The 72089-nt window shown below is 41.3% G+C and overlaps 2 protein-coding genes across 4 annotated transcripts in view; both read right to left on the bottom strand.

The window, feature by feature from the left end:
• Nucleotides 1-16535, bottom strand: part of LRRC39 (leucine rich repeat containing 39) — a 23848-nt gene extending 7313 nt beyond the window's left edge. The window contains exons 1-5 of one of the 2 annotated variants that reach the window (XM_021090152.1): nucleotides 16131-16535; nucleotides 11721-11913; nucleotides 4240-4345; nucleotides 2275-2431; nucleotides 1565-1701 (exon numbers count right to left, since the gene is read on the bottom strand). In XM_021090152.1, coding sequence (XP_020945811.1) covers nucleotides 1565-1701; nucleotides 2275-2431; nucleotides 4240-4345; nucleotides 11721-11833 — 513 coding nt within the window. In that variant the 5' untranslated portion in view covers nucleotides 11834-11913; nucleotides 16131-16535. The remainder of the gene's footprint in view (nucleotides 1-1564; nucleotides 1702-2274; nucleotides 2432-4239; nucleotides 4346-11720; nucleotides 11914-16130) is intronic. The other variant, XM_021090153.1, reaches the window with a different exon arrangement.
• On the bottom strand, nucleotides 32133-71482 carry DBT (dihydrolipoamide branched chain transacylase E2). 2 transcript variants are annotated; one of them, XM_003481505.4, is made up of 11 exons: nucleotides 71329-71482; nucleotides 60921-61044; nucleotides 58430-58505; nucleotides 54191-54372; nucleotides 47140-47261; nucleotides 44382-44598; nucleotides 43471-43637; nucleotides 39697-39774; nucleotides 38745-38936; nucleotides 38400-38471; nucleotides 32133-34823 (listed from the first exon to the last, which is right to left on the bottom strand). In XM_003481505.4, exons 1-11 carry the CDS (start codon nucleotides 71377-71379, stop codon nucleotides 34656-34658), a joined length of 1449 nt encoding a protein of 482 aa, XP_003481553.2. In that variant the 5' UTR covers nucleotides 71380-71482; the 3' UTR covers nucleotides 32133-34655. The 2 variants fall into 2 exon arrangements, with proteins under 2 accessions (XP_003481553.2, XP_013852803.2); XM_013997349.2 differs by having other exon boundaries at nucleotides 71118-71386.

Here is a 72089-nt window from a genome sequence, read left to right as displayed (position 1 = left end):
AAAGCCACACTTGGAAATAATCCCAGGCTCAAGATCTCAGTTCAGAACAAACAAACAAAAAAAGATTTCGGTTCAGTATTTGTTCCCATGAAACCTATTTCTTCAAGTAAAGACATTAAAGACAGGTTAATAGATGTGCCCAAATTCATAAAGCTTTTTAATGATTAGAAAAAAAAATTACAAGAATTAGAAATTAGAAATAAGGGAGTTTCTGCTTTAGCACAATGGGTTAAGGATCCAGCATGGCTGCTGCTGTGGCATAAGTCACAGCTGTGGCTTGGATTCCACCCCTAGCCTGGAACTTCCATATGCCATGGGTGTGTGACCAAAAAAAAAAGAAAAAAAAAGAAATTAGAAATAAGATATTTATTGGCTCTCTTTCAGATATAAAGAAATTATCCCTATCATGATTTTCATCATAAGCAAGTGTATACATTTCACTAAATTGAACTATTATCAGAAGAGATGGGTATAAATATCGAAACTATGTTTTACTTGTAAGAGTAAAATTTTTGGTACATGTTTACTAGTTTGGGGGTGGGGTGACTGTCATGCTTACCAAGATACAGGGGAAGAAGGAAATAATCTTTTATTTTGAGCCTATTATTTTTCTTAACCTTTATCTTGCAAAATCATTACTTTCTAGGCAAAGCACCATGGAAATTTCCTTTGCTGAATCTAAGAGCCTTAAATATGTTTGAAAAGTAATACAAATGTCTATCTCTATGATCAGTTTGGTTTTATCAATAACATGTTATACCAGGTCAAAGTCCGAAGACATTCCAAGCCCCACTGCCTTCCTTTTACTTGGTGAAGCCTAGGAAGCTAGCAAAGGAAGCCTTTGCCTAAACGGAAGAAATCATGTCTTTTCACTTTATCTCAAAAACTGATCACCTCTAAAAACCAGCTAATAAACAAAGGAGTTTTTCTATCACCACATTGTCTGTGTTTCATGATAATCATTTATTCACTCAATAAACACTAAGTAATGACTACCACCTAGGCGGTGCCTTCTGGTCTAGGAATAGAAATAAGATGCACTCTGGTCTTCAAGATCACAGTCTAGTCAACAAATGACGTCAGTGATGTGTCAGTAATAGAAATACCTTTTTACACTAAATAGATCTTTCTCTAATTAAAAACATGCTATGTAAAAAAACCAGGAAATGGTTTTCACTGAATATTTTGATATAAAATGTATAGCACCTTTTCATTAGTGTTCTTTTTAATCTACCACTAGTAGATGGAATATAAGATCGTAGGCATTTGGAGTTCCCGTCGTGGCGCAGTGGTTAACGAATCCGACTAGGAACCATGAGGTTGCGGGTTCGGTCCCTGCCCTTGCTCAGTGGGTTAACGATCCGGCGTTGCCGTGAGCTGTGGTGTAGGTTGCAGACGCGGCTCGGATCCTGCATTGCTGTGGCTCTGGCGTAGGCCAGTGGCTGCGGCTCCGATTCAACCCCTAGCCTGGGAACCTCCATATGCCGTGGGAGGGGCCCAAAGAAACAGCAAAAAGACAGGAAAAAAAAAAAAAAAAGATAGTAGGCATTTATAGCATTCTGACCTCATGTGGAAGATCACATATATCTCTGTTAACAGCAAGCTCTAGTTTCTCCAAGCTGGCACAGTGACTTAGTTCACTGGGGACAGTCTTGATTTTGTTGTAACTAAGATTCAGTTCCTGAAGTCTAGTGAGCAGTCCTACAGAAAAACAATACACAATAGAGAGCAGATGGATATAAAAAATATTTCCAGGTATTAAGTATTACAGCATAACTTACTTGCCAGTTTCATATTGGCAAATTCATACATGGGCTCTTCCTTTTTCCCAGTATGTGTCCTGCCCATTCTTCAGATAAGGAGCAAATGAGTTATCAGTGCTATAGGCAAAAAAAAAAAATTTTTTTTTTCATTCTTTTTACCTGAACCTTATCCTGACTAATTGCCCATTTGGGGATTTTTGTTTCTCATTTAAGGAACTTTTTTTTTCTTTCTTGTCTTCAACCAGTTCCCTTCTAGGAAGAACAACTGAACCAGCAATATTTTTCTAGAATCTACACAGTATCATTTACAAAGAAACTTCTTCTGTATTGAAATCTCATCTTGAATCACCTCAGTAAATCCAGAAACTTGGGTCCCTTGGAAGCATCAATTTAGATTAGATGTTTAAAATTTTCTCAAGACTCAAGCATGTTATAAGGATGAGACCTTTATTTCATGTATTTAAAAAAAACGCTCAATAAAAGTCATGGGAATAAAAGCAATCTTTCTTACCAATTCCTCGAGGTATCTCTGAAATTGTGTTTCGAGATAAATCTAGCACAATAAGGTTCTGGAATCTTCCAATGAATTCAGGAATTTTCAGCAAACCAGTTCTATGAAGTTGCCATTCCTGTAGCTGACTCAGTTTCAGTAGGGAAGAAGGAAGGGTCTAAACTCAAGTAAAAGAAATGATGGAATTACTATATTACTTAAATTATTATAGCACCATGCCACGCTGAAATATGATTGTGGAGATAGTATTTGATTTGAAAAAAAAAACCTTAGGAATATTTTTTCTTTAATGGGTTCTATTTCCAAGTGCTTTGTGTTACTTCTAAGACCTTTACTTTTTTGGGGGGAAGGTGCTAAAACCTCAGTCATTATAGAAAAAAAAAAAAAGCACATTTTGGTCAATAGTCCAGACATATAGAGCTGCATTCTAAAGATTCTACTGTGGGAGTTCCCTAGTAGCACAGTGGTTTAAGAATCTGGTGCTGTCAGAATTCCCATCATGGCTCAGTGGTTAACGAACCTGACTAGTTATCTATGAGGATTTGGGTTCAATCCCTGGCCTCGCTCAGTGGGTTAAGGATCTGGCATTGCCATGAGCTGTGATGATGTAGTCACAGACACGTCTTGGATCTCGAGTTGCTGTGGCTGTGGTGTAGGCTGGTGGCTACAGTTCCAATTGGACCCCTAGCCTGGAAACCTCCATATTCCTCAGATGCGGCTCTAAAAATACAAAAAAAAAAAAAAAAGAATCTGGTGTTGTCATTGCCATGGCTCAGGTTGCAGCTATGGCACAGGTTGGATCCCTGGCCCTGGAACTTCTGCCTGCCATGGGTATGGCCAAAAAATAAATAAATAAAAATAAAGACTGTCGTATTAGGTTTTCCTAGAGTACATATGTTACTGAAAATGAGAATTAGTGGTTAATTGAAATCGTAGAGAAACAAAAAAATCATTTGACTCAACAACTCAAACTTCCTTTTCTGTTTTGAAGTAGTTTATAAAAGTTTTTTAAGAGGTTTTTTTTTTAATTTAAGAATTTTTAAAGTTTCAGCTATTCTGATCTCTATGCCTTTTCCCTTTCAGCCTAGAATAGCCAAAGATAAAATAAAGGAGCTAACCCCTTAATTAAATGTACCTGTATGAAAACCAACACTAACTCAAGGCATAGAGGCGGCCCTTGTCAAAATTAGAGTAAGCCTAATGTAATCAAGCAACTAAGTGGATGTACATGAAAGAGAAAGATAATATGAATCAGGTTATGAATCTAAGAAAAAAATTAACATACATTTCCATTTGTGCAGTTTGAGCATTTGCTTTGGAAAAACTATGATTTTTGTTAAGCAGCTGGTCACCTTTTTATGGAAAATGAGAAATTGCTTATTAGCAGGACAAGTAGGAGAAATGTTACAAATGACTTAAATTTAGGCAGAGTTAAAGCACATTGGTTGAATTTCTTCAAAAAAAAAAAAGTGAAGTTATGTTAATTTTCAGTTGTTCATGTGGCCCAAATTCATTTGGCATATTATTAAAATTAGAATCCCTTCTTATTCCAGCCTTAAGGACATAGGCTAAGACTCATTCCCTCAACTTTCCCCCAAAATGCAAAATACAGAAAATCAAATATTACTTCTAGGAGTTCCCTTCATGGCTCAACAGTTCATGAACCCAACTAGGATCCGTGAAGATGCGGGTTTGATGCCTGGCCTTGCTCATTGGGTTAAGGATCCATGAGCTGTAGTGTAGGTCATGGATGCTGTTCAGATCCTGAGTTGCTGTGGCTATGGTGGCAGCTGGCAGCTGTGGCTATGGCTAGGCTGGCAGCTGTAGCCCCAATTCGACCCCTAGCCTGGGAACTTCCATATGCTGCAGGTGTGGCCCTAAAAAGCAAAAAAAAAAAAAAAAAAAAAAAAAAAAAGAAAAAAAAAAGAAAAGAAAAGATAAGAGAATTACTTCTATAAAGCTTACCTGCCATTCCTCTTTTTCTATCTTCAAAATAGCTCTTCCATCTTCCATGGTGACCTTTTCCCTTAGCTTGGTTAAACATACTCGCTCTTCCCAAATCCGCACTAGCCTAGGAAACCAGGAAAATCATTTTAGTTCACAGGTAATGACATAGGTAGCATTCACTTTTATGTGAAAGAGTGACCCATCAAAAACAAACATTTGGGAGTTCCCCAGTGGCTCAGCAGGTTTAGGATCTGGCATTGTCACTGCTGTGGTTCTGGTTACATTTTTGGCTTGGGAACTTCTACATGCCTCAGGTGCAGCCAAAACAAACAAAACAATTTGATTGATAGTATTTGGAAATAAGAATACTTTATCTTGCAAGAATTATAAATATGATCAGTGGAGTTCCCATCATGGCTCAGTGGAAATGAATCTGACGAGTATCCATGAGGACACGGGTTCAATCCCTGGCCTCGCTCCATGTGTTAAGGATCTGGCGTTGCTGTGAGGTCACAGACGCGGCTCAGATCTGGCACGGCTGCAGCTGTGGTGTAGGCCAGCAGCTGTAGCTCTGATTTGACCCCTAGCCTGGGAATCTTCATATGCTCTGGGTAGGGCCCATATAAAAAAAATCATACATACATATATATATGATTAGTATAATAAATGCCCTATTTTAAAGTTTCTAAAAAGCATCATAGATATTTTTAAAATTTTTACGGCTGAACTCATGACATGTGGAAGTTCCCTGGCCAGGGACTGAGTCTGAGCTGCAGGTGCTACCTATGCCACAGCTGTGGCAATGCCAGATCTTTTAATCTACTGTGCCAGGCCAAAGATAAACCCACACCTCCATAGCAAGCACAGCGACTGTAGTCAGATTCCTAACCCATTGCACCATGGCAGGAACTCCATATCATAGATTTTTTTATAACAGCTGTATTGAGATTCAATTCATATATCATAAAAATCCTTCTGAAGTATACAATTCAGCGTTTTTTGGTATATTCAGAGAGCTGTGCTATCATCACCACTATTTGATCCAAAATATTTTTATCACTCAAAAAAGAGACCCCACACCCTTAGTAGTCACTCTCCATTCCTCCCTCCCCATCCCCTGGCAACACCTGGTCTACTTTCTAAATCTATGGATGTGCCCATTCTGGACATTTCATATAAAGGGGACTATATAGCAGGTGGCCTTTTTGTGTCTGGCTTCTCATGTAACATAGTTTTATCCAAAGTTTATGCATGCTGTAAAATATATCAGTACTTTATTCCTTTTTATAGAAGATTAGTATTCTACTGCATGGATATACCAGATTTTGTTTCTCCAGTTGATAGACATTTGAGTTAATTCCGTTTTTTTAGCTGAGTGTTGCTGCTATGAACACTCATGTACAAATTTTCATGTAGACATAGTTTCATTTCTCTTGAGTGTGTATATTCCTAGGAATATACATTGTCGCATCATTGGGTAACTCTATGTTTAACTTTTTTAAGAACTGCCAAACTATGTCCAAATTGCTTGCATCATTTTACCTTCTCCCCAGCAGTATGTGAGGATTCTGGTTACCATTTTCACCAACATTTGTTATCGTCCATCTTTTTTTCTTTTTTCTTTCTTTTTTGGTCCTTTTGTCCTTTTAAGGCCCCACTCACAGCATATGGAGGTTTCCAGGCTAGGGGGTGAATGGGAGCAGCAGCCACCGGCCTACACCACAGCTCACAGCAACACCAGATCCTTAATCCACTGAGTGAGTCCAGGGATCGAACCTACATCTTCATGGATACCAATAAGATTCATTTCCACTGAGCCATGACGGGGAAATCCTTGTTAATGTCCATATTTTTATCATAGCTATCCTAGTAGGTGTGAAGTAGTACCTCACTGATGTTTTGACTTCCATTTATTAAATACCTAATCCACAGATACGTAATTTAAAAGTTTTGTTGTTGTTGTTGTTTTCTTGGAGTTCCCAGGCCAGGGATCAGATCCAAGCTGTAGGTGTGACCTATGCTGCAGCTGCAGCAACACCAGATCCTTTAACCCACTGTGTTAGGCCAGGGGTCAAACCTGCATCCTGGTGCTGCAGAGATGCCTCTTGATCTTGTTAGGCCACAGAGCAAACTCCTGAAAGTTTTTTAATGACCTGCAAATGATATAGTTCGACTTCAGAGTTAAACTGTACATTACTATATTCAATTTTATCCAGGTTTTTTTTTCAGATATAAAACGGTACAAAATTCTAGAGCACATCCTACTGATTTTTTGGTTCTTTCCAAACATATATAACAGCTAGCCATAAAAATGGCTAGGAAAAGGCTGCAGAAGTTTTCTATTTTTTTTCTACCTTTTTTTTTTTTTTATCCTTTTTAGGGCCACTCCTGTGGCATATGGAAGTTCCCAGGCTAGAGGTCAAATCGGAGCTGTAGCTGCCAGCCTACACCATAGCCACAGCAACGTGAGATCCAAGCTGCATCTGTGACCTACACCACAGCTCACAGCAATGCCAGATCCTTAACCCACTAAGCAGGCCAGGGACCAAATCCGAATCCTCATGGTTACTAGACAGGTTCATTTCCACTGCTCCACAACAGGAATTCAAGCTTTTCTTTCTATTTCTATACTAGAATATTTCATGTATGAAAATTAAATTAAGATTTGAAATCTTTGCACTTTTAACCTATTAAAATGATAAATAATAGAGATATAAGCAATCATCAAATAGGTTTAATTAATTTGACTATTTATTTGCCAAGATTCTCTGACATCCAAGAGTTAATATATATTCTCAGCAATTTTGTGTATTAACTGATCTTCAGTGAGGATTTTAATGAACAGAAAACCAATATCTCTGAAAGTGTAATATTTGCGGTCTACATATGTTTGTGTTTGCAAAATATTCCTGTAGAATTCCCATTGTGGCTCAGCGGTTAATGAACCCTACCAGCATTCATGAGGAAATGGGTTCGATCCCTGGCCAAGTTCAATGGGTTAAGGATTTGGTGTTGCCGTGAGCTGTGGTGTACGTCACAGACATGCCTCAGCTCTGATCCCCGGTGGCTGTGGCATAGGCCAGCGACTACAGCTCTGATTAGACCCTAGCCTGAGAACCTCCATCTGTCGCAGGTGTGGCCCTAAACACACACACACACACACACACACACACAAATTCCTATAGAGTATGTATTTTCATCCACTACTTGTCTGAAAGTTAACTAATCTGCTAACAAGTGTACTATAGTAATGGCCTTGTGGTGACTTTTTAGACTGAATAGCTAAGCTTCCTACAGGTGTGGTTAAGGGAGATAAATGTTTAATGCCATCTATTCAATTACACCACTTTTCATAAAAATAGAACTATTCAAACAGTAGATATAGCAGTTCCCGCTGTGACGCAGCAGAAACGAAGCTGACTAATATCCATGAGGATTCGGGTTGGATCCCTGGCCTCACTCAGTAGGTCGGGGATCCAGCGTTGCCATGAGCTGTGGTATAGGCTGGCAGCTGTAGCTCCGACTCAACCCCTAGGCTGGGAACTTCCATGTGCACAAGTGCAGCCCTAAAAAGCAAAAACAAAGCAAAACAAAGAAACAAACAAACAAACAAAAAAACAGTAAGCATAGGAGTTCCTGTTGTGGTGCAGCAGAAACAAAGCCAACTAGGAACCATGAGATTTCGGGTTCCATCCCTAGCCTTGCTCAGTGGGTTAAGGATCCAGTGTTGCTGTCAGCTGTGGTGTAGGTTGCAGACATAGCTTGGATCTGGCGTTGCTGTGGCTGTGGCGTAGGCCTGTGGCTACAGCTCCGATTGGACCCCTAGCCTGGGAACCTCCACATGCCATGGGGTACAGCCCTAGAAAAGACAAAAAAAACCTGCAAAAACCCAATAGGCATAATGATTATTAATTACTTATTACTCACTGAGATATACATATTTCATTCTCTTTAAATTTATTTTTTTTTGTTTATTTATTTTTAGGGGTGCACTCAAAGCATATGGAGGTTCCCAGGCTAGGGGTCGAATAGGAGCTACAGCTACTGGCCTACACCACAGACAAAGCAACACAGGATCCAAGCCGTATCTGCAACCTACCTACACCAGAGCTCACGGCAATGCTGGATCCTTAACCCACTGAGCAAGATCAGGGATCAAACCTGCATCTTCATGGATGCTAGTCAGATTTGTTAACCAGTGAGCCAGGATGGTAACTCCTCAAGATAAATATTTCAGAGCAAGATTTAATGCCAAGAGCAATGAGGTATCTAATTCCCCAAACTTTAACTTCAATTAAAGAATTCATCAAGCATCCCCACTAAATGCCAAATACTATGCTAACCTCACACAGGTCAGATTGGTCATCATTAAAAAGTCTACAAATAACAAATGCTGGCGAGAGTGTGGAGTAAAGGGAACCCTCCTACATGGTTGGTAGGAATGTAAGTTGGTGCAACCACCATGGGAAACAGTATGGAAGATGCTCAGAAAACTAAAAATAGAATTACCATATGATCTAGCAACCCCACTCCCAGGCATGTATCTAGACAAAACAATAATTTGAAAAGATACATGCACCCCTATGTTTATAGCAGCACTATTCAGAATAGCCAAGACATCAGAACAACCTAAATATCCATGGACAGATGAAAGGATATAGAAGATGTGGTATATATATATATATATAGTACATATATAATGGAAAACTATTCAGCCATAAAAAAGAATGAAATAATGTCATTTGCAGCAACATGGATGCAACTAGAAATTCTCCTACTGAATGAAGTTAGAAAAAGACAAATACCATAAGACATCACTCTTATGTGGAATCTAAAATTTGGCACAAATGAACATATATATAGAACAGAATCAGACTCACAGACATAGAGAACAGATTTGTGGTTGCCAAGGGGGAGGGAGGAGAGAGTGGGATAGATGGGGAGTTTGGGGTTAACAGATGCAAACTATTACATTTAGAATGGTTAAGCAATGAGGTCCTACTCTATAGCACAGGGACTATATTCCATCTCCCGGGATAAGCCACAATAGAAAAGAATAAAGAATGTATATAGGTATATAACTGAGTCCCTTTACTGTACAGCAGACATTAATTAGCACAACATTGTAAATCAACTCTATACTTTAAAAAAACACCGTGCTAGACTTCGTGCATCTGAAAAGCTCTGTCCTTAATGAGTTTACAGTGACGCTAGTTAGACAAGTTTATTTCCATCTCCATGGTGACTCATTAATTCTTTCTGGCTTCTGAATTACTATGATCCAAGTCTGGAATGCATCAATTAATTTGATGACCATGGCCAAGATATCTCACATCTATGGGCCTTACTATGAAACAGGAGGTTTGGATTAAATAATGCCTCAGGTCTCTTCTAGCTCTAGCATTCTATAATTCCCACATTGCTTATTTTAATCTTGAGATTCTTTCAAGTTTTGAACAGACTTTTTCTACCTCTTCTAAAAACCCTTTGATTACAGTCTAAAGCCTTTCTCAAATGTTGTTACACGAGCTCTTACCCAAGTACTTGATTTCTTCCGGGCAACTTGACATCAAAAGACAATGAGAATGATTTCTGCCTAAACTTAAGGCTTTTTGTTTAGCCCCTTTTGGCTGAAAAAAAGAAGCATTAAATTACATTCTTATCCTTTTAGGGCCTTGCCTGTTTTGTACAGAGAAAACTTGAAGCTGCTGAAATGAAATAATTCCCTTTTTTAAACATTATTTATCTTTGGCCACACCTGAGGCATTCAGTAATTCCCAGGCCAAGGATCAAACCTGAGCCACAGAAGTGACAATGCCAGATCTTTAACCCAGTGAGTCACCAGGGAAATTAAAATGATCTTTTTTTTTTTGATTTTTAGGGATGCCCTCATGGCTTATGAAAGTTCCCAGGCTAGGGACTGATAGGAGATGCAGCATCATAGCCAAAGCAACACCAGATCCAAGCCAAGTCTGCAACCTACACCACAGGTCACCGCAACGCTGGATCCTTAACATACTGCACTGGTCCAGGGATTGAACCCGCCCCTTCATGGACACCAGTTGGGTTAGTTTCTGCTGAGCCATGGGAACTCAGTGGGAAGGCCATTTTTAGCTTTTTCTTTCACTTGCTAAAAGACACAAGATCATTTTTTACACTTGATCTTAGCCAAAAGGCTGAGAAGCAATACAAGACCATTTTTTAAATGGAGATATAGGGAGTTACTGTGGTGGTGCAGTGGCAACAAATCCGACTAGGAACCATGAAATTGTGGGTTCAACCCTGGGCCTCGCTCAGTGGGTTAAGGATCCCGGGTTGCCATGAGCTGTGGTTTAGGTCACAGACTCGGCTCGGATCTGGTGTTGCTTGGTATAGGCTGGCAGCTGTAGCTCCAATTGGACCCCTAGCCTGGGAACCTCCGTATGCCACAGGTGCTAAAAAGCAAAGAATAAAATAAAATAAAATAAAATGGAGATATAATTGACATATAACAATGTTTAGAAAGAGACCTAATGAATGATAATTATAGGAAGCTATACGGAATCTGTGAGGAAAGGGGCTATTCTTGCAAGAATTGTGGGATAGTTTGGAGATACCCTATTAGGCGAGTAGGTAGAGATTGACAGGGCAGCAGAAGTGAACATTAAACTAAGGAGAACCCAAAATGATCAGGTGAATGAAGCCGTCCACAGGGGCCCTGGGTGGAACTCACAGCTATGCAAATAGGTGAGATTCTACTGTACCGTCCTCGCCAGATGTTGTTTTAGATCCTAAGGAATACAGTGTTGACCAGTCTCTGAAAAGTAGGCTAAATGATACTTTCATGAACATTAAACAAATGCCTATGAGGGCTCAGGATAACAGTTGTATTTATATATAAACACTTCTATTTTTTGTTTGTTTTTTTCCACACCCATGGTACATGGAAGTTCCTAGGCCAGGAATCAAACAGGAACTGGAGCTGTGACCTATGTCACAGCTGCAGCAATGCTGGATCTTTAACATACCGAGCCACAGTGGGAACTCCGACACCTGTATTTTTTTTTTTTTTTTTGTGGCCTTCATAACATAGCCACACTTAATTGAGTCAAGTGCTTCCTTTAGTTATATTTTGGGTTTTCAATAAATAAAAACCTCTATCAAATTCAATAATAAGGCATTTAATAAATGTTCTTTTCAGATTTCCCATTGTGGCTCAGTGGTAGACTACTATCCATGAGGATTCGGGTTCCACCCCTGGCCTCGCTCAGTGGGTTAAGGATCCGGTGTTGCCATGAGCTCTGATGTAGATCTCAGATACGGCTCAGATCCTGCTGGTGCTGTGGCTGTGGCATAGACTGGCGGCTACGCCTCCGATTCAACCCCTAGCCTGGGAACTTCCATAAACTGCACAGGGGGCCCTACAAAGCAAAAACAAAACAAAATAAAAATGCTCTTTTCAATAATAAGAATGTTATGAATTTTTACTAATTCAAAACACTAAACAGGTTATTACATACTTTTGTTGAAATTCCTTCTCTCGCTTCAGGTCTTCATTGTGTTTCTTTATTCTCTCTTCCCAAACTTCTTTTACAGCAGTGACAGCCCCAGTACAAACCACATTTTCTGACATGATTTCTCCACATTGTCACAGAGTCATCAACTTCATTAATTTTTGAAGAGCTGAATCACAGATGCCATCTCAGAAAGGACCTGGTGGTACCAGAGGGAAAAAACGTGTTTCAGAATATTGATTGAGGAGTTCCCGTGGTGGCACAGTGGAAACAAATCCGACTAAGAACCATGAGGTTTGGGGGTTGACCCCTGGCTTTGCTCAGTGGGTTAAGGATCTGGCATCGCTGGGAGATGTGGTGTAGGTCGCAGACACGGCTCGGATCTGGCAATGCTGTGGCTCTGGCGTAGGCCAGCGGCAACAGCTCCAATTAGACCCCTAGTCTGGGAACTTCCATATCCTGCAGGTGTGGCCCTAAAAGGACAAAAGACAAAAAAAGAAAAAAGAATGTTGATTGAGTACCATAAATATCATAACAGCTTATGCTTCTTGAACATGTTCCATGTCCCCAAAATTATTTGATGCACTTTACATACCATATTTTACTTGGTAATTCTCATAAAAACATCATGACATGGTTACTTTTATTGTGTCTAATATATAGATGAGAAAACCAAGCCCTAAAAAAAGTGGGCCATTGGTTAATGTCTCGTCTCTAATAAGTGGCAGAGATGGGAAGTGATGCCAACTCTACTTCTTTTGGGACTATTAATTCCCAACAATGAAAAACCACAACTAGTTTACATGTCCAATGACAGAGAAATGTTTAATAATGGATTTATATGATAAGCAGGCATGTTGAGATATCTACTGAATTTAGATGCTATATGCACAGGCTGGAATTCCATTAAGTGGTAAAATATTGGGGTGGTTTGCTCTTGTATAAAATAAAGTGCAAATGGAGTCATCCCACATTGAGGATTGTGACTTGTGTCTCAGAAATGGGAGGAGGAGGGGAATGGTTATGTAAATGACGGTAGACCTGTTTAGTGGAATGTTCTTCGCCTTACATATAATGGTATTGACTTTTTACCAGATTATGCTAGCAATGATGCCAGAATCGGATTCACAATAATTTAATAATTTTCTTCAAAATTCAAGAAGTCAAAGATGTCTACATTTACCACCTCCATTGAACCTTATACTGGAAGGCAATAATGCAAAGAAAGTAAATAGGAAGGCATAAAGTTTGCAAAGGAAGAAGTGAAATTTGCAACAGCATAGGAAAACAGGTAGTCTCATACACTAAAAGTGCTAGTATATACAGTCATCCTCTATGGAGTGAATTTTGGTAATATCTACCAAACTTACAAATCCACAGTCACACTTGTAGGAATTTATACGGCAAATATTTTAAAATGTAAATTGACATATTATGAAGTTATTCCGTACAGTGTTTTTCTCAACAGCAAAGATTGGAAAAAACTTTCCATCAGTAAATTATAGTACATCTGTATCATGGGAAATTACATAGCTCCATGAAAAAGGAAAGCACTTTATATACTGATATGCCATGATCTCCAAAACATGTGCCTGTGACACTATTTATTTGTCCATTCTAACGAATGTGGATATTTGGGTCCCAGATTTTTGCTATAATGAGCAATACTATTTCTAAAATTCCTGTTCTTATATTCTTAGTACTCAAGTGACATTATTTCCGTTGAGTATATATTCAGGATTAGAGTTGCTAGATCATAGTGATGTGGGTGTGCCCATTTGTGAGACGGAGCCAAACTGTTCTGCCAAAGTGGTTATGCCCGTTTATATACTAACCAGGACTGTGTGGGTCCCCACAGGTATATGTCCTCACCCACACACCGTGCATAAGAAGATATCTCATAATGCTCATAATTTACACTTTCCTCACTACTAAGTGAGCCAAGTTAATATAGAAAGATTATCCAATTAAATAAAAGACAAAATCCTGTGGCTTTTTTAGAAAAGGCTCAACTAAAACATAAAGAGACCCACGTCACTGAGGCATAGGCCTGGCGCTATAGCTCCGATTTGACCCCTAGACTGGGAAGCTCCATGTGCCGCAAGTGTGACCCTAAAAATATAAAAGTTAAAAAAAAAACCCATAGAGAAAAATGGTAAGTAAAAAAATAGAGAACGATCACTCCTAGGTTTATACCCAAGAGAAATGAAAATACATGTTTACATAAAAACTTATACCTGAATGTTGATAATAGTATTATTCATAAGAGCTGAAAAGTAGAAACAAATGGCTATCAACTAATAAATGGACAAACAAAATGTGATTTTTCCATGAAATGGAATATTATTACGCCATGAAAAGGAACAAAGCACTAATATGTGCTACACCATGGATAAATGTTGATTTATGCTGATAGAAGCCACTCGTGAGATACCACAAATTGTATGATCCCATTTACATGAAATGCCTAGAGAAGGCAAACCTATGGAGATAAAAAGTAGATTAATGGTAACCAGAGGGGTAAAAAGGAATGATTGCTAAGGATACAAAGTTCCTTTTTTGTGTGATGAAAATCAACTTTTGAAATAAATGAAACTATGAAAAAGCAGGCTTATTTATAGCTAAAAACCAGGATGTAATTCATCTTGAAAATGTAAAAATAAAAACATTTTTAATAGCACGTGGAAGAAGGAAACAGAGAAGTAGAAGGTAGGGAGATCAAGAAATCCTGCCTATACTTCATGGAACAAGAAATAGAGATTTAAGTATGTACATTATAAAGGCAATCAGAAGATAGTAAAATAGAGATATATGGGGTGTAAGTGAACTTAAGCATCGCCTTTCAAAATGAAACTCGAGATAATATTTAAGGCTGATAAAACATAGCACAACTGCTTTTAAAAAAGAAAAAAAAAAGTATTATGGAGATAAATATTGAAAACTAAATCCTGAAATATTTAAAATCATTTTGTCCAGGATGATAGAAATTAGATAGATAATATTGCTTTTATTATTAATCTCCTCTAAATTACTGACTTAAATCTAAATTACTGATTTCTTCAAACCAAGTATACAATTCCTGTGTGAAAAAGAGACAGAGAGAGAAAAATGTATTACAGAGGAAAAGAGTTTAACATTTTAGGAGGAATATAAAATGGCCAACACACAGAAAATTATTAGGAGGTGGTCCTTATTTTTAAGCAATACATGCAGAATTTATTTTTTATTTACTTATTTATTTTTGTCTTTTATCTTTTTAGGGCCACAGCCGAGGCATGTGGTAGTTCCCAGGCTAGGGGTCTAATTGGAGCTACAGCTGCTGGCCTACACCACAGCCACAGCAGTGCCAGATCGGAGCTGCATCTGCGACCTACACCACAGCTCACGGCAATGCTGGATCCCTAACCCACTGAGCAAGACCAGGGATTGAACCTGCAACCTCATGGTTCCTAGTCGGATTTGTTTCCACTGCACCGCGATAAGAAGTCCTACAGGCAGAATTTAAACAGGAACAGATTTGCCAGGTCTTTCTGCCATCAAAAAACTTGGGATACTCATGCTGATAATTCAGTCCTCTGGGTATGTCACAGTCCAGCTACAATTTATTTGTTTATCAAATAATAAGACTTTTTTTTGTTTGTTTGTTTTTTTGCCTTTTCTAGAGCCACTCCCGCGGCATATGGAGATTCCCAGGCTAGGGGTCGAATAGGAGCCATAGCCGCTGGCCTACACCAGAGCCACAGCAACGCAGGATCCAAGCCACTTCTGTGACCCACACCACAGCTCACGGCAACACCAGATCCTTAACCCACTGAGCAAGGCCAGGGGTCAAACCCGCAACCTCATGGTTCCTAGTCAGATTCGTTAACCACTGCGCCACAACGGGAACTCCAATAAGACATTTTTTAAATGTCAAGAATCTACATGTAAATGCGTATGTTACTAAACCCATGTAACAATTCACATGCTATTCATTTCCCCATTTGTCATTACACTTGAGCCCTCAGTTTCCCCATAATAGTGACCGATGCCCCTTTGAGGGAAGCAAGTCAGTAGTGATGGATGTATTTCTACCTCCAACACAGGCTGGTGTTCTCTACCTTGGTTATTACTATAACAGGAAACCACGTAGCACAGCAGTAAGGTAAGCATGGCTATGACACGACTGGGGAGTCGGCTTCCCAGAGTCAAAAGAAAGCAAAAGAACTACGATCTCAGAAGAAATACTTCTTAACTTCCAGGGAAATTGACCTTCTGGAGGAAGACAACTACCTGAATGACTATGAACCCTCAAAGAGACTTTTAAACTCAATTCTAAGTTTAGTTGATAGTGCAGCAAATACAGACACAGTAGAGACATCAATAGCACTCTCTTTATGCCAAGAGTGGGAAAAGAAGGTTTTGAAAAATACTTACCATGGGCAGTGGATGCAGAAGCCGGCATCCCCCCAAATTAGTGATTATCAGCTAAGAGCGGACTTCGGGGAGTATTGTTTTCAGGGTGACTCCGAATGATTAAAATCCTCAGTCAGACTCTAACCAAGTGGAATGCAATGTCAGCCCAGTTCTAATTTTAGTCCATGGACAAAGCTGAGAATAGCAAAAAATCACATGGAGCTTCTGTGCGCAGGATCAACTGATATAATGTATGTGAGAGCATTCCGTACACGGCAAAATGCTGTGCTGCAGGTATTTTAAAACCCTCAGGCGTGACTATTTCTAAGCTCCCGAAAAATAATGTGACTTGCGGGGAGCCGAGAAGATGCAGGGACTCAAAAAAAGAATTTTGCCTAATGGCAAAGAAACCTGAAGGCAAGTTCCTAACCTAGGAAGGGAGCTCACCTGAACGGTACAAGCCGAAGGTGGGCTCCTGGCCAGGATGAAATTTATTATAAAAAATAGGACTTTTTCCTATTCATATCCAACTTAATTAATATATAGTGTTTATCTACTAACGAGCTACAGTAATCTTTAGAGTTAGGATTCTAATGAGGTTTATAGAAGTTAGACATATATTATTCTTGATCAAAAGAAACCCAGCTGTGAGTCTTGTCCTTGACTTTAGAAACTTTTAGTGGTAGCTAGCTAAGTTGATTTGTATTTTGTCATACTGTTTCCCTGCCAAGGACACTTTGAAGATATACACTAGTCTAAAAACAAGATTTGTAAATGCCAGATTTTTGTAACTTCTTCAGCTTGTGGGACTTGGCTGGCCATGAGATGGTTTGTGCTGAGTCTCTGCTTTCCCACATGATATGCTACACCTGTTTGTCCTTGAATTGTACTCATTAAATTTGGTTAAGTTGAAGATTTAAAATGTGATGTATTGTACTGTACCATGTGATAAAAAAACAAAGCCTAAGAGTTAACCAATGTACTTTTAACACTATGATGTAATCTGCAGTAAAAAACTGTCTATATAATCAACCACTTATGCTAATAAAATTTGAGCAGTCCAGCGCCCTAAAAGAAGGGACAAAGAGGCTGTCTCCGTATGTACATTCGCCTACGCTGTCCATCTCCAATCGGGATGTATACTCCCTGGCTGCCGGAGCTGCCTGGAGTCCATTTTTGCTGCTGTGGGCACCACAGAGATAGTATATTCAGGGGTTAGTTTTGGCAGCAAGTTTCCTGACCTTGTGGATGCAGCAGGTCCTGGGCCACCCTCAGCAGCCCCCTACATAGGCCATGAGATATGACTCCAGGAGCTGTGTTGTGCACTAATGGCCCTTCCTTAAACTTGCTGGGATGGGGGAGTTCCCATCATGGCTCGATGGTTAATGAACCCGACTATTATCCATGAGGACGTGTGTTCAATCCTTGGCCTCACTCAGTGGGTTAAGGATCTGGGTTAAGATTGCTCTGAGCTGTGGTGTAGGCTGCAAATGAGACTCAAATCCCGAGTTGCTGTGGTTGTGGAGTAGGCTGTCAGGTGCAGCTCCGATTTGACCCTAGCCAAGGATGCAGCCCTAAAAAGCCAAAGGGGAAAAAAAAAATTGTTAGGGAGAATTGTTCTTTGCATTAGAGAAACTGACACACTTTTTTCTTTTTTTTGGCTTTTTAGGGCTGCACCCATGGCATATACAGGTTCCCAGGCTAGGGGTCGAATCAGAGCTACAGCTGCTGGCCTGTGCCACAGCCACGGCCACTCGGGATCTAAGCTGCATCTGTGACCTACACTGCAGCTCTCAATAACGCCAGATCCCTAACTCATTGAGTGAGACCAGGGATCAAACCTGCATCCTCACAGTTACTAGTTGGGTGTTACCACTGAGCCATTCTCGGCACTCCCATGACACAGCTATTTTAAAAATTTCTTGTTACATTTTCAAAAATATGCATATTTCAAAAATACGCTATTTCTTCACCTACTAACTTCAGAATCACCTACTGTTACTCTGGAAGATGAGAATTCTGCAGTCTTAAACCACCCACTCATTATCCTATATTTCTCCTCCTCCTGTCTTCCCAATATATAGAGATTATATCACAATTTTTCTTAAATCAGTAGTATTATTATTTGTAAATATCATTCATAGATGAACCAAATAGTGGAAATGATTACTTTCCTTTTCTTGGGTATTTTCTGGTTTTTTTCTGAAGTGTTATTTTTTTTACTTGCTTAATTTTCTGTGTACCTATCACGAAATCTCCATATTCTTTATTTTTTTAACTTTGTGATGAAATCTCCATATTCTTAAATACATCAGCTCCCATTGTGTATCTCAGACAAGTAACTTAAACTTCCTATGCCTAAATTCTTTTTTTTTTTTTTTTTTTTTAAATGGCCAAGCTCACAGCACATGGAAGTTCCTGGGCCAGGGATCAAAGCTGTATCACAGGAGTTCCCATAGTGGCACAGTGGTTAATGAATCTGACTAGGAACCATGAGGTTGCAGGTTCGATCCCTGGTCTTGCTCAGTGAGTTAAGGATCCGGTGTTGCTGTGAGCTGTGGTGTAGGTTGCAGACACGGTTTGTATCCCAAGTTGCCGTGGCTCTGGCGTAGGCTGGCGGCTACAGCTCCGATTGGATCCCTAGCCTGGGAACCTCCATATGCCTCGGGGGCAGCCCTAGAAAAGGCAAAAAGACAAAACAAAACAAACAAACAAACAAAAAACAAAACTGTATCACAGGAGTTCCCTTTGTGGCTCAGTGGGTTAAGAATCCAACTAGCATCCATGAGGATGTGGGTTTAATCCCTGGCCTCACTCAGTGGGTTAAGGATCTGGCATCGTTGTGAACTGTGGTGTAGGTTACAGATGTGGTGTTACTGTGGCTATGGCACAAGCCAGCAGCTGTAGCCCTGATTCACCCCCTAGCCTGGGAACTTCCATATGCCATAGGTTTAGCCCTAAAAAAAAAAAAAAAAAAAAAAAAAAGACTGCATCCCAGTGGTAACCAAAGCCACTGCAGGGATAATGTCAGGTCCTTAACCCACTGAGCCACCAGGGAACTCCTGTGTCTCTGTTCTTTATTGGTAAAATGTAGATAAAAGTGAGAGCTTCTCATGGGCTTTTGTGAGGATGAAATGAGTTAATAAATGGAAGAGGTAGGACAGTCCCTGAGCATAGTAAGTATTCAGTGAGGCTTTGTTATTATTCCCACCCTCCAACAGCAGAGCCAAGACAGGGGAAGGGGGGTATGGATGTGGGCTCCGTATGAGCATAAGAGGCTTTCCTAAGGCGGAGAGGGTTTTCTTCTGAGGCTGAGGTAGAATTAAGGAGAAGACAGCTTTACCGTGAAGGGGAGATAAGGGAGCTCACCTTAAATGGGGTCACTCTTCGCACAAAGTTATCTCATTCTCCAATGTTGCCGACACTGCTTTACCCCCTCCTCTGTCACTGTGTGCTTCCTGCTGCTTAGTGCCCAGAGTTACATCCCGAGGTCCCTCACGGGATCCATGGCCCTGATGGCACCCACCTGCAATATGTGTTTAGAAAAAGAAAATAAACCTCCAAGAGGGCCAAGTGGGATGGCCAGGTAAGAGAGGAGATAACAGCATATTAAAAATATAACTTCATCCAAAAGAACTCAAAGCACGATCTCGACTAGACATTTGAACCACCTCATGCTCTTCACAGCATTAGGCACAATATCCAAGAAGTAAAAGCGGCTCAACTATCCATTGACAGATGACTGGATAAAGAAATTGTGGGAGTTCCCTTGTGGCACAGGGGGCTAAGGATCTGTCATTGTCACTGCAGCGGCTCAGGTTGCTGCTGTTGTGCAGATTCAGTTGCTGGCCAGGGAACTTCCACATGCCATGGGCACAGCCAATAAAAGAGAAAAAACATTTTTTAAAGAAATGGTGGTATATACCAACAACGGAAAGTCACATGCTACAACATGGATGAAACTTAAGAAGAGTATGCTAAATGAAACCAAAAAAAGGCACAAAAAAGACAAATTCTGTATGATTCCACTCACATGAAATGTCCAAAGTAGTCAAAATCATAGAAAGAGAAAGCAGAAAGAAACGTTCATGATACCATGTTACAGGAAAGAAAGGGCTGCAGATGTTTTGTTTTATTCAGATCAGCATTTGATTAGATGAGTCCTGTCCACACTAGGGAGGCCAATCTGCTTTACTCTGTCTATGGATTCAGATCTTCCTATCAGCCAGAAACACCCCCACAGCCACACTGAGAATACTATCTGACAAATGTCTGGGCATCCTGCAGCCTGGCAAGCTGATACTTAAGTTAGCCATCACAGTAGGTGCACGAAGAAACCCAGCTGAGAGAGAGTAAGGGATTTGTCAAAGACACACAGTTGGAAAAGAGCTGAGCTCAACACAAATGGATCTGGCCCCCACACCTTGACTCTTTTGCTTCCTTTAAAAAATTTATGGAAGTTAGGCAAAATTCTAAGTAGACACCAATAATATCAAAGCAATTTTTTTAAAGCATTGCTTCATTTGTCTATAGAGAGGCACTGAATGAAGGTTGGGGAATAGAGATAAGAGTAACAGGGGACTGGAGTTCCCACTGTGGTGCAGCAGCTTAAGAACCTGCCATTGTCTCTGAGGTGGCGTGGGTTTGATTCCCAGCCTTGTGCAGTGGGTTAAGGATTTGGCGCTGCCACAGCTGTGGCATAGGTCGCAGCTGCAGCTTGGATTCAGTCTCTGGCCAGGAAATTTCCATATGCCTCAGGTGTGGCCAAAATAGGAAAACAAACAAACAAAAAAAAAACCTAAAAAAACAGAGGACTGGAGTTTCCATCATGGCCCAGTGAAAACAAACCCGACTAGTATCCATGAAGGTGTGGGTTCAATCCCTTGCTCAGTGGGTTAAGGATCCAGCATTGCTGTGATCTGTGGTGTAGGTCCCAGGCGTAGCTTTGATCTAGCATTGCTGTGGCTGTGGCATAGGTCAGTGGCTACAGCTCTGAATCAATTACTGGCTTAGGAACCTCCATGTTGTGGGTGTGGCCCTAAAAAAAAGAAAAGATAAAAAAATTAAAAATTAAAAAAAAATAAGAGTGGACTGGGAATAGTTCAAGTTACATAGTCCATTTTCTTTTCACTATTCCATCATAATCTGTGTTAATAGGCAGAAATTTAAAGAATGATTGTAATTTTTTTTTTTTTTTTTTTTTTGCTTTTTAGGGCTGCACTCTCAGCATATGGAGGTTCCCAGGCTAGGGGTCGAATCAGAGCCACAGCTGCTGGCCTATGCCACAGCCACAGCAACACGGGATCCAAGCCACATCTGTAACCTACACCACAGCTCACGGCAACTCCAGATCTTTAACCCATGATCCGGGGCATGAATTGAAACTGCGACCTCATAGTTCCTAGTCAGATTCATTTCCACTGCGCCACAATGGAACTCCTGTAATATTTGTGTGTGTGTGTGTGTGTGTGTGTGTGTGTGTGTGTGTGTGTGTGTGTGTCACAGCAACGCGGCATCCAAGCTACGTCTGCAACCTACACCACAGCTCACGGCAATGCCAGATCCTTAATCCACTGAGCAAGGCCAGGGATGGAACTCACAACCTCATGGTTCCTAGTCGGATTCGTTAACCACTGCGCCACAATGGGAACTCCTGTAATATTTTTAAACAAAACATTAAGAGGAAGTGATTATTACCCTGATTTTTGTAAATTGATTTTATGGGAGTTCCCACTGTGGCGCACTGAGTTAAGAATCCAACTGCAGCAGCCCAGGTCCCTGCAGAGGTACAGGTTCGATCCTCAGGCAGGGCACAGTGGGTTTTAGGGTCCAGTGCTGCCACAGCTGCCACCTGACCTCAGATTCAATCCCTAGCCTGGGTGCGGCCATAAAAAAATATTGATGTTATGAAATCTGGAGCATTTCCTTTCACAAAGTAAAATAAAACAATTGGATTTATGGTCATTTAGTCAAACTTCTTCCTACAAATTGTGACAAGACTATATAGTACTGTAAGTAATCATATCAAGCATAAAAGCATCTGTTTTGTGAGTGACCCATTCATTCAAATAAGAATAAGAGAAAATAATGGAACACAGGGAAAAATGGAAAATAAGATATTATCTTGGGATTTTGATCTGTAATGCTCTTTCTATGACTCTCTAGAGTCCTTTAATAAAACAAGTAAACTGTGAGTAATATGTCAGAATTCAAGGCTTTGAAGCAGAAACATTATTACTCTAGAGAAGCAAGAAACATAAGTATATGAGACTTGCTGTCATTTATCAGATCAATAATTTTTCAACATTAAGAATTCTATCTTGGAGTTCTGTTGTGGTGCAGGAGAAACAAATCTGACTAGTATCCATGAGGTTGAGGGTTCAATCCCTGGCTTTACTCAGTAGGTTAAGGATCCAGCGTTGCCATGAACTGTGGTGTAGGCCACAGATGCTACTCGGATCCTGTGTTGCTGTGGCTGTGGTGTAGGCAGGCAGCTGTAACTCCAATTGGAGCCCTAGCCTGGGAACTTCCATATGCCACAGGTGTGGCCCTAAAAAAGAAAAAAAAATTCTTTCAAAGACAGAATTTGAATGCTATAATTGCACTTCAAATATTTGAAAAACCTAAGAACTCTTTAAAAACGGATTTATTTAGCTGTAGAACTTTCTGGAACACTGATATTCTGAAATGTGAAAATGTTCCAGTAAAAAAAGGGTGGGTAGGTGTGTGTGTGTGTGTGTGTGTGTGTGTGTGTGTGTGTGCGCGCGCGTGTGTGTGTACCCAAGGTCCTAAAAAACAGATCACACACTTGCCAAATATTAGGGAGTTCCTCTTCTCTACATTTTGATACTTGTATTAGAAAATTATAGCTACATACTCACTTGTTCCAATTTGTCTGACAAAACAGAGCTATTTCCTCAGGAGATGGTAGGAAGTACAATTAGACACCAAATTCCTTTTCCCTGGAACTTGAGCTCTCAGATTCCAGCCAGTCTCATGTGACTTCTGCCACATTACCCCACAGTGGCAGTCTTGGACTAACGCTAATCATTCCCCCCCCCCCCCCATTATCAAATGTTTTATAACAAAAAGTTAGTGTATTTACCCAGCAGTGTACTTAGAATGTACTTCTGACGTAGAGTTTTTGTGCTGGTTGTCATTTTGGATAGATCACACACACACAAACACACACATCATTTCCCTAAGCCAATCCTCGGTGGAGACAAAAGAAAGTATTATATGAAAACTGTTTATTCTATAGCCTCCTGGGAATGGGCCAAAAATTAGAAAGCCATGGAAGTGATTTTAAAATCTTCGTTTGTAAAAAGTATGCTGTGAGTCTAAGTAACCAATATGTCATTTAGCCAGAAAAATGCAAGTGAACGAAACATTCACTTTATTCTTGCATGAATGAAGTGGTTGCTGCAGCTTTTCCCATCGTGTAAAGATAGTTCTCACAAGAAATATAAAACTTGAGCAGTAGTAAACAATATTATGCCAGCTTATTTGAGCAATTTAAAGCTAAAATCAGATGAACACAGAATAAAACCATTATAGTCTTGCTTCAAAAGAAAAAAAACAAACAAAAGAAAAAACAATACCTGTCCTATAATCATCAAACACTGACCCCAAAATTGCACAAGCTTGCTATATGTTAAATGAGGTATTTTGGGACACATAACAAATCGAAAAGATATGCTCATTCTGCTATTATTTTTATGCACTTATTATTATATATATATTTTTTACAGCCACACCTGTGGTATATGGAAGTTTCTGGGCTAGAAGTAGCATTGGAACTGCTGCTGCCAGCCTACACTATGGCCACAGCAACGCAGGATCCAAGCCGAATCTGCAACCTATGCCAAAGTTTGCAGCAATGCTGGATCCTTAACCCACTGAGCGAGGCCAGGAATTGAACCTGCATCCTAACGGACACTAGTTGGGTTCTTCACCCACTGAGCCACAATGTGGACTCCTATTTTTATGCCCTACTTTTTACTTCCACAGGAATTAAAGTTACACCAAATTTTAAACTCTTTCACTGGATAATTCTGTGTGAATATCTAGACTACCGATCCAACTTTTGAGGATGTAGTGTATATATACATTTGTTGGGCTGCACCACACAGGCCTGCAAGGCCTGTAGTTGCCCAGCTTTAAGAGAGAACAGAGAGGAGTTCCCGTCGTGGCGCAGTGGTTAATGAATCTGACTAGGAACCATGAGTTTTCGGGTTTGATCCCTGGCCTTGCTCAGTGGGTTAAGGATCCAGTGTTGCTGTCAGCTGTGGTGTAGGTCACAGACGAGGTTTGGATCCCGCGTTGCTGTGGCTATGGCGTAGGCCGGCGGCTACAGCTCCGATTCGACCCCTAGCCTGGGAACCTCCATATGCCGCAGGAGCGGCCCTAGAAAAGGCAAAAAGACAAACAAACAAACAAACAAAAGAGAACAGAGAAGTTCCCATTGTGGCGCAGTGGTAACGAATCTGACTAGTATCCATGAGGACACAGGTTCAATCCCTGGCCTCTTCCAATGGGTTAAGGATCTGGTGCTGCCATGAGCTGTGGGGTAAGGCGGCAGCTACATCTCCATTCGACCCCTAGCCCAGGAACTTCCATATGTGACAGGCATGGCTCTAAAAAAAGGAAGCACAAAGAGCCTGGAGTCAGCAGCAGAGACAGAGGTGGTTTAACACCCCACCGTGGGGAGGATATGGCAGCAACCCTTGCTCCACAGGTGTGGGCAGAGTCCCAGTTATAGGGGCAATTGAGGGCAGGTTGGCTCGTTAGTTACCAGGGACACCAGTAAGGGGCATGGCCCTCACTGCCCCTTGGATAAGAACAGCACCAAGCGGGGGCTTGGGCAAGGACAGAGGAAGGTCAGTTGTTGAGCAGGATGTAGGTGAAGCGGGCCCTGGCTGAGCAGGGGAGGGACCGAGGACAAGAGAACAGGCATCTCGAGTGACCTGACCATACATCTTTTCAAAAGGCAGCGACCAAAATGGTTTTTTTTCATACATCCACAGATACTATGCCAACCTTTCAGTCTAGTAATGATAGCAGTGAGAATTTTTATTGTATTCAGAAAATATGAGGAACTGACAAGAAACATCTTATGGACATAACACCATTTCATGGAAATTGGAATGCATTGCATTTATATATCAATATTTTTAATATTCACAAACTTCTTTGGGAAACTAGTGCAGAAAAAGAGAATGGTGATTTTTAAAAATTACACTGCTCTGTCCAAGCAACATTTGAACCAACCCTTTTAATCTTGTGCCAGAAACACAATGGGACCAAGGCCAGGTTCTGGTGCAATTTATGAAGTCCTTGGTCTGCCAAGTTGTTAGCGTGATGGCTTAGCCTGTTGACTCCTCTGTCACATTTGAATATCTGATGTTTCAAATCGTTAGTCATGCTCCGATTTACGGAGCATGCAATCATGCCCGCAGCTTCCAATCACTTAATTACACTCGCATCAACTTAGCTAACCTGCCTTGGTTACTGCAGTCTAAACTCTGGCTGCATTTTCCCAGAAAATTAAATTGCCAGGTTTTTTCAGAAGATTGCATGGTTGCAACTTCTGTGCAGACTTTATAACTTTTTTTACTTTTCTTCTTACCCTATCTTTTGAACTATGGACCACATATTTAGAGGTTTCTTGCAGCCAACTTCAAGTTAAATCGTTTGTAGCGATTTTAACTCACTCTGATGTCTCCTTGGAGAATGCGGGGGTGAGGGAGCACAGCGCCTGCCTGTGGGAGGAGGCTGTCCCCTCCCCAGCTGAGATGAGTGTGAACCCATCTTTAACTATCCTGACTTTCCCCGTGTCTAATCTGAATTCTTGATCTCCCACCTGTTCTCGTTTCTTCTCCCCTGTCTCTTGGTAAGACCCAGGACAGCTGTTCCCCGTGCTTTGCATTGCAACATTCCACAAAGTACTCAGTAAAAGCCGGATATAGACAGCCCCTTAAGGGAGAACTGCAATTATTCTTGTCAGCTTCGGTTGTTTTTGTGGCTCGCCTCTGGACTGTTTCCAAATTCTTCTGCTCAGTTTTAACAAGCCGGCCGAGTTCCCTCACAGGGCTCTGACTCACATATGAATTCGCTTGGCATTAAAGGGCCCTACTGCACAGCACTGGGACTGCCTGACAATGAATTTATATCTATCTAATTCTGAGCTTGCGAAAATCAAGGATTCGTGTTACCTTCAGTGTTCACCTAAACGGTACTGCCTTTGTCACATAAAAATTGTGGTTATTTTGATGGGATAAAATTGTCACATGAATCGTCTCAGGTTTGGCCTAAATAGTTCAGAGGTGACCTGGTCTGTCTGATGAGATTGTTACTGGAAAGATGTTACCGGAATCCGGGTTCTTGTTCACGGAGCCAAAGAAGGAACTTCTTGAACACACAGACAGCAAGCAAGCAAAAGTCTTTATTACAGGAAAGCAATTAGCTCCCAGCACAGACACTGGGAGGGGGGAGAAGAGTCCCCCTTTTTATTGTTCTATGGAGGTTTTTATTTCTTAAAGACAGGAGTACCAACGTGGGATCCAGATACCAGTTCTTCCCATTGCCCTTGCCCAGTTTACCTATATCAGTCCTTGTCCATTCAGGGTTTTAGGGGTGGATATGCCCTGTAAATTTTATGGTTTCCTTTGCTCTTCTTTGCCCTGGACTTGGAATCACCACTCTTTACATTCTTTTGCTAACAGTCAAATGGATAGGTCAGGGGTTAATTCCCACCTTGACATAAAACAAATGTGCTTTCCATATTAATCTTCCAGCAAGCAAGACCTGTTTGTCCTGTTTAGCTTTTACAACTCTTAAACCATGGACATTAATCAGGGAATATCTCTAAGCCCATGTTCCTACACTAGCTACCTGAGCTATTGTTCTGCCTCAAGATGTCACTGTCACACGTGGTGACCTTGAGTTGCGACAGAGTGAAAATGAGCTGAGGAGAGGTGGATCTGGAAAGAGCTATTTAGGAGACAGTTGAGATAGAGATATGGCCAAACTTTTTGCCAAGCACACTATGATGACAGGGGAGCAGTGGGGAAGGAAACCAGACTGCAAGTTCATGACTGCCCACTCAATTCTAACTGAACTCAAGTAAGGCCAAGCAGGAAGCGACGTTCAGGAGGCTTGTTCATGCAGTGGCAAGTAGAGTTTATGAAGTAGGCTGGGACCTGGGATCTTTTGCTGCAGTGGCTACAGTGCTTGCACCTGGACAAACACCTCCTGAGGTAACAAAATACAAAGAAAATACAGGAGACTAAAAATATCTATGTGCATGCCCAGCTGGGGCAAACTATAGACAGCAAGATACAAAAAACCTAAAAAGCCAACTGCTACTTCTGATAAAGCCCAGAGCAAAAGCAGGGTACTACACATGCCCCCTGCACACACCACCACCAAGAGGGTGGGCAAACCACCTAAGCCACCCCTTTGACCCCAACTCCTGGGCCACAAAAACCCCATATAAAGAACCAGCTTTCCCCGCCCCCAGTGAGTGAGCAAGCCAGGGAGTCTGTTGCTTATTTTCATTCCCCCTGCTGCAGCAGGGGCCCCAATAAAGCTTTGCTTGAGTTTCCTATTTGACCTGTATAACCAAGCAGGACACTATGCGGCTCCTGGACATACAAGCCTTTCTGTCCTCTGTTTCTTGTTTTTAGGGAATAAGCTTCAGTCTCCATGACCTTCCATGAGTTAGTTCCAGAGGCCAGGTTCAAACAGATGCTAATCAGGGAAGGGAGGGGATGCAGAGACCCGGGAGGTGCAGTTAAGAGACAACAGTGCAGCCTTGGGACAGCCTTCAAGGAATATAGGTAACAATATCTTTGTGCCCTTCTGGAGAGCTAAAACCCCCAACAAATGGAAGATGTTAACAACTTTTTTTTTTTTAGGGCCACAACTGCGGCATATGGAGGTTCCCAGGCTAGGGGTTGAACTGGAGATGCAGCTGCGGCCTACACCACAGCCACAGCAATGCGGTATACGACCTACACCACAACTCATGGCAACACTGGATCCCCAACCCACTAAGTGAGGCCAGAGATTGAACCTGCATCCTCATGGATACTAGTCGGATTTGTTTCCACTGAGCCCCAGTGGGAACTCCCCAAGTGTTAACTACTTGAGGAAGCATTCTTCATCCAGAAAGACAGAGGACCACCAGAACTAGTCCTGGAGCCACTAAACACCAGTTCTGAGAAGCAACACAAGCTTGCCTCTACCCTGATCCTTATCTGTGGCCCTATTTTCCACTCAAAAAACTATAAACCACAGCCTAATCTCTCCCAAGGAAAGCAGTCTTTAAGGCATTAGCCTAAAGCAGCTTCTTTTGCCTGGCAAAGCAAGAAAAACTATCTTTATCTCCTTCACCCAAAACTCTGTCTCCACAGCAATGCCAGATCCTTAACCCACTTAGTGAATCCAGGGATTGAACCAGCATTCTCATGAATACTAGTTGGATTCGTTTCCATTGCACCTCCCTGCTGTTTTTTTTTTTTTTTTCTCCAAATATTTAGTTATGTACAGGGCCTCTCATTTCCCAGACTCCCTTGCACCTAAGTGTGGCTGTGTGAGTAATAGTGGGATGCAATGGGTAGTGTCCAGAGCAGCTTCCAGGAATCTTCCATAAGAGATACCTTTCCCCCTTTCCCTCCATCCTGCAGTGTGGAATGTGGATGTGATGGCTGAAGTACTGTTCTAGACAGCTGACTACAGATGTGACACCAAAGGAGTGGCCTAACAGCTGGAAGGAGCCTGGGTCTCTAAGGACTTAATGGGGCAGAGCCACCATATCAGCTAATTACACTTGCAAGAGAAAGAGATTTTCTGGTTTAGGCCATCATTTGGCTGCCTCTTAGGTATGGCCAAACCTAGTCCTGAGATACTTACCGTGAAGTATTATGATGACTGAGACACAGAGAGTGTTGAACATGGTCCTGCTGCAGAGTAAACACTCAGTACCATGGGTTTCCCTCCTCCCTTTTTGTACCTAAATAGGGTCAGTAGGATTAATACTGTGGAGTATAGTCTCTCCCACTTTCCCAGATTTGTTGTATTTAAGCCAAGTTATTCCATTAAACTGGCTGTTCGTCTATCCTCTTCAATTTTTTTTTTTTTTTGCTTTTTTAAGGGCCGCACCCATGGCATATGGAAGTTCCCAAGCAAGGGGTCCAACTGGAGCTGGAGCTGCCAGCCTATACCACAGCAATGCCAGATCCGAGCCACATCCGTGACCTACACCACAGCTCACGGCAATGCCAGATCCAATGAGCAAGGCCAGGGATTGAATCTGCATCCTCATGGATGTCAGTCAGATTCATTAACCACTGAGCCATGATGGTAACTCCTATCCTTGTCATCTTTATCCACAATGTCTATCCCAGGGCCTGGAACTGAATACATACTCAATAATAAATATGTGCAGAATGAACTAATTTATCAGTTTCAGGGTGAATGTTAAATAAGGCTGAAGACTTCAAGGAAAGGTTTGTGCAGTGTAAAGTGAAATCCATCAACTTTCTCAAACTATGATTTACTTAGAAGTCAGCAAAGGAGTTACCACTGTGGCTCAGTGGAAATGAACCCAACTAGTATCCAGGAGGAGGGGGATTGATCCCTGGCCCTGCTCAGTGGGTTAAAGGACCCAGAGTTGCCATGAGCTGTGGTGTAGGTCGCAGACATGGCTCTGATCTGGTACTGCTGAGGCTGTGGTGGAGGCCAGTAACTGCAGCTCCAATTCGACCCCTACACCATATGCCACCGGCGTGGCCCCCCCACAAAAAAGAAGTCAGCAAAGAAATCCATCAAATGATCTTTGGGTCCCACCTGGACTGGGAAGCTATAGGAAATGCCCAACTAGCCTGTGGGTGCTGTGCTTCTTCCTACATAACCAGAATAACCAGTTCTTGGAATATTTCAAGATTTGGTACATTTTGATCTCTAAAATGGAAATTAGTACCAATCTGGCTTCTGTCCTTCAAACTTCCTTCCCTATTGTGCTTCCTTTTCAAAATCAGAAGAATGCTCTACATAATGAATGGAACCTTGATTTTCTTTCGTTCTTTTTCTTTTTCTTTTTTTTTTTGCTTTTTAGGGCTGCACCCAGGGCATACAGAGGTTCCATGGCTAGGGGTCTAATTGGAGCTACAGCTGCTGACCTACACCACAGCTCACAGCAATGCTGGTTCCTTAACCCACTGAGCGAGGCCAGGGATCGAACCTGCAACCTCATGCTTCCTAGTTGGATTCGTTCTGCTGCGCCACACAGGAACTCTGGAACCTTGATTTTTATTTCCCAACAATAATTTTGGGCCAATAACTTTGGCTTTTCCCCTGAGGACATAGAGTACACTCCAACCTCCAGATACATTAGTGAAGGACCTGAATTTTCTGGCTTCTCCCACTCCCCCTTTTTTTGGGCTCCTGTGGCATATGGAGTTTCCAGACCAGGGATCAGATATGAGCTGTGGCTACAGCAGCACAGGATCCTTAACCCATTTTGCCAGGTGGGGAACTGACCTGCATCCCAGTGCTCCCAAGAGGCCACCGATCCCATTGTGCCACAGTGGGAACTCCAAGAGAGTGGTTGGCTTCTCCCCTTTAATTCCAACCTTTAGGAATTTTTTTTTTTTCCCTCTTTTTGCCTTTTCTTGAGCCGCTCCAGCGGCATATGGAGGTTCCCAGGCTAGGGGTCTAATCGGAACTGTAGCTACCGGGCTACGCCAGAGCCACAGCAACGTGGGATCTGAGATGCATCTGCGACCTACACCACAACTCACAGCAACGCCGGATCCTTAACCCACTGAGCAAGGCAGGAAACGAACCCGCAACCTCATGGTTCCTAGTCGGATTCGTTAACCACTGCGCCAAGATGGGAACTCCCAACCTTTAGGAATTTGACTAAGGCCTTGTTTTACCCACCACCCACCAATGATGTGTAGAGCCCTGTGGACGGCAGCTAGCACTGAGCTCCTGGCCCCCTGTCCCTTCCAGGGGGATCCTCTGATCTTAACATCCAACACACAATGGAAAGCAAATCCACTGCTGAATTCTTAAAGGAGGAGACAAAAGAGAAGGTGGTAATGGCAGGGATTTGAGATAGAAGAGCTAGATGGAGTGTCTGAGTCAGTGATGTTGGACTCTCAGGGGAACATGCTACATACTCATTTGAAGACTCTTGTTCTTCTTGTTTTCTCCTTTTCTAGGTGAGGGGAAATTTTTACTGATCATGTCATTCTTCATTTAAAATTTTGTAAATGTCATCAATAGGGAATTGATTAAATTATGGTACATCTTCTCCTGACCTCCCCAGACAGCATCAGTAACCGCGATGAGATGCTCTCATAGCACCCTGGTTTTCCCTACTTAGTTAGAAGTTATGTTTTCACGTTTATGATTATTAAACATCTGTCCCCCCCATAAACTGAAAGCCCAGTGAAGGCAGGGACCACGAGGATGGGCACCGTGTACCCAGCACTTAGCACCATACTTGGTATAGAGCAGATGTTTAATATTTAGACATGCAGAATAAGTGCAAATGCGGTACTGTGCAACCATTTAAAAGTATGATAATGTGGAATTGTTTACTGACTCATAAGGTTAAATTTATTTTTTTAATTTTTTAATTTTTTAAATTTTTTGTCTTTCTGCCATTTCTTGGGCCACTCCCGTGGCATGTGGAGGTTCCCAGGCTAGGGGTCGAATCAGAGCTGTAGCCACCGGCCTACGCCAGAGCCACAGCAACACAGGATCTGAGCCATGTCTGTGACCTACACCACAGCTCACAACAACACCGGATCCTTAACCCACTGAGTAAGGCCAGGGATCGAACCTGCAGCCTCATGATTCCTAGTCAGATTCACTGAGCCACGACAGGAACTCCCCATAACGTTAAATTTAAAAACTCAAATTAGAAAATAGTATATACAGCATGACCTCATTTTCATAAAAAGAATAGCTATGTATACAAATGCCTTGATCAGAATGTTAATAGTGGTAGGATTGTAATGATTTTATTTTCTTTGCAACTCTTCATACTATCTGAATTTGAAAAAGAGTAACATTCATTCGATCCATTATTTTCTAATTTATACATCATTTCCATTTATAAAAAAACCAAGTAGTCATTAAAAGAATTTCTCTTTTGTCACAAAACTTCACTTGAACACACGGCATTCAACCAGATGATATTAGAAATAATCTGGGAGTTCCTGCTGCGAGACATGTCTCTACAATATTTTCTTAGCCTCTTTGCTGAAAAATCCCATCTTCCTGCTTGAAAAACAGTCACAGTGCTGGTAAATGACTTAAGCTTAAGAACAAAGACCTAAAGGCATAAGCTATTCATAGGGTCAGCTGAATGAGGACATAATGCATTGGTCTAGGCACCTCAGACCTGTGCAGATTGGCAGGCCGTGCTTGCACAAGCATGATATGTCCTCTAAGGGATAAGAGAAAGAGGAACCTCATGGCCAAGTGGTTTATGAGTGGTTGTTAGCAGAATATGCATTAACAAAGAGAACCAAGATGCAAACCTAGGCATGCAGGGTTGCCACAAATAGGCATGCCATTTGAGGAAGCACAGTGAAGATTCTCTGGAATGCTATGCATAGATAGGTAACTCAAAAGCTAATGATTGTTATGTGCCTAAAGGTCAGAGTAAAAGCTTAACCTTTTACCAGCTAAGTGACTTTTAAAACAATAAAAGAACTTATGAAATAATAAAAAAAAAACTGTACGTCCTCTACCCATAGCCCCCTCCTCACTTGACATAATCCCAAAGAGCACAATAAAAGCAGTGTGGTTTCTTGAGGGGGAGCTCTTGATCCCTGAGACCTTGAGTCCCCTGGTTCCCACCTTTACTTAAGATAAATGTCTCTGTGTCTTGTTTTATGTTAACTTTTCCCCTTAAATCTCACAGCACCTGTTCTTCAGCCCCATCTTGCTGAGCTGGTCTCGGCAAGTTCCCGCTGTGATTCAGCGGTAACAAACCCGACTGGTATCCATGAGGGTGTGGGTTTGATCCATGCCCTCTCTCAGTGGGTTAAGGATCTGGCGTTGCTGTGAGCTGTGGTGTAGGTTGAAGACGCAGCTCAATCCGGTGCTGCTGTGGCTCTGATGTAGGCCGGCAGCTGCAGCTCCAGTTTAAACCCTAGCCTTGGGAAGCTCCTTATGCCGAGAGTGCAGCCCTAAAAAGAAAAAAAACAAAACATGAATTTCTTAATGCAAATCAAAATGGTGGATTATAATTCACCTTGGTGCTATTTCTGATTCAGGTGGGCCTCTAACAAAATGATTATGAGGATACCTTTATTTCTGTACAAAATGTATTATTTTACTGTCCATAATTACCCATTACTCGTCTCTCTCCTGTTATTCATATTCCTTCTCAGGATACAGAGAATGGACTAGAACATAACTTCTCTTTTTTTTTGTCTTTTCTAGGGCCATACCTGCAGCATATGGAGGTTCCCAGGCTAGGGGTCTAATCGGAACTGTAGCTGCAAGCCTACACCACAGCCATAGCAGCGCAGGATCTGGGCCTCATCTACGACCTACACCACAGCTCATGGCAACGCCAGATTCTTAACCCACTGAGCACCTCACTCAGGGATTGAACACGCAGTCTCATGGTTCCTAGTCAGATTCATTAACCACTGAGCCATGATGGGAACTCCAAGAACATAACTTCTTAATCTAGCCTATTTTTTAGGGGCAGCCAAGAAAGTTTAAAAAAAAAAAGCTAAAAGGCAATGGACTTCTGAATGTAAGACAATGTCAACAGCCTGTTATATTTAAAGTGCCTTCCTTACACGAAGCAAGGCTGCAAAGGGTGAAGTTTTCCCAATAAAACACCAAAATATTACCAAAATTCTAAAAGTATATCCATTTTAAACAAATACCTTTAATAGCCTCACTGATTATAAAATTATAATTGGGCATTTTTAAGATTAGCTTGTAATTTTCCCTTTTAAAAGATATTAATTTATACAAATAAGACACTTACAGATGATAATCTCTACAGAGCAACACATTCTTGTATATCTTAAAAGCTACGTATAATTGCACTTATTTTGTACAACAATTTGCATTATTGCGGGGCAATAGAAAGATTTTTACATATAAATTCCTGTTCCTAACTAAGTGTAATGGACAAGTTTCACTAAGAGTTAGTTTAAAATTTAAAAAAAAGGGCAAATACTGCATATAGGTGCCTGTCTTCAAGTAACATTGATTTCATTGTTCCTGCCAGTTTTATTCCATTAACACGAAGACCTCAGCACCACATTAAGAAGTCACACTAGGACCTACAAAATTGACAGCCAAGGAGAACTTTACACCATTATCTGTCTTCTGCAGAAAGTCTAACAGAACAGTGATACACACTGTGCCTCAGAATCTTCATCCCGTATCACAAACCGTTGGCGACACCAACTGTAAGGAAGAACATGTGCGGCACGGCTGGGCTCTGCTTTTCCTTTGGAAGCTCGGAAAGAAAGTTCAAGGACGTCTTATGAATCTTCATTTCAGATCTAGCAGCATAAGACTGGGGTTTTCTAAGTAGGATTTCCACAAATTAGAGAAGCGTGACATTGTAGCGCCATCAATAATTCTGTGATCTGCTGACCAGCTCACGTTCATGATCTGGGCCTTATGTACATCTCCCTTCTCATTAAATCTGGGAAGGGCCTACAAATGAGGAAAGGGACAGAGTCAGGTGTCACTTGCTCAAGGCGAGCTCTGGCAACAGCTGCGATGAAAAGAGTAGGCAAATCCCCCTCCCTAAAATAGAGAGGAAAGGGGCACCCCAAAGGAGTTTTCAAAACGCCAAGTCCCCCTTTGCCAAACTTTGTGCATACATACGTCAAGCTTTCAGAGTTTCTCCAAGCTAGTTCTCGTCTCCTGTACAATGTACTGTTTCATCTGTACAGTAAATTTCATTGCAGATTTCAATTATATAACAGACATTTACTGAGCACCTACTACATACCAGGTACTCCCTAGACTCTGGGGATAAAGCAATGAACAAAACACATAACAATCCTTGCCCTTTTGGAGCTCAGGTGTTTAATGGGGAGGGGCAGGTGATTAAGACAGGCAAAACGTACATAGTCTGACAGACAGCAAAAAGTGCAAACCAAACAAAACAAAGCACTTGGGAATAGGGATAGAGATTGTAGGCTGGAGGTAGAAATGGGGGAGAGGGTGCATTTTTTTTTGACAGAGTGGGCAGGGAAAGCCTGCCGAGAAGGTGTCCTCGCTGAAGGGAAGCATGACTGGAGTGTTGAGGCCCACCAAAGTCTGCGGGGCAGCTGCCGTGGAGGGGCCGGGGTGAGAAGTGGGAGATGGGGTCACAGGGAGCAGGCTGAGGGTGGGGCATGTTGTTAAGACTTAAGAGTGGCAGTTCCCATCATGGTGGCTCAGTGGAATGAATATAACTGAGGACAAAGGTTCGATCCCTGGCCTCGCTCAGTGGGTTAAGGATCCAGCGTTACCAAGACTTGTGGTGTAGGTTGCAGACGTGGCTTGGATCCCACGTTTCTGTGGCTGTGGTGTAGGCCAGCAGCTACAGCTCGGATTTGACCCCTAGCCTGGGAACCTCCGTAAGCCACAGGTGCGGCCCTAAAAAGACAAAAAGAAAAAAAGGGGGCAGATTTCAGAGGAGCAGGTGTGAGGGTGAGGGTGGTGAGGACAACGGGGCACTTGTTAGACATCCAAGCAGGGGCTATGAGTTTGGAGTTGAAGGAAGGAATCTATCTAGTCTGGAGATACAAACTTGAAAGCCATCAGCATAGAAATGGCATTTAAAGCCAAGAGACGGAATCAGAGAAAGAAAAGGGCCAGACCCGAGCCCTGCGGTGCTCCAGTGTTTCAAGATTGGGAGATGAGGAGGTACGGGCAAAGGAGACTCACAGGGAATAGGAAGTAGGTAGGAGAAAAGCAGACTAGTAGGTAGTTCCCAAGTCACCATGAAGAATGTTTTCCGAACTCAAGTGAAGCTAACAGGTCAAGAAAGATAAGATACTGAGAACCGAGTAAAGTAGAGATTCTAGTGACTTAAGACTACTTATAACATTTAAAATTTATGGTGAAAACTGTTGGTGGAGGGAGTTCCCTGGTGGTCTAGTGGTTAGGAATTGGTGCTTTCACTGCCGTGGCCTGGGGTCCATCACTGGTCTGGGAATTGAGATCCTACATCAAGCTACCACATGCCACGACCAAAATAAATAAATAAATAAAAACAGTTAGTGGGAATGTAAATTAGTCCAGAAGCTAATCAAAACATAATGGAGATTTCTTAAAAAACTAAAAAATAGAATTACTATATGATCCAGCAATCCCACTCTTGGGCATATATCCAGACAAAACTATAACTGAAAAGATACATGCACCTCAATGTTCACAGCAGCACTATTTGCCATAGCCAAGATGTGGAAACAACCTAAATGTCCAACAAAAAGATGAATAGTACGTATCATTTATACATAATGGAATACTACTCAGTCATAAAAAAAGAATGAAATAATGCCATTTGCAGCAACATGGATGGACCCAAGCGAGATGAAGTTAAGTCAGAGAAAAAAGACAAATACCAGGAGTTCCCATCGTGGCGCAGTGGTTAACGAATATGACTAGGAACCATGAGGTTGTGGGTTCTATCCCTGGCCTTGCTCAGTGGGTTAAGGATCCGGCGTTGCCATGAGCTGTGGTGTAGGCTGCAGACGCGGCTCGGATCCCACATTGCTGTGGCTCTGGCGTAGGCTGGTGGCTACAGCTCTGATTTGACCCCTGGCCTGGGAACCTCCATATGCCGAGGGAGCGGCCCTAGAAATGCCAAAAAAGACCAAAAAAACCCAAAAAAAAAACAAAAAGACAAATACCAGTAATATCATTTATATGTGAAATCTAAAATATGACACAAAGGAACTTAGCTATGAAACAGAAACAGACTCACAGTTAACAGAGAAGAGATTTTGGTTGCCAAGGGTTGAGGGGGAGGGAAGATTGAATTGGCAGTTTGGGGAGTAGCAGAAGCAAACTACTATATATAGAATGGATAAACTACAAGGTCCTAATGTATAGCACAGGGGAACTATAGTCAATATCCTGTAATAAAGCACAATGGAAAAGAATATATATGTATGTGTGTATATATACATATATATAAACCGAATCACTTTGCTGTACAGCAGAATTAACAACTATACTTCAATATAATAAATTTAAAAAATTTACAGTGAAAACAGAAGATGGCAAAGGAGAGATGACTCAAAGGGAGAAAAGAATGAAAGATTATTTGTCCCTAACCAAGTTTAGCTACATTAAATCCCTATGAAGATTTATACTCCAAGAACTATGCCTCATAGCTAGAATAAACCATTAAGATGATTCTGAAAAAAGACATCGCAAACAGACAATTGTACATCAATGTTTATAGCAGCATTATTCACAATAGCTAAAAAATGGAAACAAACCAAACACTCATTCGAGATGAATAGCTAAACAAAATGTGGTACATACATACAGAGGTTCAGTTTGGGAAGATTCAGAAAGTCCTGGGGATGGATGGTGGTGATGGTTGCAAACAACGTGGATGTACGTGGCCACAGCTCACTCATGCTGGAACCACCTGGACCTTGTTTAATACGTAAGTTTTGGAGGCTCTGTCCCCAAAGCCAAGAAATCTGCTTCTTTTTTTTTTTTCCCCCGTGCCTATGGCACCTGGAAGTTCCTGGGCCAGGGATTGAACCTGTGCCACAGCAGCAACCCAAGCCATTGCAATGACAACACCAGAACCTTAGCCTGCTGCACCACAGGAGAACCCCTAGAAATATGCATTTTTAACAAGCACTCTCAGTGATTGTTGAATGAAGTTTGAGAAAAATGCTCTCTCAATGGTGTCTCACTGTTATAAATAACAATTTGGATTGGCTTACTATTATTCTTTGGTATTCTGGAATAAAGGTATTTTGATAGACTCAGGTTGGCTGTATTTGTGATTATTCATAAAAACTCACATCTGTGCCTGGCATAATCCACCATGGTAGATCCTTACGGAAATGACTGAGACCACCGGCATTTAGTCTACAGAGAGGCAACCACCAGAACTGCAGGCCCAGTTCTTAGGAAGAAATAATTGCCTTACTGAACTCAATACCATACTCAAACCTACAAAGTGAGGGGAAAACCTCAGAAATGCATACTCTTTGTCTTTACTCTCCCAGTTTGCTTAAACCTTTTTTTTTAGTTATTTAACACACATACCTTAATTGCTCCAAGGGCCCCAATTGCCACTTCGGGTGGTAGTATCACTGGTTTGGCATAGGTACCACCAATCTTAAAAAAAAAAAAAAAAAAAAAAAAAGAGTAGAAAAATGAAGATTTTGAGGAAGAAATGGCAAGTAAAAGTTTATATATATGTTTCTTTTTGGCTATGCCCGTGCATGTGGAAGTTCCCAGGCCAAGGATCAAACCCATGCCTCAGCGGTGACAACACAGGATCCTTAACCCATTGAGCCACACAGGAACTCTGAAAGTTTTTATTTTGAACTGAGCATATGATCATAAATCTTGTTATGATGTCTGAACTTGAACATTACTATTACTCACTGATCCAATGTTGGAAAGAGTAAACGTTCCTCCTGTAAGATCAGGGGTGCTGAGCTGGCCCGCAGAGCCCAACTTCTGGAGGCGGTTCAATTCAGTGGCGACCTCAAATATGGAGCAGATCTGAACGTTCTTCACATTAGGAACAATCAAGCCCTGATCTGTATCCATTGCCACACCAATGTTATGAGAAGCCTTAAAAAACAATTACACAGCAGGCCTTTTCATAAGCTAACAGGTAAGAGAGGATCAACCTCCCTGCCTTATAAACACAACTATTGAGAACTATTTCCACTAGATATGGTGATCATTTAAAAGAAATCATTTTAAAGGGTTTTTAAAAGGATTTTTTTGAAAAGATATATATATATTTTATATATATCTTTTTTGGTAAGAATATACGGCAATAAGTTATTTCTGTACAGACTTTCTGGAGAACATTTAACAACATGTAACAACATTTACAAAAATATGTATTAAGGAGATAAATGCAGAAGTAGCTAGAGATGCACAGAGATGTTGAGGTCAAACTGTTTGTAAGATTGAGAAACTGCAAACAATTAAAATGTTTATCAGTAAGTCACTGGCTAAACTAAGGATGACAAAGCTATATTTATGGACATGTAATGATGTCCAAAACATATTACATGAAAAAGAAAACAGTTAAAAGAAAACATAACCCATTGCCTTCTAGGTATATATTTCTATAACTTTAACTGGAAAACCCAAAGGGGTTAAAAATGGCAATCTGCCTATCTGAATAGTATCATTAATTATTAACCAGCAAAACCAACATCAATATCAGTAAGTTTATATTCCGTTTAATATTTTACCCCATACTTTTATTTCTAGTCTAAAGAAGATCGCTGTTTGAGGCGTAACAGAGCTTCTTTAACCTGCAAGCATATCTGCACCATCTTTTACTTAAATGACGTCTTCACAACACATTGCCCACCTTATATGTTATGCTCTGGCAGTTTTCATCCATAGAAGCATTAAGGATGGGAAACTGCAGCAATCCCAAGGAAGCAGCCTATTCAACAGAGAGAAAATACAATGTCAGCACTTTTTAACTCCGCAAGGATAGGGGATTTGAAGTAACAGGAGGTGTAAAGGATGGGGAGAGAGAACTCTTATTTAAGCTGAGTTTAAGTTCAAGTCTACATGTACCAGGCATATTACTCCTTATGTGAACATTCAGCAAGGTGGAACTAAGTCACCCTAATCGTTTAAGAATAGGAGTTCCCGTCATGGCTCAGCAGTAACAAACCCGACTAGTATCCCTGGCCTTGCTCAGTGGGTTAAGGATCTGGTGTTGCCGTGAGCTGTGGTGTAGGTCGCAGATGAAACCTGAGTCCCTCGTTGCTGTAGGCTGACAGCTACAGCTCCCATTTGACCCCTAACCTAGGAACTTTCATATGCTGCAGGTGCAGCCCTAAAAGACAAAAAGAAAAAAAAAAAAAAAAAAAAAAGGAATAAAAGTCAGGTGACTTGTAAACATCACGGAGATTTTCAAAACAACTATGCAGACTGATCGAAGTACAATGTCTAAATTCTATGTGTTTTCTTCACTTACATGTAGAGTCTTAAGATTTCCATGAGAAGTAAACCTGTAGTTCAAAGAAATACTTTGAATTAAAACACGAAAAAGGCAGTAAGCTATTTCCCTGTGCAGAAAGAACAAGGGATAAGGATTTGAGGCCAGTGTTTCACCTGGGGTCCTTGGTGTAGTGAAGGGCAGAACTGGTGCAAACATTTACTTAAGAGCCCAACTCCCTGAATCAACCATTTATGTCTTTCCACTCCGCCTTCATTTCCTCTCTCCCTTCCCTTTGTTCCCTTGAATATCATTTCTCTGTCTTCAATATGCTCGTTATAGCTGGTTCTCTGCCCATCCAGGATCTAATCAAAGTTCACACACTGCACTTGATTGTCCTGCCTTGTATTCAATTATAAATGAAAATAAATGCTTAAGGATTGTCCTTATAAAGAATTCCTGGACTTCCTGTTGTGGCGCAGCAGAAACAAATCTGACTAGGAACCATGAGGTTTCGAGTTGGATCCCTGGCCTCACTCAGTGGATTAAGGATCTGTCATTGCCATGAGCTGCAGTGTAGGTTGCAGACACGGTTGGGATCCGGTGTTGCTGTGGCTGTGGCACAGGCCAGCAGCTGTAGCTCCGATTTGACCCTTGGTCTGGGAACCTCCATATGCTGCAAGTGCGGCCCTAAAAAGCAAAAAAGAAAAAATTTCTTCCCCTACTGCCTTCATTTAGTTCAATTAAGAGTTCTTTATATGCATTGTGCTGTGTTATCTTTGTCGGCAGGTCCGTGGTCTTGATAAAAAAAGGAAATTGCACCCTTGAATTAGACAGTTAGGGCAAGTTTTATTAAGCATTTGATGATAACTATAACCTTAATATTTATATAAAGTCCATAAATAAGGTTAAAGTATTATACATTAAAAATAGTATGTTGCAGAAGTTCCCATTGTGGTGCAGACTAGTATCCATGCAGGTTTGATCCCTGGCCTTGCTCAGTAGGTTAAGGATCTGGCATTGCTGTGAGCGGTGGTAGAGACCAACAGCTGCAGCTCTGATTTGACTCCTATCCTGCCTGGCCTCGCTCAGAGGGTGGGATCCAGTGTTGCCGTGAGCCGAGGTGTAGGTCACAGATAAGCTCAGATCCTGCATTGCTGTGGCTGTGGTGTAGACCAATGGCTACTGCTTCAATCTGACTCCTAGCCTGGGAACTTTCATATGACGCAGGTGTGGCCTTAAAGACAAAAAAAAAAAAGTAAGAAACAAGCAAACAAACAAAAAACAAACTTGACACAGCACAGCTTGGGAAAAGTGTTTATCTCTCTTCACCTCTGCCAGTACTGAGACCACATGAAGGCTCGAATACTGGGCAGATGGGAGAGACATCCAGAAGAGAAACGAGTCATCTTCGCTGAGGCCATCCTATACTAGCTGGCCCTACTCAACCTATCAGCTGTCTGTAGATGTATGAGAGAGTTCTGCCAAGATCAGCAAACAGGTCCTGCTACCTGGAGACTCATGAGAAATAATAAATGGCTTTTATCAAACCATTACATTTGGGGGTGGTCTGTTAGAGAGCACTAGTTACGCCTGGCTTTTCAGGGGCTCTTTCCAGCTTCTCCTATGGCCAAACCACAGACGTCACTCACCTTGTTCCACTGCCTCTGCCAATTCAAGTTCTACCTACGCCTTAAACACTGATGTAAACTCTCAGCCTTCTTTTCTTCTCTTTCACACAAAATTCGGGTGCTCTTTTTTATCCCCCCTTTTTCCTTTTTTGGCCACCCCACATCATGTGGAGTACCCAGACCAGGGACTGGATCCAAGCTGCAGTTGCAAACCAGCCATAGCTGCGGCAATGTCAGATCCTTTAACCCACTGTGCCAGGCCAGGAATCGAACCTGCGTCCTGGTGCTGCAGGGATGCTGCCGGTCCCATTGTCCTACAGCGGGAAGTCCAATTTTAGTGATTTCATCCCTGTGTTTCAATTGCTGGCCTCTATAGAGGCCAGCTGTATAGAGACCAGAGCTCACATGTGTTGCCACCTACTACACCTCATGTTTATAGAGCATCCCCTTACCCGAGAGGGGAGTTGTTAAAAAGATGGAGATACAAGAGAACAGTTTCTGCCTTTTGAGACTCAGCATCAGAGAAGGGACAACTGAGCATAAACACTTTCACTATCTTGAGATAAGTTGCAATGGGAAAGAAAAGACTATTTAACTCAAACTGTGACAGCCACAGGCTTCTGTAGGAGGCTAAACTGGAACAAAGTTTGGTGTTTAGAATGTACATGTATTTGATGAGGGAGGAGGCGGTACCTCAGGTGGAGCTGTGTATTTTAGTGCCTGACATAGCTGACTACAGCAGAGAGGCTGACTGTGAGGGAGAAGGCTGGGGAGGTAGGCAGCACAGGTTCAGGGTGATATTTTTTCAAGTCAGTGTAAGGCATTTAGAAACTATCCTAAAGGCAACCCTGAAACAGAACCACAGAAAAGAACAAGGAACTAATACAGTAATTTGATCTACAGAAGATTAGTCTTGGTACAGTGCAGAAAGGGCTGGTGGGAAGCCACCCTGGAGCTAGAGAAAGAGAAAGAACTTGAAATAAGTTCTCCACTTATTAGATATAAATCCTTGACAAGGTCTCAACTTCTCTGAGCCCCAACATCCTTAAATGGAAAGTGGGGGTAGTAATACCGACATGTCAGGGTTGTTCTGAGAGTTAAAAGAGATGGTATATGCAGCAGGCTTGGTATGGTGCTGGGCCCAGGGTAGCTGCTTCATAGATGCTGGTTAAGTGAGCTAGACTGTGAGCTGCTCAAGATCAATGGAAGGTCTTATTCTTTTTGATACTGGTCCCAAGACTTAGGAAACTAGTACTAGTAAGTCTGTCAAAAAGCAAAAGGTGAGTCCCAAGTCGCACTTCCGTTCAAATCAGGACTTTGCTGGAGTGATCCTTCTAGATATTAAAAGCTTTACCTAACTGGCAGGACAATTCTCACCCAGCTCAAAGAAATAATCTGATATGGACATCTCAATTCTATAAACTTCCTTGACACATTTTTCTATCTATGTGATATTGTGAGAAATACATTTTTTATTCAAACCCATAGTTAACACATTGTGCACCTGCAACGAAACTTAAATGTCTTACTGTAGCCTTGTTTGAAATGAATGAAATCTCACCTTTAAGAAGAAGGGCATAAAGGTGAGTTTAATTCCACGAGCCAGAGCAATGGGTTTTAATTCTTCACGGAGCTTAACCAGTTCAGTAAGGTCAACCTCATCACAATACCCAAAGTGAGGTATCTTTAGGGCTGCAGACATGGTCTTGACCATTGCTTTGTGAAAGCCTGGGAAACATTAAAAAACAAAACAATATATATATATACACATATATATATATAAAATAAATCCTTTAATCCCTTTAAGAACTAAAATTGAAGGCTCTCTAACATCACTTATCTCAACTAAACTATTCCTCTTGGAGCTACCATCTTCATTATATAACTTGAAAGATATTAATTTCAATGCTGAAGCACTGACTGCAGCACAACAGTTGGTGTCAAGTGTAATAATGTAACAGGTACTTCTTCCAATGCTGTAGCATATAAAAAATTCAAAAGGATGCAAGCCATGTATTTATACAATGGCTTTCTTGCAAAGCTGCTCTTCTGGAAGTTAATCATCCTAAGAGTCAATAAGTAACAAATCAGAAGCAGCTGTTATGAAAGCTAACAAAAAATGGTGAATGTTTAATATCCCTGGCCTTGCTTGCTCAGTGGGTTAAGGATCTGGCTTGCCATGAGCTGTGGGGTAGGCCGGCAGCTGGAGCTCCAATTCGACCCCAGCCTGGGAACTTCCACATGTCGTAAGTGTGGCCCTAACAAACAAATAGACAAACAAACAAACAAAGAGACAAAAAAGATATTGTCTATGTACAACTTCATACTCTAGGAAATCTGCTAACATATTACTCTTCAAAAATTATCAATATATATTGAAGCTTTCATTAGAAAAACTATAATTTCATCATGCTGAAATAGCTTCCCCCCAAATAAATTGCACCATTTACCTTCCATTACTGTAATTATTACCTTTTATAGGTTCTGTTCTGTCTTTGCCTGTGAACACTGGAGGTTTTGATATTGGTATAGGAATAGTTCTGTCTTTTGGTTTTGGTGGAGGTGGTATAATTTCAGCTTTTGGTGAAGGAGGTAATATAGCTCCTGTTTGCTTTTCCAAATAGTTGAGAATATCTTCTTTAAGTATTCTGCCATCTTTTCCTGAGCCAACAACTTCACTCAGCTTAATCTAGAAAAATGACATCTTAATGCTAAAAATAAAACTATCAAAAAATAAATAAATCCATCAAGGTCTCTAGATGGAATTAAATGAACTGAAGGTAAAAGTACCTCTGCCCAATAAATTAGTATAAGGAAATGACTTCTCTTTTTTTTTTTTTTTTTTTTTTTTGCTTTTTGGCTTTTCTAGGGCCACTCCTGCAGCATATGGAGGTTCCCAGGTTAGGGGTCTAATCAGAGCTGTAGCCACCGGCTATGCCAGAGCCACAGCAACACCCAAGCTGAATCTGCGACCTACACCACAGCTCACGGCAACGCTGGATCCTTAACCCACTGAGCGAGGCCAGGGATCAAACCCGCAACCTCATGGTTCCTAGTCGGATTCGTTAACCACTGCGCCACAACGGGAACTCCATGGAAATGACTAATCTTTTTTTTTTTTGTCTTTTTGTTGTTGTTGTTGCTATTTCTTGGACCGCTCAAGCGGCATATGGAGGTTCCCAGGCTAGGGGTTGAATCGGAGCTGTAGCCACCGACCTATGCCAGAGCAACACGGGATCCGAGCCGCGTCTGCAACCTACACCACAGCTCACGGCAACGCCGGACCCTTAACCCACTGAGCAAGGGCAGGGATCGAACCCGCAACCTCATGGTTCCTAGTCGGATTCGTTAACCACTGTGCCACAACGGGAACTCCCGAAATGACTAATCTTAATAGCATGCTATGATCTGTATAGCTCCCCTTCATAAGCAATCATTTGCTATGTCTGTATACACTGTTCATTTGCTCATGTGGCAACAATGCAGGATCTGCACTGTGTATAATCCACAGAAGTTTATGAAAACTGACATTTTAAAATAGACAACTATTTTTAAATTTCTTGCATGTCTTTTTTTTTTTTTTTTTTTTTTTCCTTTTTAGGGCCATACCTGCAGCATATGGAAGATCCCAGGCTAGGAGTTGAATCAGATCTACAGCTGCCAGCCTATACCACAGCCGCAGCAATGCTGGATCTGAGCTGCATCTTTGATCTACACCTCAGCTCAAGGCAATGCTGGATTCTTAGCTGAGGCCAGAGATCGAACCCACATCCTCAGGAACACTATGTCAGGTTTTTAACCTGAACTCAGAGTAAGAGTTAAACACTCTAATAAAGACAGACCAGGAGTTCCCCTAGTGGCTCAGTGGATAACGAATCCGACTAGGAACCATGAGGTTGCGGGTTCAATCCCTGCCCTTGCTCAGTGGGTTAACGATCCGGCGTTGCCGTGAGCTGTGGTGTAGGTCGCAGACGAGGCTCAGATCCCAAGTTGCTGTGGGTGGCTCTGGCGTAGGCTGGCGGCTACAGCTCCGATTCGACCCCTAGCCTGGGAACCTCCACATGTCGAGGGAAGCAGCCCTAGAAAAGGCCAAAAAGACCAAAAATAAATAAATAAATAAATAAATAAATAAAAAGACCAATATTTCTAATCTTGGCCACCAGCAAACATGTAATAGTTAAAATAATCATGCTACAAAAGCTCTCAAATTAGTTTTTCCTGATGACTGTTTTAGAAAGATGAATACAAAACACTGACATTAACTTTATTGAGGCATATTTGGAATGGGATTTTCTCAGCCCAAGTTAAGGGTCAAATACTTAACTTACATTAATGCTTTCTATGGAATAAACAGTAGATGATAGAATTTCACTTCTCAGTAGGTACTCATGATACTTTTTGGAAACATGTGATCTGGCTTTATTTAATCACTGCCTATGCTGGTTACAGAGATAAAACATTCTCATTAAATTTAATTCAATTTGATAAAAAGACACAGGAGTTCCCATCATGGCTCAGTGGGTTAAGAACCCAATTAGTATTCATGAAGACAGGGGTTCAATCTCTGGCCTCCATCGGTGGGTTAAGGATCCAGTGTTGCCGTGGCTGTGGTGTAGGCCAGCAACTGCATTTCCAATTAGATCCCTAGCCTGGGAACTTCCATATGCCATGGGTGCCACCCTAAAAAGCAAAAAAAAAAAAAAAGCAAAAACAAACAAACAAAAAAGGTGGTAAGAGAGAACACAAAAGGTTGGCTCCTTGACTCAGGTCAGTACAATTCTGTGGTTTTCCCCACCTCCCTGAGATGTGGCAGATGGTTGAGGTCACATCCTTGCCTGGCCCATTTTCCTTCCCTTCCCTACTCATTCCTAGTCAAGGTGATCACTCGATCATTCAAGCACATGTTCTCGCATCCCTGTCTCAAGCTGTGCTTCTAGAGCACCTGACTTAAGACACTAGTATTTATATGTGCTAAAGAAACAGCAGTCCTGACTGTTATTAGGCTCCCAGAAGGAATAATAAAACCACACTTCAATTAATAGGAATAAAAAGTTCACAATTTTCTTCTAATTTCTTGTGAGGACATTCATGCAACTATCATGTTTCAGTAACAGACATTTTCATGTTTTCTTTAATCCCAACTCCAGCTATCTCATCATGGCATACCTGGGCAATTTTTCATAGATAAAAGTGTATGCGAGCTCATACTTAAATATTAAGTAAAACTCACATTGTTTTCCATTGCAAGGCGACGAACTGCTGGAGTTGCCAGTGTTTTGTGGCCCTTTATCTCTTGGTGTGTATGTTCATCATGGGACACAGCAGGAGTTTCAACAACATCTTCTTCTGAATCTGGTAACAAGGCAAAATTGTACTCTTTAGTTGAAAATAGTAAAACAACAACAAGATTAGTGTCTTAAAATATATAAATAAATTTAACTGAAAATTTATAGTCAAAAAGCATAATAGATGAGCTACTTCAGGACAGAATACAGCTTTAAAATGGAAAAACCAATAGGTATGGAGTGAGCAAGGTGGGGTATACTGGTACCTGGCACTGTGATATATATACGGCATGAAATGAATCGAATGCAAGATAAATTACATGAAAAGTCATGTAAAATCTGTGACAATCTTGAATGCTTTCCTAAGATAACATAGCATTTAAGTTTTTTCTTGGAGTTCCCGTTGTGGCTCAACAGGTTAAAAACCTGACTAATATCCATGAGGACGCGAGCTCAATCCCTGGCCTCACTCAGTGGGTTAAGGATCTGGTATTATTGTGGCTGTGGTGTAGGCTGGCAGCTGCAGCTGCAGCTCTGATTCAACCTCTAACCTGGGAACTTCCATGTGCCACAGTCCTAAGAAGAAAATAAATATTTCTTTTTTTTTTTTTAATTAAAAAAAATATGATTGTAGGAGTTCAGGACATGCCATCTGAAAATATGCCACTTTGGTGTACTGATTATTTTGAGTTGTCATCACCTGAAAAACAGCAAGTGCAGAGAGGCTTACTTTCTCTGGGGTGCCTAAAGACATCTTCCAAAAGGAACTCAATCATACACTTTCTCTGCAGGAGTTTCATCCACCAGGGAAGTTTGACTCTTATCATAAGAGAAAGGAACAGAAATCAGCAACACACCCAAACTTTTGTCACAAACTGTCATACCTCCTATACCTTTTTCTAAGAGCCAATTTATCTTTCCTAAAAATCATTTACTCTCCCCTAAGAGGCCTACATTCCTTTCCCTATTAAGATGGTATTTAAACCTTAATTCTAAAACCACCTCTTTGAGTTACTCATTTTTTTTTCCTGGATGTCTTCCAGTTATATATGAGGTCTGCATACTAATACATGTTTGTTTTCCTCTTGTTAATTGATCTTTAATTACAGGAGTCTCAGCTAAGAACTCAGACAGTAGAGGGAAAATTATTTTTTCTTCCCACAAGCATCTAGTATATGTCACACACTGCACTAGATAAGCAGTATCTTAATACTCACCCCAACTGTGCAAGATAGGTGTTATTATTCCCATTAGAGATTTTAAAAATTGAGGCTTGGGAGTTCTCTTGTGGCACAGTGGGTTAAGGGTCTGGCATCATCACTGCAGTGGCTGGGGTCACTGCTATGGCACAGGTTTGATCCTTAGCCTAGGAACTTCCACATGCCACAGGTGCGGCCAAAAAAAAAAAAAGAGAGCGCGAGCGAGCCTTGAGAGATGAAAGGATTGGCCCAGTATCATACACCTAATAAACTGTGAAGAGTTGGGATTCAATCCTAGGACTGATTCAGTTTGTGCTGTTTCCTTTCATTCATGGCCCTAGTAAATTTTCTTTCTGGTCAAGTAAGCTGGAATACAACCCCAACTGTTCAAAGCATAATTCTGTTGCATTTTTGAGAAGTCCCGTGTATTCTCCACATCTGTTAAAGTTATTGAAGAAACTAGTAAGAAAGATTAGCATTAGGAACTAAGACCCAGAGAAAAACCAAGGGCATTCAATTGTAGGAATCCCAAATATTTACTTGAATAATGCGTATTTGTGGCAATAAGAGAAATGCATAAATGCCCAAATATATTATATTCAAGTTAGTATACAATAGTTCCAAAAATTGTGTAATTTATTGCTACTTACCTTTCTGGAAAACATTTTGATACATCACCAAGTAGGGCTGCCTTTTAGAACAACTTTGGTGTAAATATTAGGTAATAAAACAAAGACTTGCAAGTCACTCATACATGATTTGTAGTAGGCATGTAATTGTTGGAAGAAAGCTCTTTTTTTTTTTTTTTTTTTTGTATTTTTAGGCCTGCAGCTGCAGCATATGGAGATTCCCAGGCTAGGGGTCAAATTAGAGCTGCAGCTGCCAGCCTATACCATATCCACAGCCACAACAACACAGGATCTGAGCCATGTCTGTGACCTGCACCACAGCTCATGGAAATGCTGGATCCTTAACCCACTGAACGAGGCCAGGGATCAAACCTGCATCCTCATGGATGCTGTCAGATTCGTTTTGCTCAACCACGATGGGAAGTCTGAGAAAGCTTATAATTCTAAAATACCACCTTGATAAATAGCATTTTAGGTAATTTTCTAAGTGTCTTTATATGCTTATATAAAGTAAACTCATATATTTATTTTCTCCTTTGAAGATCACAACAATGTTAGAAGAATGCAGGGCAGATTTCTTGATTTTTTCCCAACATAGAGACAGACTCTAAGGGGGTGGAGTTAAGACTAAACTAAAACTTCATGACTCTCCCATTGATGTGATTTTCATGGTTCCAGCCTACATTTTAACATGTGGGATTTTATTCCTTCAGGAGTGGAGTTAGATACAGTTTTTAAAGCCTTCATTAAATTTTAGGAAAAAAACAAAAAATCTAGCATGATAAAAATAAGCATTTTTTATCATGAAGACTGTCAATTTAGTATTGATGGAACTCATCATGTGAAGCAGATTTATAATAAACTATTCTGTCAGATTACATAAAAACTATTTTTTCAGATTACATAAAATAGTAATTTGAATTAATAAAAATATTAAAACTGTGAAATTGCAATGGAAATTCTTTTTGAAATACCAAAGCTCTCCAGGGTTTTTGAAATAGTTTGTATTCACTTGATCTTAGCCAAAAGACCAAGAAGCGATAAAAGTTTGTTTTCATAAGAAGCTTCAACTTTTCCCTCCCGCAAAATTGCTCAGGAAGACCTTTCTTCATAGCACAAATGTAACCTTATTTTCACTTTTGCCCAAAAGATCATAAATTGAGAATGACACCTAAACTAATGAGATTTCATTGCATTCTTTTTCACCTCAAATTATTGAAGCAGCTAATTCAATCTATAATTAGCTGTACAAAATAAGGTCATAGCTACTGTTAACCGAGCACTTACTATGCCCAGGCTTTGTGCTATGCAATTTATGCTATCGAGTGTAACTTAACTAAATGATATGCTATGTTGTTGGAAAGGTTTTATGAACAAACCACTTAACTCTAAAATTCTGTATTATCCTAGCAAACATTTTAATACCATAAACTCTATAAGACATCCAACTTGTGTTGTTACAGTAGAATTTTCTAAATATGCATATATACAGTGTTAGAAATTTAGTCTCAGTGTTCTAGAGGCAAAATGGAGCTAATACCCATAGTCTCTGAATAGAATTTGCAGTGTAACAAAGCAGTTGGGAACATGTGTTTTAAAATTAAATAGAGCTGGGGTCAAACTGCAGCTCCACCAATTACTAGCTATGTGGCAACTTATTATACTTTTTTTTTTTTTTTTTTTTTTGTCTCTTTTGGCATTTCTAGGGCCACTCCTGCAGTATATGGAGGTTCCCAGGCTAGGGGTCTAATCAGAGCTGTAGCCACTGGCCTACACCAGAGCCACAGCAACTTGGGATCCGAGCCTCATCTGTGACCTACACCACAGCTCACGGCAACGCCGGATCGTTAACCCACTGAGCAAGGGCAGGGACCAAACCTGCAACCTCATGGTTCCTCATCGGATTTGTTAACCACTGCGCCACGACGGGAACTCCCCGCAACTTATTATACTTGTGTGGGTCTCATGTTACAGGTGTCAAATATGTATAACATTCTATTTGATTTAATGAGATAATACAAATATAGCAATAGCACAAAGAATACATTCAATCAATGACAAACATCGATGATAAAGGTAAATGCAATACAATGGCAGAATTATGTTAGTTTTATAAAGTATTCTACAACATTGTATTCCCTACCCCTCTTTCTTTCCTTTTTCTTTTTTTGGTCTTTTGGTCTTTTAGGACCGCACCTGCAGCATATGGAGGTTCCCAGGTTAGGGGTCCAATCAGAGGTGTAGCAGCCAGCCTAGGCCACAGCAACGCCAGATCCAAGACGCATCTTCGACCTACACCACAGCTCACAGCAACTGGGGATCCTTAACCCACTGAGCAAGGCCAGGGATCAAACTGAGTCCTTATGGATGCTAGTCGGGCTCATTAACTGCTGAGCCAGGACTGGAACTCCCCTTCCCTCTCTTTCTTTATTGCTTCCCCATGGGGGCCAGACTCAATTAGGGCTAATTAGGTATAGTAACTCTCCACTTGCCTGGTGGTCACTCAGCAATTTAACCTTGTACACAGCTTCAGGCCCAAAACATCTAAATTAGTTGTCACACTGTCTCAGCAAAACCATACACTTTCTCCAGAGAAAAGGCACTTCAACTCTCAATTAGATTCTATTTTCTCTTTTCAGCACCTATTTCTTAACAAACTTGGTTATCCGTGTTTCCAGAAAGTTAGGAAGGAGAGTGATAGCTTGGCACAATGACTCTGCTAAGAAGCAGGCTGATAAATCAAAAAATCAGATTCAGAACTGCATTGTTCCCAGAACAGTGAATGTTTATTCACACGTCAATGCATAATCATAAAATATTTTAGGTTATACTCAATAGCTTCATTTTAAGAGGGAGTAAAATATATAGCTTAAAAGAAAACCAACTAAAAATAATAAAATTAAAATGACTCTCCTTAAATGGTTTTCAGAAGTTTTGGTGGAAAAGCTTTAGTTGTTTAGGAAAGTGAGGAGTCATCTGACTTCTTAAAACAGAGGTTAGAGGAGTTCCCTTCATGGCTCAGCAGAAATGAATCTGATTAGTATCCGTGAAGATGCAGGTTCAATCCCTGGCCTCACTCAGTGGGTTAAAGATCCAGCGTTGCCATGAGCTGCGGTGTAGATTGTAGATGCAGCTGGATCTGGCATTGCTATGGCTGTGGTGTAGGCCAGCAGTTGCAGCTCTGATTTGATCCCTAGCCTAGGAACCTCCATAATCTGTGGGTGCAGTCCTAAAAGACAAAAAATAGATAAAAAATTTAAAAATAAAATAGGAGTTCCCGTCATGGCGCAGTGGTTAGCGAATCCGACTAGGAACCACGAGGTTGCGGGTTCGGTCCCTGCCCTTGCTCAGTGGGTTAACGATCCGGCGTTGCCGTGAGCTGTGGTGTAGGTTGCAGACGCGGCTCGGATCCTGCGTTGCTGTGGCTCTGGTGTAGGCCGGGGGCTACAGTTCCAATTCGAACCCTAGCCTGGGAACCTCCATATGCCTCGGGAGCGGCCCAAAGAAATAGCAAAAAGACAAAATAAATAAATAAAATAAAATAAAATAGAAGTTAGAGAAAGCCAGGTTAGCTGTAAAGAGGACTCAGGGCATGGCAATACTTTTTGTTTTTTATATTTTGGCTGCCCCCTTGGCAGTATATGGAAGTTTCCAGGCCAGGGAATGGTCCCAATCTGCTGCAGTAACAATGCTGGATCCACAAGAGAACCCCTATTGGCAACACTCTTAAAACTGACTTTATAGAAGACAGCTATACAACTGTACTGAGACATGGATTAGCTTTGATATAATCTTTATAATATTAACTAATTTCAATTTGTAAATAATAAGAAAGCTTCAATAAGTTATCTTCTAGGTTCTGGAGGCAACATGTTATCATGGAAAATATTCTGGACAAAGTCTCAGGACATCTAAGTTCTAAATTTGGCTCTGTCAGAGTTCCCGTCGTGGCGCAGTGGCTAACGAATCCGACTAGGAACCATGAGGTTGCGGGTTCGGTCCCTGCCCTTGCTCAGTGGGTTAGCGTTGCTGTGAGCTGTGGTGTAGGTTGCAGACTCGACTCGGATCCCAAGTTGCTGTGGCTCTGGCGTAGGCCAGAGACTACAGCTCCGATTAGACCCCTAGCCTGGGAGCCTCCATATGCCGCCGGAGCGGCCCAAAGAAATAGCAAAAAAAATAAAAATAAAAAAGACAAAAAAAATAAATAAATAAATTTGGCTCTGTCACTGTCTTTGGGCAAATCATACAACCTTTCTAGGTCAGGTTTAGTTTCTTCATCTGCTAAACCGGAATTCATCACGAAAAGGATAAACAAAATATTAAGTGTGATTATGCTATCAGTACTATATTATCATATAGCCTGTAGGACTAAGAGTCAGCCAGCCACTGTAATTCAGACTCATAGAGTTTTGAATTACACTACTGAAATGTCTTCATCTCAGCACTTCCAGACAGATTGCCAGTTTAGGGTTGTATCACAGAATTATATTCCACCTACATCAAAACTTCCTAGATGACGTAACTTTGGTGTATGTGTCACATAACTTTTATATTTCAGGAACTTCTGACATAGTCAGCTATTTGCTACCTTAGGGACAACACACTGTTTTAATATTCCTAACATTCTCATAATGAATTCCCTTTTGTCAGGACATCTACTGCTTATAAGTTCATGGTTGCTGCTGTTTCTGAAGGCCAGTCTCTTTGCTTCTCATTCGGCTTTTCCTTACTTATCTTTTTTACTTCTCTCCAAGAAGTTTGGCCTTCACACCATCACCAGTGAGTGTTTTGGTTTTGTATCAGTGGCAAATGGAGCAATCCCATTACGTGAGATTTAACTAGTGATTTTAACTAGTGATGCAGTGTTCAAAGCCTGAACCTTTAATTCCCAAGACAGCTTGTTGCTACTTTGAATACCAAAGTTTCCCGAAGGTAGGCCTCCACATAAATGAAGTATTTCTGTACATGTTTTTAACAGGATAACTGGTTAAAAGATAATCATGTATCACAGACTACCTTTTCCATTTTCCCAATTTCAGCTTCTAAACACCAAATCAAATACTTTTAAGTTATCAAAAGTAAACACTACTTTCAATTGGTATCCAATGACAAAAAGACAGACAGCAGTAATCGATTTGGCAAAATAGAGGAATATACATATACAGTACCTTTTAAGGCTTCCGTTTCTATATCTACTAATGGCTTTCCCACATAAGCAGTATCGTCTAGATTGTAATACAGTTTTTTAATGACTCCATCGTAACGACTAGTGATAGTAACAGAAGCTTTATCACTTTGAACTTCACAGATGCTATCAAACTGAGACACTGTATCTCCTTCTTTTACATACCTAAGAAAAAGACATAGGACACTTTTACACAAAAACAATAAGGCAAATCATTCTAATATAAATGCCACACTGAGTTAGATCAGTATCCATCCAGCCCCTCATTTGGTCCAGAGGGTACATCAAAGAATGTTTCAGAAAAGACTACAATGGCTCCTGAAGCCTCTTTGATATGTCTCCAAGAATTATAACCTTTTTTTTTTTTGGTCTTTTTGCCATTTCTTGGGCCGCTCCCGCGGCATACAGAGGTTCCCAGGCTAGCGGTCAAATCGGAGCTGTAGCTGCCAGCCTACGCCAGAGCCACAGCAACGCGGGATCTGAGCCATGTCTGTGACCTACCCCACAGCTCACGGCAACGCCGGATCCTTAACCCACTGAGCAAGGGCAGGGATCGAACCCGCAACCTCATGGTTCCTAATTGGATTCCTTAACCACTGCGCCACGACAGGAACTCCAAGAACTATAACATTTTTAAAAACAATTTTAGGAGGTCCCTGGAGGTTCAGTGGGTTAAAGATTCAGCATTGTTACTGCTGTGGCTTGGGTTGCTGCTGTGCTGGCCCAGGAATTTCTGCATGCCATGGATGTGGCCAAAACAAAAAACAAGCAAAACCGACAATTGAGAAAAGAATTCAGGAGTTCCCATTGTGGCACAGTGGGATTGGCGGCGTCTTGGAAGTGCTGGGACACAGTTTCAATCCTCAGCTCAGTGGGTTGAGGATCTGGCGTTGCTACAGTGTGGGTCACAGCTATGGCTTAGATCTGATCCCTGGCCTGGGAACTCCATATGTCATGGGGTGGCCAAATAATAATATTACTACTACTAATAAAATGTTCATAGATCTTTTTTTCTTTTTCAGCTGCACCCATGGCATATGAAGTTCCTGGGGCAGGGACTGAATCCAAGCAAGGAGCTGCTGGTCTATGCCACATCTGCAGCAACACTGGGTCCTTAACCCACTATGCCGGGCCTGGGATCAAGCTGGCACCTCCACAGATACAAGCCTGATTCTTAACCCACTGCACCACTAGGGGAACTAATCCAAAAATTGAATTAAACTGTGAGGTTTTCTGCCTAATCAATTTCTTGGAAGAAAGTCTAAAATCATATTTTAAAAGTGTTATTTTTCTTTTACTGTCTTGGCCTTTATCAAACTTTAAGGGATGACTATTATTTCTAGAATTGTCAAAAATTTGATATTCTCAATACATATCCTTTTAGTTTGAGTTCTTAGTCTTTGTTTCTAAAATGGCTAGTAAGTTTCAGAGTCAGGCTCTTTGATTTGAGGTACACTGCTCTTTCCTTGATCTCACAATGACAGAGATACAGCTGTAAGGTACATCTGTCCTATGACAGTTCTCTTCTAACCTACACAGCAATTATGAGACCTGCAGAGAAACAATGCTCAGATGACTAAATCAGATTCTCTCTCTCTTGTTTTTTTTTTTTTTTTTTTGCTTTTTAGGGCCACACCTAAGGCATATGGAGGTCCCCAGGCTAGGGGTCGAATTGGAGCTACAGCTGCCAGTCCATACCACAGCCAAAGCAATGCCAGATCTGAGCCAAGTCTGCCACCTACACCACAGCTTATGGCAATGCCAGATCCTTAACCCACTGAGCAAGGCCAGGGATCAAACCTGCATCATCATGGATGCTGGTCAGATTTGTTAACCACTGAGTCATAACAGGAACTCCTGAATCAGATTCCTAAAATAATCTTCTTTTCTTTTCTTTTTCTTTTTTGTCTTTTGTCTTTTTAGGGCCGTTCCCGAGGCATATGGAGGTTCCCAGGCCAGGGGTCTAATCAGAGCTGTAGCTGCCAGCCTATGCCAGAGCCACAGCAACATGGGATCTAAGCCCAAGTCTGCAACCTACACCACAGCAACGCCAGATCCTTTAACCCACTGAGCAAGGCCAGGGATCGAACCCACAACTTCATGGTTCCTAGTCGGATTCATTTCTGCTGTGCCACGACGGGAACCCCTCTGTTCTTTTTTTAATGACAATGTCTTTAATTCGAATTCCTTTCTCCATTCTGGTGTACTTTTTTTCGTTTCTTTTTTCTTTTTAGGGCTGAATCTTTGGCATATAGATCAGAACTGCAGGTGTTAGCCTGCACCACAGCCACAGCAATGCAGGATCCGAGCCGCATCTATGACCTATGCCATAGCTCATGGCAATGCTGGGTCCTTAACCCACTGAGTGAGGCCAAAGATCAAACCCACATCCTCATGGATACTAGTGGGTTCGTTACTGCTGAGCCACAAAAGGAATGCCTTAAAAGGATCTTTAACAGTATAAAACTATTGGAGAAAATCTACTGACTCACCTTAACTGCTACTTATAGAAACCTTTAAAAATTTGTTTAGGACACAGAAGTGTTTTCCAGAAAATGGGAAAGGAAGAAAAAGGGTAGAGGCAGATAACTAAACAGATAAATAAATAACTAAATAGAGGTCTTTTGTTTGTTTCATGTTTTGAGGTTTTTTTTTAAACATTTTTTAAAACATTTTTTTAACCTTTTTGAAAAAAAATTTTTTTGGCCATACCCAGGCATGCAGAAGTTCCTGGGCCAGGGATTGAACCTGCACTGCAGCAGTGACTCAAGCCACAGCAGTGACAACACTGGATCCTAAACCACTGAGCCACCAGGGAATTCCAGAAAAATTATTTTTTGAATCTTGCCTTTAATATATTCTAAAAATATAGGTACACTGTCAGGTAATGGTGAGCCAAATGTACCTGCAATCTTCCTGAAGTCATTTTCAGTAAAGAAAGCTTTGACTACATGATGACTTTATTTATTTATTTATTTATTTATTTTTTTAATTTTCCCACTGTACAGCAAGGGGGTCAGGTTATCCTTACATGTATACATTGCAATTACAGTTTTTCCCCCAACATGATGACTTTAAAGTAATTTGGGAAGAAGCTCTAAGTTCATACATTAACTGCTTTTCAGAACACACAGTCACATCAATTTAAAGTCTTTTAGAGGCTAATTTCTCTCTTTAAACTGAAGTGAGGGGTGGACAATGAAACATTTTTTTTAAAAAAAGAGGAAAAGATGATGCTTAACAAATTACATCAAATAAAAATGCCATGATGCATAAGCAACTGTGTCGATAGAATACTGACAACATAAACAAAGTTTATCTTGTTGCTTTAAAAAAGATCAATTGGAGTGCCCGTCGTGGCGCAGTGGTTAACGAATCCGACTAGGAACCATGAGGTTGTGGGTTCGATCCCTGGCCTTGCTCAGTGGGTTAAGGATCTGGCGTTGCTGTCAGCTGTGGTGTAGGTTGCAGACGTGGCTTGGATCTGGCGTTGCTGTGGCTGTGGCGTAGGCCGGTGGCTACAGCTCTGATTAGACCCCTAGCCTGGGAACCTCCATATACTGCAGGAGTGGCCCTAGAAATGCCAAAAAAGACCAAAAAAAAGATCATTATAAGGAGTTCCCATTGTGACTCTGTGGTTAACAAACCCAACTAGTATCCATGAGGACTCAAGTTTGATCCTTGACCTTGCTCAGTATTGCCATGAGCTGTGCTGTAGGTTGCAGATGCAGCTTGGATCTGGCATTGCTGTGGCTGGGGTGTAGGCCAGTGGCTAAGCCTCCAATTCAACCCCTAGCCTGGGAACCTCCATATGCCAGGGATGTGGCCCTAAAAAGACAAAAAAAAAAAAAAGACCATTATATGTAACAGAAGGAGGTTTCTCAATTTAAATAGATTTCTATTTTTATTCAAATTATTTTTATACTTACCTAAATTTTTTTTGGAGCCCTGTTGTGGTTCAGCGGGTTAAGAACCCAACTAGTATCCATAAAGATGTGGGTTTGATCCCAGGCCTCACTGAACAGGTTAAGGATCCAGTGTTGCTGCAGGCTGCAGCACAAGTTGTGGATGTGGCTTGGATCTGGCATTGCTGTGGCTATGGCATAGGGTGGATGGAAACTGTGGCTCTGATTCAGCTCCTAGCCAGGGACTTCCATACACTGCAGGTGGCACCCTAAAATGAAAAAAAAAAAAAATTTTTTTTTTCCCCATAATAACTTACCATTCTTTAACAGTTACTTCTCTAATCCCTTCTCCGATGTCTGAGAGTTTGAACTGAACGATCTGTCCCTGTAAAACTTCCAAGACAAGAGAGAAATGATCTCATTAAATATGTAATATAGTGTTAATAGACAGAGGCTTTGACATCTAAAATTAGAAAATATTCTCAAGCAGAGGCAGAAATCATCCCATTTTATACATTTAAAAAAGTATTTTATAATATTTAAAAGCATAACCCTCATTCATAACCATCCAAGATTTATATAAATTGTTCAGTGACACAGACCTATTGATATTGCCACAGAACTGACATTTTTCCTTTTTTTTCCTCTGGCCTCACTCTCAACATGTGAAAGTTCCTAGGCCAGGGACAGAACCCTTGCACAGCAGTGATCCAAGCTGCTGCAGTGGTAACACCAGATTTGCCAGATTCTTTTTTTTTTTTTTTGCCTTTTTTTTGCTATTTCTTGGGCCGCTCCCGTGGCATATGGAGGTTCCCAGGCTAGGGGTCAAATCAGAGGTGTAGCCACCGGCCTACACCAGAGTCACAGCAACATGGGATCTGAGCCGCGTCTGCAAGCCACACCACAGCTCACGGCAATGCCGGATCCTTAACCCACTGAGCAAGGCCAGGGACCGAACCCGAAACCTCATGGTTCCTAGTCGGATTCGTTAACCACTGCGCCACGATGGGAACTCCCAAGATTTGCCAGATTCTTAATGCAATGCACCACAAGAGAACTCCCAAAACTGACATTTTCTGTCTTCCAAAACAATGTTCTTTTAAAGGGTATAGAAGGCCCTTGCAACAAATGAGACTTTGGGAGTTCTCGTTGTGGCGCAGTGGAAATAAATTCGACTAGTATCTATGAGGATGCAGGTTCAATCCCTGGCCTTACTCAGTGGGTCGAGGATCTAGTGTTGCCATGAGCTGTGGTGAAGGTCACAGATGTGACTCGGATCCTGTGTTGCTGTGGCTGTGGCACAGGCTGGCAGCTACAGCTCTGATTTGACCCCTAGCCTGGGAACTTCCATATGCCTCTGCTTCGGCCCTAAAAAACAAGAAAACAAATGAGATTTTGCAACAATAGCAATAAACAAAAATAGAACAAGATATTGTACGAAGGGAGATTCAGTTGGATCTCCTGGTTTTATGTTATGAAACAATAATAAACATTAATGACTGACTCTTAAAACACTTTTGCCTTCATATAACTCATCTCATTCTTAGTGCCTAAAGATCAGGCAGATCCATATCTAGAAGATTTGCCCAAACTATGTTCTGCCAACTTATAATTACATTTTAGTCTTTTCTTTCCCTTCCCAATTTTTTTCTTCTTGGCCGTGCCCTCAGCATGTGGAAATTACTGGGCAAGGGATCGAAGGGATGGATCCTGAGCCACAGCAGCAACTTCAGCCATAGCAGGGATAATGCCAGATACCTAACTGGCATTTTTTCACTCTTCCCATTTTTCACTCCTTTTCAAATGTCTACACCCTTTTCATGAGAGTTAGATGCCAATGATACTTTACAGTAATTATTCCTAAGACAGAAAGTATTTCTAGGCAACAGAAAGTACGTACGGATCCTCTCAGTTTTCCAAATTAGCAAATGGCTTTGAACTGATTGAAAAGTGCTCCTCTGTCTTTAAACTGCTATTAATCAAAACTGTTTTATAACATACATAAGCCAATGAGGTAGGAACATTTTCTTTAAAAAATACGAAATCAGTAGCTAAGAAATACTGGAGTTCCTGTTGTGGTGCATGGGAAACAAATCCGACTAGGAACCATGAGATTGTGGGTTTGATCCCTGGCCTCACTCAGTGGGTTAAAGATCTGGCATTGCCATGAGCTGGGGCATAGGTCACAGACGCAGCTGATCTGGTATTGCTATGGCTCTGGTGTAGGCCAGTGGCTACAGCTCTGATTCAGCTTGTAGCCTAGGAACCGCCATATGCCGCAGGTGCGGACCTAAAAAGCCAAAAATTAATTAAAGAGTAGTGGGAGTTCCTGTCATGGCTCAGTGGCTAATGAATCCGACTAGGAACCATGAGGTTGTAGGTTCGATCCCTGGCCTCGCTCAGTGGGTTAAGGATCCGGTGTTGCTATGAGCTGGGGTGTAGGTCGCAGTCACGGCTCGGATCCCAAGTTGCTGTGGCTCTGGCGTAGGCTGGCGGCTACAGCTCCGATTGGATCCCTAGCCTGGGAACCTCCATATGCTGCAGGTGCGGCCGTAGAAGACAAAAAAAAAAAAAGAAGGCCGAAAGAACCGGTTCCTAACACTGTGAAGATAAAGTATTATATGAAAGAGGAGTAGGAGAAGGGGAGCCAAAAAAAAAAAAAAAAAACAGAGAATTGGATAGATGTGGGGAGAGCAAGGAGGGCCAGGCTAGAAGTAAAAGGTCAGCTTTTTTTTCACATTAAGTCTTCAAGTGCTGAATAAGACACAGAACGTTATGTCCTACAGGCTATTTTGAGATCATACTTACCAGCACTTGTTTTCAGCAAATGATGAGGATGACTATACTTGAATGAAGGAGCACCAAAGGAACAAACATATTTTGGCTTTAAAACATGAACATTACCGCTTGTTTGAAAGTAGCGGACACAAATCTAGAGAGGAGCGAACAACAAAGTAAAAGCTTTTATAAATGACCTTAATGGCTTGACTTTACATATACACTGAATCTCAAGTCTATTCTAAAAACAGAACAATCACTATCACAATAAAAATAATATAAAGTTATGTAGGCTGAAATCAGGACACTGGCAGCAATGACAAGTTTCTGATGTATTTCTGGTCAACAAATCAAAGGAATTCTAGCTCCAGCACAGAGAATATTTTGTTGTTCTTTTGTTTAGTAAAACTGTATCCTTAGAGTCAGATTATGATCGTAGCCTAAAATTCTCTAGGAAAAGTAAAAAATTTTCACAATGTATTCTGTATAAACACATCAGCTTGTAGTTATACTTGAGTCATTAAAGACTTCTTAAAATAAAACAACTAAAGAATTCAAAACTGGAGTTCCCGTCGTGGCGCAGTGGTTAACGAATCCGACTAGGAACCATGAGATTGCGGGTTCGATCCCTGCCCTTGCTCAGTGGGCTAAAGGATCTGGCGTTGCCGTGAGCTGTGGTGTAGGTTGCAGACGCGGCTCGGATCCCCTGTTGCTGTGGCTCTGGCGTAGGCTGGCAGCTACAGCTCCGATTGGACCCCTAGCCTGGGAACCTCCATATGCCGCAGGAGCGGCCCAAGAAATGGCAAAAAGACAAAAAAAAAAAAAAAAAAAAAGAGTTCAAAACTGACATCTAAAGACCATGAAAAACATATGCAATACTATACTTAAAGGTTTTCTTATTGCACTTTATAGATGACTTTAGATTTAACTACTTTACATAAAATCTTAAAATAATAAAATACATTATAGAAATAAGTAGGACTGAAGGTTATTTCATTTGATATATCAAAACCTAAGTATCTGAAAGGCAGACTATTTTATTTTGAAAGTTAACTTTTCAATGTTATTAATGCCTGATTAACTACATCACACTTTTTTTTTTGTCTTTTGTCTTTTTAAGGCCACACCCGAGGCATATGGAGGTTCCCAGGCTAGGGGTCAAACTGGAGCTGTAGCTGCCAGCCTCACCACAGCCACAGAATCACTAGGGCAGAGCCGTGTCTTCGACCTACACCACAGCTCACGGCAATGCTGGGCCCTTAACCCACTGAGCAAGGCCAGGGATCGAACCTGCAACCTCATGGTTCCTAGTCGGACTCACTTCTGTTGTGACATGACGGGAACTCCTCTTGGGGTTTTTTAATTAAAAAAAATTTTTTTGGCTGTGCCCATTGCATGTGGAAATTCCTGGGCCAGGGATCTAACCCACATCACAGCAGCAACCTGAGCTGCTGCAGAGACAATGCTGGATCTTTGCTGCACCACAAGAGAACTCTCCCCCCGCCTTTTTTTTTCTTTTTAAGATTTCATACATGAGTGATACCATACAGCATTTTTATTTCTCTGACTTATTTTACTTAGGATAATGCTTTTCAAGTCTATCCATGTAGCTGCAAATGGCAAAATTCCTTTTTTATGGCTAAGTAGTACTCCACTGTATATATACATATATAGTTATAATATATATTATAGTCATGCTATAATATATATTTATGAACTAGAACTTCTCACAGCTGATAATATCAAAGCTCAGATCTTCTTGATCATTACATAAGTTAATGGGCATGTAGGGAGCTTCCATATCTTGGAAATTGTAAATAATACTGCTATGACATTGGGGTGCATTTATCTTTTCCAATTAGTATTTTGTTTTGGATATGTACCCAGGAGTGGAACTGCTGGGTCATATGGGAGGTCTATTTTTAGTTTTTTTGAGAGACCTTCATACTGTTTCCCAAAATGGCTACATCTACTTATCTTCCCACTCATAGTGGACCAAGGGCCCCTTTTTTCCACATCCTCACCAATATTTGTTATTTATCTTCTTCCTGATGATAACCATTCTGACAAGTGTGTGGTGATATTTCATTGTGGTTTTAATTTGTATTTCCCTGATGATTAGCAATGTTAGCATCTTTTCATGTGCCTATGGCCACCTGCATTTCTTCTTTGGAAAAATGTTACCCCCTCCCACTTTTTTGCTTTTTAGGGCCTCACCTGTGGCATATGAAGTTCCCAGGGTAGGGGTCAAGTCAGAACTGCTGCTGGCCTACACCACTGCCACAGTAACTTGGGATCCAAGCCTCGTCTGTGACCTACACCACAGCTCACAGCAACATCGGATCCTTAACCCACTGAGCAAGGCCAGGGAATGAACCTGCATCTTCATGGCTATTAGTCAGGTTCGTTACTGCTGAGCCATAATGGGAACTCCCTCTTCTGTCCAATTTTTAATTGCAGTTCGTTTTGTTTTTGTTTTTTTTTTTTGTTTGTTTGTTTGTTTTTTTGATATTGAGTTGTATGAGCTGTTTATAAATGCTGGATAGTAATTCCTTATTTGTCATATCATTTGCAAATATTTTCTCTCTTTTTTGTCTTTTCTAGGGCCGCTTCTGCGGCACATGGAGATTCCCAGACTAGGGGTCAAATTGGAGCTGTAGCCGCCAGCCTACGCCAGAGCAACAGCAACACGGGATCCAAGCCACGTCTGCAACCCACACCACAGCTCACGGCAACACTGGATCCTTAACCCACTGAGCAAGGCCAGGGATCGAACCCGCAACCTCATGGTTCCTAGTCAGATTCGTTAACCACTGAGCCATGACGGGAACTCCGAAAATATTTTCTCTTATTCAGAAAGCTGTCTTCTCATTTTGTTTATAGTCTCCTTTGTTTTGTAAAAGCTTTTAAGTTTAATTAGGTCCCATTCGTTTCTATTTCCTTTACTTTTTTTTCCCTTCTTTGGCCATCCCACAGCAGATGAAGTTCCCAGGCTAGGGATCAGATCCAAACCACAGTTGCAGCAACACTGGATCATTTAATGAACACACTGCCCCTGCCAGGGATCAAACCCATTCCTCACAGTGACTGGAACTGATAGAGTAGGATTGATTTTTTTGTTTTATTGTTTTTTTTCTCTTTCATTTTACAGTAGGATTCTTTTTTTTTTTTGTCTTTTTGCTATTTCTTTGGGCCGCTTCCGAAGCATACGGAGGTTCCCAGGCTAGGGGTCCAATTGGAGCTATAGCCGCTGGCCTATGCCAGAGCCACAGCAACTCGGGATTTGAGCCGCGTCTGCAACCTACACCACAGCTCACGGCAACGCCAGATCCTTAACCCACTAAGCAAGGGCAGAGACCGAACCCGCAACCTCATGGTTCCTGGTCAGATTTGTTAACCACTGTGCCACAACGGGAACTCCCTCATTTTACAGTAGGATTCTTAAGCCACTGTACCACAGCAGGAACGCCTCCGGCCTTTCATTTAGATCTTTAATCCACTCTGAATTTATTTTTGTGTATGGTGTTAAAATACTTTAATTTCATCCTCTCACATGTAGCTGTTCAATTTTCTCAGCACCACTTAATCAAGAGACTCATTTCTCCACTGCATATTCTTGTTTTGTTGTAGATTAATTAACTGTAACTGTGTGGGTTTATTTCTGGTCTCTCTATCCTGCTCTATTGGTCTATGTGTCTGTTTTTATGCCACTACTGTACTGTTTTGATGACTCTAGCTTTGCAGTATAGTCAAAAGTCAGGGAGCATAGACTTTTCCAGCTCTATTTTTCTTTCTCAAGATTGTTTTGGCTACTGGGGGTCTTTTGTGTTTCCACATAAATTTTAAAATTATTTGTTCTAGTTCTGTGAAAAATGCCATTGGTATTTTGATAGGAATTGCAATGATTCTATAGATTGCCTTGGGAAGTAGTCATTTTAACTATATTGATTCTTCCAAGAACATGGTACATTTTTCTATTTGTGTCATCTTCAATTTCAATTTATTAAAGCCTGATGAACATCACATTTTTAGACATAAACTACAGAAATTTCTAATTTTCTTAGTATAGCTGAGGATACTGGTATGTATTTGAAATTTTTCATTAATGTAGGAGTTACTTTTACTTAAAAAATTACCATATATTATCATGTACTTTAGTGGTGATTAGCCCCTAAAATTTAATTTATACATATTGTGTATTATAGTCATGTTATAATACATATTTATGAACTAGAATTTTGTTATTTTTCTTACAGCTAATAAAATATAAAAACCAAATACTTGGTTTACTGACAAGAATAATACATTTAAATTCTTTTATTTACTTATTTATTTTTGTCTCTTTTTTTGCCATTTCTTGGGCTGCTCCCATGGCATATGGAGGTTTCCAGGCTAGGGGTCAAATTGGAGCTGTAGCCACCGGCCTACACCACAGCCACAGCAACTCGGGATCCAAGCTGCATCTGCGACCTACACCACAGCTCACGGCAACACCAGATCCTTAGCCCATTGAGCGAGGCCAGGGATCGAACCCACAACTTCATGGTTCCTAGTTGGATTCGTTAACCACTTCACCACGACGGGAACTTCCACATTTAAATTCTTATGTAATCTTTCATTTTATTTTTTTTAGGGCTGAGCCTGCATGAAGTTCCCAGGCTAGGGGTTGAATCAGAGTTGTAGCCGCTGGCCTACACCACAGCCACAGCAATGCCAGATCTGAGCTGCATCTGTGAACTTCACCACAGCTCATGGCAATGCCGGATTCTTAATCCACTGAGTGAGGCCAGGGATTGAACCTGCGTCCTCATGGATACTAGTCAGATTCGTTTCCACTGAGCCATGACAGGAACTCCTAATTTTTCACTTTAATTTCCAGGCTGTTACTGGATTTCTGAAGGCAAAGAAAAAGTAAAGAACCCGTTCCTAAAACATGAATAATCTTCAATTGTACATTTTAGCTTTAAAGGAACTAATCTTTTTTTTGGCTGCACCTGTGGCACACAGAAGTTCCTAGGCCACGGACTAAATCCATGGCACAGCAGCAGCAGTGAAAATGTCAGATCCTTAATCCAGTAAACCACCAGGGAACTCATTAAAGCAACTAATCTTTTTTTTTTTTTTTTCTTTTGTTTCTTTTTTGGCTATACCTGCAGCACCTGGAAGTTCCCAGGCCTAGGCCAAGGACCAAATTCAAGCCACAGCTACAAATTACACCATAGCTGCAGCAATGCCAGATCCTTAACTCACTGCACTAGGCCAGGGATTGAACCTGTGCCACCACAGAGACAATGCCAGATCATTCACCTACGAGCCACAGCAGGAACTCCCAAAGCAATTAATCTGTATAATCTCTATATTATATTCTTATTAACAACAACATGCAGGCTATGAATATAAAGCCTAACTAAAATAACTAAAATTGATAGCTTAAAACTTAGCAGGAAATGAAAAAGTTCTCTTTCCTAAACACCCCCATTTTGTCTGTTTTTCGTTTCTCCTTTAACTCTCAAAAACTGGGCTCTTGGTCAACAACAGAATCAAAGGAATAAATCAATCTCTGTTGCCTCAGACATTACACAATTTAGGGACTGTAAATGAAAGTGCTGAGTTATACAGATTCACCTCAATATAACTTAAATGGGTTCATATTTTTAAACCCTTTGAAAGAAAATTAAACTACTAGAAGATTCTATCTTCAACAACCTAACTTATTGCAAAACTATTAATGGGTTAAAGGAGGCAAAAACTATCAAACTTAACATGTATTGAGAACCTACTATGCTCTGGGTACTTTAAAGGTCATGCATCTGGAATGCATCTTTTTTTTTTTTTTAGCATTCCCTTTCTCTTATTTAATTTTTTAAGGTTTTATTTTTTCCATTACAATTGATTTACATGTTCTTTCATCATTTTGTTTTCTTCCCTACCCCCTGCATCTTCTTTTTACCTCAGTTACTTTTTAGAATAGGCACATTAGCCCTCTTTAACAACTCAGAGACTAAAGATCAGAAAGGGAAAGTAATTTGTCCAAGATCACACAGCAAAAGAATGGCAAAACTCAGCTCTGATGACAAGTAAATTTGATTCCAAAATCCAGACTCATTCTATCACACCACATGACTACAAATTAGGAGAAATAATCTCTGTTCTCTAGGACTTTCCAACCTAGTTGAGACAACAAAGACACACACATACCACGTATTCTCCTCTCTCATACATGGGCAGGTATGCTCAAAGTTCTTGTAATAAACACAAATAACAAGTGTTAAAGAAGTTTATGTAGGAGTTCCCACCCTGGCACAGCGGAGACACATCCAACTAATATCCATAAGGGTGCGCATTTGATCCCTGGCCTTGCTCAACAGTTTAAGGAACCGGCATTGCCCTGAGCTGTTGTGTGGTATTGGTCACAGATGAGGTTTGGATCCCACATTGCTGGTGCAGGCTGGCAGCTGCAGCTCCAATTTGACCCCCAGCCTGGGAACTTCCATGTGCTGCAGGTACAACTCTTAAAAAAAAAAAAGTTTACATAGAGATTTTTTTAAAGATTGACTTGACCTAGGAAGGCTTCCTGAAGAAAGATTTAAGCTGGGCCTTGCATAACAGGTATAAGTAAATAAAGAAAAGCAGTACACTTTTATAGCAGAGGAAACACTAAACAAAGGTACTGAAGCAAGAACTTGGTTAGCATGTGTCCTAGGGCAGTGGGTAACCTGATTTGGCTTGATCAAATTTCTCAAAGGGGGCAGAGGAAGGAGTTCAAGGACCAAACTGCTGATGACTATAAAGATCAGCATAAGGAGCTTGAACTCACACATTATGGGTTATTAAAGAACAAGGATTAAGAAATTAATCTAGTTGTATATTTTTTTTTAATAATTAGACTACAACAGGTAAAGCCTGGAGAGAGGGCAAAGTTAAGACACTATTATTGTATGTGAGGTGTAAAATGGTAGGCTCCTTCCTGGCTGAGGTGATTGAGTGGAAAAAAGAAAACAAGCAACACAAATGCAATAGGCATTATGTGATAAACAGGGACTGAATGGCTATCAGGACAATGTTAAAACACATTAGCAAAGCTGCCAAATAAGAGGATAAAAAGGAAAATAGAAGCTTAAAAATGGGAGTTCCCATCGTGGCTCAATGGTTAACGAATCCACTAGGAACCACGAGTTTGCAGATTCGATCCCTGGCCTTGCTCAGTGGGTTAAAGATTGGCGTTGCCGTGAGCTGTGGTATGGGTCAGAGATGCTATTCGACCCCTAGCCTGGGAACCTCCATGTGATGCAGGAGCGGCCCTAGAAAAGGCAAAAAGACAAAAAAAAAAAAAAAAAAAAAAAAAAAAAAAAAAAAAAAAAAGCTTAAAAACAGAAGGGCGAAGAAAAAAGTAGGAAAGGCATTTTTTTTTCTGAATTCATTTTTCTTCTTTTACAAGCAACACAAAAAATAGAAAGCAATGAAAAGAAGGTTTAGCAGATTCATATAATAAGGAAATAAATTAGTAATAATTCAACAGGCAGTTGCTGAGCACAACTTAAGACAGGATTGCTTGCACTTGGGAATTCAAAGCTAAATAAGATACAGAATAGAGTCTCTGAATTCAAATTTCTTACACTTTACTGGAGGAAGACAGTCAAAATAGAAAAATTCAAGATGATAGGGTAAATTAATCAAGAGTCAAATGCATGATGTCATATGGAGTATAAACACAACATAAGCGTTTCTTAATAATTCACTATAGGTGATAAGACCTCTTGTTGCTTATAATTTTTACAACAGATGAAAAAAGAAGACTTATTACTGAGTTGTTCAACAAATGTTTATCGAGTACATACTATGTACCAGGCACTTAGAGAACAAAATTCATGTGATTCCTTCCCTTATGGAAGGAACAGTCCATACTGTAAAAAGTAAAAATAACCCTGGCGATTACAACAGTGTTAAAATGGGAGAGACAGTGTTAAGAAAACATAAGGAGGGACCCTACCTGTAGAAAGTGAACTTGAAGTAAGATCTAAGGGATGAGAAGGAGTCACCCATAGGTGAGATGTGTTGCAGATAAGACTGTTAGAGGATTAAGGCAAGTCTTTAAACCAGAGGAAATGCATGTGCAGAGGTTTGGAGTTCAGAGAGGGAGAGAACAGTCTGTGTTCAAGTAACTGAAATTGTTCAATATACTTCTGGTGTAGTTATTAGTGTGGGCTGATAGTAAAGCATCAGTGTCAGGGTTGAGCGGGTGAGTTTTAGCAAGGAATGAGGCCTGAGAGATTGGAAATTGCTCATAAATTGCTTCACAGTCATCTGAATTCTAAGGATTTTGCTGAAATCAGTTTTAAGCAAGGTAATGACATTCTCAAATGCATGTCTTACACCATAAGATCACTCTGGCAACACTATGGAGAATGAGTTGGCAAGGCACAAGATAAGAGGTAGAAGCCCAGTTTAGGAAGATCTAGGGATTATCTGTAATTGGAGACAGGGACTAGATTTTTTTTTTTTTTTTTGTCTTTTTGGGCCGCTCCCGCGGCATATGGAGGTTCCCAGGCTAGGGGTCGAATTGGAGCTGTAGCCACCGGCCTACACCACAGCCACAGCAACGTGGGATCCGAGCCGCGTCTGCAACCTACACCACAGCTCACGGCAACGCCGGATCATTAACCCACTGAGCAAGGGCAGGGACCGAACCCGCAACCTCATGGTTCCTAGTCGGATTCGTTAACCACTGCGCCACGACGGGAACTCCAGGGACTAGATTTTTGAGAGACTTCCAGGCTAGAATCAAGAGAACCAGGTTTGAGGGTTTAGTTACAGAGCCTAGGGTCTAATGCGGCTTGGAGGCCTTAGAGCAAACACTGTGAGATGGCTCAAGACTAGCCCTTCCAAGCTCCCCTGTAACACAGTTCTAGCCAGTGAGTCTCAGTGTTTCAACACTTTCTTTCTTTCTTTGAACACATAGTTATAGCAGCCGTCCCGTGATCCTGAGAGAAAGGCCAAATGAACTGATGAAATAAGAACCCTGATAAGGATGAACCATTTAATCAGTGCCAGGTGCCACCTGTCAGGTGTTTTGTATACACAGGTACTTAACACAGGTACTTATTTGTATACACATGTACATATTGATTGGGTTTATTACTTAATAGCTGACAAACACCTAATACACATTCAATTTGAAGATTTCCAGGAGAGTAAGACATATGATAGGTCTGGAGTAGAGCTGGCTCAGAGATGGGAACTTCAGGAATCATCAGCATATAAATGGCAACTTAAATCAAAGAACTGGATGAGGTAACCCAGGACGTGCATGAAATACAGACTGCCAAGTCAGAACCTTTAGAAACACCAATATTTACCAGTTAGGCAGGGAAAAAGGAGGAGGTTGGGATCAAGTGTTCAAAGATGTGGGAAGAGTAATATCGGGAAGTTGGTGTCAGAGAAAACAAGGATGAAGAGCTTTCAAAAGAAGGCAGGCTTTCTTCTGGTTACCTCCTACTTAGTTTTCACAAATTTCAAATCTCACAGTATTTTCTGGGCATTTGCCTCATCTTTTCGTGCTGTGCTGTAATTGCTTGTTTAATATCCTTCTCTCTCTGCCCTGTGCCAGACAGCACGGCTGTAATTAAACTGAGAGGGTAGAGTTCAGTCTAGTCTTATTCACATTTGCATCCCCAATTCCTAGCACTGTACCTGCTACATAGCAGGCTCTTGAAAGGTTTTGTAACGTCAGGGGTCGAACACTGTAGAAAAATCCAAAAGAGTGGACTCAGGACGATAAACGCTATGCAAATAGGACGAAACACTATGCTTACAGGGATGTTAACAGTTTCATCTCAGCAAAGGGAACTGTGTCAAAGGGGAGACAAGAAGGGGAAATAGTGATGAATGGTAACTCTGGTGATACAAAAGTTTGGAAAGATACCGGTGCAGATGTAGGAGGCAAGTATAAGCCCAAAGAACAAAGCTTGAACCTCTCCGCTGCTCAAGCAAGGACTTAAGGAGTTGTTTCCTTGCCCAGTCTCCTCCTCTGGACTGTAAATTCCTCGAGGGCAGGAGTCGTAATTACCAGCGTCCGGGACAAAGAGATGCTCAATAAATGCTGAATGAATATAGTATATCTCCGTACCTCCAGTGCCCGGTACCCAGAGGGTGCTCAGTGAATGGCTACTGGGCCAAAGTCGAGCTGGGCTTTGGGGTTCAGATGGAGCGGGAGGAAGACCGGGTTACCTCAGAAGCGCACGCAGGTAAGGAGAGAAACTGGGTCTCCAGCCAGGTTGGCTCGCCACCTTCGCTGCCCTTCGTTGTGCACACATCCCTCCACCTTTCCATCACGCGAGACCTGCACGCGAGGCACTCGGAGGACAAAGTTAACACACCTCCCCCAGGTGACGCCGGACAACCACATCTTCCCGACCTCAGATCTGCCCAACCTGCTTACCAGCCGCCCAGCATTGCGGCTCCAGGTCCTCAGCACACGCGCTGCAGCCATCTTACTCCGGAAATGACAACTGCTCCGGGGTTGGACGAGCTGCCCCGGCGGGGACCTATCCGGAGCCGGAAAACGCGCCTCCCCCAAGCCTCGGGTGGAGAGCGAAGGAACGAGCCTCCCACCCAAGAGCCAACCAGGGAGCGGGGCGGGGCTGAGAATAACCCCAGAGGGGGCGGGGCGCCCTGCGGAGAGGGAAAGAGCCTGGGGGAGGGGAGCCAAGTGGGGAGGAGGGCAGTGCAAATTTAATTTCCGTGACGCTTCTGAGTAAAGCACTGCTGTGTAAGTAATGTGCCCTCACGATCGTCTTTTCGGTCCAAGTAACGGAGGAAATAGAGTATGTTAAAGAAACATGAAGGGTATTCACCTGGAGAAATTTAGGTTGAAGTAAGATCTGCAGGATAAGTAGGAAGGAAAAAAAACAAAACAAAACAGAAACATTCCTTCAGCTTGTTAATATAACCACCTTGGTTACAGGAGACGGTACTGTACTCTGTAGCAAGGGTCTGTACCCATGGTGGAGTCAAGTCTATGCTGGAATACTTCCTAATGCCTGGCATTTCTCACTTCATTGAAAGTTCTTGGTTACTGAAATTGGCTTTTAGATTTTTTTTTCATGGAAGATGAACAAGACTACCAGGTTTGAGATAAACGTCATCGAGGTTACCTCTCCTTCTGGGATAATGCTGCACGATGTTGCTACCCAACACAGG

The sequence above is a fragment of the Sus scrofa genome, chromosome 4 (genome assembly GCF_000003025.6).
Source record: "Sus scrofa isolate TJ Tabasco breed Duroc chromosome 4, Sscrofa11.1, whole genome shotgun sequence".
Classification (NCBI taxonomy): Eukaryota; Metazoa; Chordata; class Mammalia; order Artiodactyla; family Suidae; genus Sus; species Sus scrofa.
This window is presented reverse-complemented; position numbering and strand designations above follow the sequence as displayed.

What these genes read in the sequence shown, in the direction of transcription:
- DBT (XM_013997349.2), bottom strand. Translation starts at nt 71,219, where the DNA reads ATGGAAAGGTGGAGGGATGTGTGCACAACGAAGGGCAGCGAAGGTGGC. An exon ending in TTATGCCCTTCTTCTTAAAG is followed by an intron (nt 39,775 to 43,470) that starts GTGAGATTTCAT and finishes TCTGTTGAATAG; the next exon opens with GCTGCTTCCTTGGGATTGCT. An exon ending in CTCTTTCCAACATTGGATCA is followed by an intron (nt 38,472 to 38,744) that starts GTGAGTAATAGT and finishes TTTTTTTTTAAG; the next exon opens with ATTGGTGGTACCTATGCCAA.